Source organism: Lycorma delicatula, chromosome 10, assembly GCF_047948215.1.
Source record: "Lycorma delicatula isolate Av1 chromosome 10, ASM4794821v1, whole genome shotgun sequence".
Classification (NCBI taxonomy): Eukaryota; Metazoa; Arthropoda; class Insecta; order Hemiptera; family Fulgoridae; genus Lycorma; species Lycorma delicatula.
Window position 1 is genome coordinate 7,840,233 of NC_134464.1, and position 72,089 is coordinate 7,912,321.

The 72,089-nt window shown below is 31.5% G+C and overlaps 2 protein-coding genes and 1 long non-coding RNA gene across 3 annotated transcripts; 1 reads left to right on the top strand and 2 right to left on the bottom strand.

The window, feature by feature from the left end:
* The first annotated feature begins 5,453 nt into the window (after positions 1-5,453).
* On the top strand, positions 5,454-17,331 carry LOC142331570 (uncharacterized). Its single transcript, XR_012758047.1, has 3 exons — positions 5,454-5,540; positions 10,815-10,943; positions 14,592-17,331. It is a non-coding gene; the product is annotated as an uncharacterized LOC142331570 (long non-coding RNA).
* Positions 17,332-27,253: 9,922 nt separating this feature from the next.
* LOC142331089 (exostosin-3-like) lies at positions 27,254-52,316 on the bottom strand. Its single transcript, XM_075376759.1, has 6 exons — positions 52,190-52,316; positions 50,504-50,782; positions 44,326-44,477; positions 40,356-40,728; positions 36,554-36,871; positions 27,254-29,993 (listed from the first exon to the last, which is right to left on the bottom strand). Coding segments are annotated over exons 4-6 (687 nt in total). The 5' UTR covers positions 40,723-40,728; positions 44,326-44,477; positions 50,504-50,782; positions 52,190-52,316; the 3' UTR covers positions 27,254-29,991.
* LOC142331651 (uncharacterized) lies at positions 47,655-48,071 on the bottom strand. The gene has a single exon (XM_075377674.1). It carries the CDS (start codon positions 48,069-48,071, stop codon positions 47,655-47,657), a length of 417 nt encoding a protein of 138 aa, XP_075233789.1.
* Positions 52,317-72,089: the final 19,773 nt, after the last annotated feature.

Genomic DNA, 72,089 nt, shown 5'->3' on the forward strand with positions numbered 1-72,089 from the left:
AAATGAATTACGATGACGAGTTTACCACTTGACGAGTAAATTCAATTTTATTACTTACCTTTTTACTACTAATCATTATATAACTGGAAAACATATATTGAAGTTTGTAAAAGTTGAAGCATAAACTAGCGCCATAAAATGAGTGGTAGAACTAAATATAATGAAACGGTGCAGAGATAAACACAAAAAAAAGAAAGAAAGCCCCATAAGGCGCTAAATTTCAGCATGGAAGGGATGTTTTGAGTTCTCGGAAATTACAGAAGAGTTACTACTGCTGTCAGTCATGTCTGTGCAGAGCATTATGAAGGAGAATGGTGTTGATGTGCCAACATCCTTGCTTTTTCTACTCTGACTGAATAAAAGTTGGTTACCTCTCTGTCCATGTGCGATTATGTACGCCAAACCCCAGACATTGTTTCAGTGTCAGGAGTTTTTTCACAACAAAATTGGTTAGATGAAGGAACAAATTTTTGTGCATTGCAGGTGTACCGGACATGATGATAGCACATGGGCTGAAATAGAAAAATGTATTAAATGTGTAGGTCCACATTTGGTAAGGTCTCGATCCCTTTGTAAGGAAGAAAAGCCTATATTAAAGATCTGTACTTAGCACAAATTGTCCTTTTCTGTGGCTCATCAGGAATACAGAAAATCGCCCAGTATGAGAAATCTTGTACAACCTGGTGTTAGTCTTGTCCAGGCTCTCTCTAACAATGTACAAAAAGAGAATGAATACTCATTGTACAAAAAACTAACCAAAATGGTAAAGGGTCTTTTAGACTAAGTAAAGTCTCACACATCTGCTAATGTAACATTGAGCACAGGCAAGGAGAGAATGGTTACTTCTGCTACTAAGACCAATACTGGTTTACTGAAAACCACTTCAATCAATCGCTATTATATAAAATTCAATACACCAATTAACACAGCAAACAACAATGATCTCTGTGAAGGGATCTATTAAAACATTGCCTGTTTTCCCAGAGAAAACAAAATGCATCTGCTTTTCTCAGTTGAGGGAAGATGTTGACCTCATCTGTTTTTATGTGGTGAACTATTTGAACCATGCATCCAGATTAGAATTTTAAGATTTTGTTTTGACCAGTGATTGTCACATAAAGGAGCTGAAGGTAAAATATCTAAAAGTGCTAGACATGCTGAGATTTCTGTCTAATACTTGTTGGGTGGCTGATCAAGTATGAATGTTACGATACTACCAAGCTCTGGTCCATTCCTTCTTGGAGTATGTTTGTGTGGCTTATTTGTCTACACAAGCCCCCACTCGAACGAGGATGCTCACGGCAGTCCATCATTCATTTGCCCATCTTGCTACTGGTGCGTTTCGTTCAAGCACTGTTGTATGTCTCTTAGTGAACAGTAGTAAGTCAACTCTTTGGTATAGACAAACTAAATGATGTGCTCCTATATGGCTTGTCCAACCCCTTTGACATGGTGTTCTCCATCCCACATCGTAATCAATATGAGGAACACCCCAGACTAGTGCCCTGCTAGGCATCAGAGCTTACCGCCTAGGTTTCTGTAGATATATAATTATCTACAGATCTCAATATTATTATCTTTGGCAGCTCTCTCTCTCTCTCTCTTCTTTTTTTATAAATTACTGCTTTAGTTTTTGTCAATATCATAAAAAGTTATATGAATCAGGTTATTTTACAACAAGAATTTTATATTATTTTAAATAATATGAATCCGGATGCTATAGTTTATACAGATCGCTCTAAACACGGTAATGCTTTTGTAGTTGTCAAACTATGAAAGCATGTCTATTGACATAGAACATAAATGTTTGGCCTTACCAGCATCGTCAGTGTTTTGTTGTGGAGCTGTGCTATTAATAAGGCTTAAATATAATTACAAACATATCGTCACGTACTTTTCTGTTCAGATTCCATGAGTTCCTTTCAGGCAATTAGTAACTTGTACTTTCAACTACCTGTTCCCTGTGAGATTCAGTCTGTTATTTCTGGGATGATTTAATGTAATACAAGTGTGAGCTACTGCTGCTTCCCTAGCCATAACACAAGTTCAGCCAACGGGCACGTTGATAGCCCACAACAGCAGCTTGTTTGCAGGCTGCTTTCACTGATCGCGAAAGCGATCAGTGATTTTTTTTAAGTGATCAATTTTTAAGTTTTACATTTGATATTGTTAACTTATAATAATAATAATAATAATAATAATAATAATATTGTATCCGGTCTGTAATTACAACTCTTCATTGTGTGTCCACGAATAAAAAAAATTCCTTTTTAAATTTCAAATTTCCTCTTACAACCGGTTTTATCAGCTATATTCAACCCGTGGAGCTCTGGGAAACCATTGAGGTGAACTGTTTTCTAAATCGAGGCCAGTATGGCTTCACGAAAGGGGTTGGCACCGAGGATTGCATCTTAAATTATATTTCCGAGGTGGAAAGCGCTAACTGTAAACATATTTTAGCAATTTTTATAGACATACAGGCAGCATTTCCTTCCTTGTGTTGGAGTTCTGTCCTCTACAAGTTGGAACGCAATGTTCCCGTAGCCCTGCAGTCCGTGGTACGTGACTATTTGTCAACCTTACGGCTCTTGTTTAAGTATGCGTACCTTGTTGTGGAAAAATCCGTCACCAGCGAAAGCCCGCAGGTTTCCGTTCTCGGTACCCTGCTGTGGAAGCTGGTATTCGATGGATTTCTGGGATTGACATTTCCAGAAGGGGTTACTGCCCAGTCTTTCGCTGATGACTGTCTTCTTTTAGTTCGTGGTAATAAACGACCGCAGGTGAAAGACCGGGCGCAGGCGGCCTTGTCAATCGCAGAGGGCTGGATGAACATTTAAAATTTAAAGATTTCTGTGCCCAAGACTGTTTATGTTTCTCAAGGATGCAGACAAATTATCATACAGTCGTAACCCTCACATTAAAGACTGTGAAATCAGCCGTGTTAGAGTTCATAAGTACCTAGGTGTTTTGTTTGATGAAAAGTTACTGTTTAGCAATCACATTAGGCAAGTAGCGGCGGACGCCGTCTCAATAATGCACAAACTTAGGAGGATTGCTCGGAAACGCTATGGGTTGTTGGGCATGGTGTACCGAGGAGTCTTCGAAAGCATGACCTCATACGCGACGCCAGTTTGGGCGCTTAGGTTGCATATGAATAAAGCACTTGTCGAAATTTAAGGAGTGCCCAGCACAGAGCCTTAATTGTATGCACTGGTATTTTTAAAACAACCTCCTACAAGGCTACCACTATATTAGGAAAGGCTCTTCCACTCGATTTAGTGGTAAAGTTCGGGCAGCTATGTGGAGATTGCGAAGAGGTCGGGATTGCCAAGAAGTACTTGGATGCGGTTTCGATCCGGGCCTGTACCGGAGCGGAACGGTGATCACAATGCACCGGATCTAAATTTCGTTCATTTAAACCCGTCTCCCGCCCGCGGAAGAAGCTGCTAGCCTCGTGATGGAAGCATGGCAGCTGGAATGGCACACTACGACTAAGAGAAGATCGTTGTATAAGTTTATACAGGATCTGGGGGGATGATTTCCCTGGAGCTCGTTTTTAAGGACAACGGGTGCCCGGGTCCTCACCAACCATGTTAATTTAAACCAATATCTGTTTCGGTTGCTTCTTGCAGCTGATGATCTATGCGTCTGCGTGGAGGTCCAGTCAAATGAACACCTGATGTTTGATTGCCCTGCTCTTGTTGGAGGGGAGGAGGGCAGAGACCGGGCCACCCTGGAACTTAAGAGGTCAAGAGTAAAATTGGCCACTCACAAGCGGCGAGAGCCGCATTGTCGGACTGTGTGTAAGTTCCTTGGTGCGGTTTCTACGTTGAACCGACATCAGTAGTTTACCTAAGGGAAAAGGCTCCTACCGCACTGTTGTGTGAAGCTAACCTAGAGACGTCATATACGTCTCTGACCACAAGCCAATTAAGGCTCCAAGTGATTTAATATGGTGGACAGGTACTTGCTGGCATACAGCGATCTAGGCGTTGCAACGAATTGCTGTCTAGACGAAGTAAATTTTAATTTATGGATGTCATATTTATTTTTAGTTGTTGACAGGGTGCGCCTACCCATTTTAGTAAATATATGACAAGTGAGCAGTTGAGAAACGTAAGCCGGTGGTGTATGGCACCGCGCTTAGCCCGCTCACGCTGTTAGGTAAGCTCTAGGAGCTATTTAGGACACTGGTCGCTAAACTGTTTCGAGGCCCAGTAGCAGTTTGTGGCACAGACATTTAGTCTTATGCTTTTGGGCGACCGATTGGGGTGGTGATGGGAGAAATACAAAGCAAACCAAAAAATTCGTAAACGACTATAACGGGACAGAGTAACTAACTTACAATTACGAAAAAAAAATTATTTATTATGTGTCGGACCTAATAAACTACATAGAAAGAGAATTATAAAATAAGAATGAATCCAGTATTTTAAATAGTTACTTAAGATTATTACCGTCCAGCAAAGGCAAACAGCAGATATTACAATTAAACACGTCGTTTAGTATAAAATGCGTTGCACTAAATATTTATGCAGATAAATAGAGAATGTGATGGAATATTAATGTGAGTGAATGTCTTATTTGTAATTAATTGTACAATGATGAATAAAACCGGCCTCATCTTTGTTGCGTATGAGTGCGCCTTATTTAATACTTACTTTTCCCGACTAATATTAATCGGAGTAGTCGATTATAAAAATTAATCGCCGACGAATTAATAGATTAAAGAATTTAGTCGATAGTCTCATGCCTTTTCCTTTTCTATTTAGCCTCGGGAACCACCGTAAGGTATTACTTCAGAAGATGATATGTAAGTGAAGTATAGTCTTGTACAATCAGGTCGACCGAGACCATTGTTAGGTATTGCTACATAGGATGAGATATGAACGATTTGTAGCGTATAAAACTGCCATGCCTGACCGGGATCTCCGGATAAAAGGCCGAGACGCTAACACTCGCACATCAGGGCCGGCTCCGAGATGTCTGGTTAATTGAAACCCAACCACCAGAGAGCACCGGTATTCACGATGCCTACCGGACGCTATTATTTGCGTATGTAGATGTCCTCAACGACGTAAAAAAACCCAAAAAACTAAAAACTAATTTCTTATAAAATATTTGAAGTATAAAAAAATATATATATAAAATTTGGGTCAGTTTGTCGCTATACAGATCTCCGATCATGGACATGTATCTGTAAAGTAATTAAAAATTATTAACGGTTGTTTAATATATTAACGTTAATATTATTTGATTTTTATGTTTAAAAAAAATGTTTAAAAATTTCAGTAAATTCATTTTTTTTCATTGAACTTTTTTAAATGTTCGTGAAAAACATTTATTTATTAATTCTGATGTGCATTATCTTTTATATATATATTTTTTTCCCAAACTCATCGTTTATTGTAGTATAAAGTTTTATGTTTTGGCATCATTGATCACTGTTACTATTTCTGTTGAAGGATTGTGACAGAAACTTATATATTTAATTTATTTACTAATTTTTCGTTGGTGTTCTCAATTGTTTATCTAACTAAGTAAGTAATTTTATACTATAATTAGAATTTAAGTTTGATTTATTTTTTCTAATGAAAAATCGATAATGTGGGCGTAATCCTGTGATGTAAATCATTTTACGTAAATATTTATTCCATGACATTGCCTCTCGTTGTTCATAATTCAAGTTCACAGAATTTTATAATTCATACTGAATTTTAATACCGATGAGAATCTCCATTCCTTTAAGCAGATGATGATCCTTTTGTGAATGTATCTGCTGCCTGTTTTTCAGACAATGAAGCTATCCGCTTTCACAAGCTTCCTCACATAATGGTCGTATCTAGTTTCGATATGATTTGTATTTATTGTGGAACATCGGGGTTTTTTTTTAACTTTAATGGCACTCTGATTAATATGGCTTTGAATTAACATCAAGTGCACAAACTTCCTTTAACTAGATGTCAAGCCAAACCAACCATTTGGTTGTCTCTATTGCAGCAACATTCAGGTTTCATAGAAGAGAGTGATGCTCATTTCTGCAATTACTTTACCACACAACTGGTCTGCCACAGTTTTAACCCTTTGAGGTTCGAACATTTTTTGGAGATTGTTTAAAAAAAATGCTTATATTATTGCATTGCATGCTTATATTATTGTTGGTAAAAAAACTGTACAGTGCCTAAACCTGAAAATTTCATGATTTTTGACTAGAAATTGATAACTTTTATTCAAATCTGTAAAATTATGTTTTTTTAGAACTGTCAGTACACAAATCACTATCAGATTGAACATTCCTAAGATTCTGATCAATCTTAATCGTGTTTGAAATTTACCTCCCATTTTATGTATTATAGCAAACATCAGAAACAATGATAAACGTACAGTGTTCTCTGCTATCTATAAACTATACCACAGGCCAATAAATACAGTGGTTTTTTTTTCCTACATCCCAGGGCCGGACATCCAATTAAGTATACTCGGCTCAGAGACGTGTCTTTTGACTCTAAGGCGGTCTTCCCGCCCACCGGTTTTACACCCGGCGCGGCAGGTCAACCGCCCCGGTACTAGATCTTTTCTTGCCTGCCTCGAATTCCCGCCGACGAGGGCAAAGCCCGGCTATGCCGTTCCCCACCCCCGCCGACAGAAACCCGATCTCGGTCTTTATGCCATTTACCTCAAACCGGCGCGACCAGCACAAGGAGCGCGCGCACCCCCAAAACCAGCCACGCCGGTCGGGTCTAGGTCTTTTAATTTTATCTCCGCGAAATCTCCCCGGAGTCCCCGTCCCCTCACCGAAACCTGCAGGGCATACAGGCTCTCAGAGACGGGGCTGTCCACCTAACCCTATTTACGATTGAACCTAACGATTCCTTGGTCGCACTTCCTCTTCCTTAGTGCGAAGAACCGTACCGGCGAAATTGTTAAAAACGTTCCAGTTCTGCTCCCTCCTTAGCGACCACACTACTATGTTATTCGCGTTCAGGTTATTGACTGCTATGAATTGTCTGTATTGTACCCATCTTCGGCATTCGAACATCGTATGTTCTGCGTCGTCACCTCCTGGCAGTAGTCGCAGTTGGGTGTGTCTCTCTTGCCGAATCTTTTTAAATAGTAACCAAAACATCCATGACCCGACATCATCTGTGTTATGTAAAAGTTCACCTCGCCATGTTGGCGATCCAGCTATGCGTCCAAATCACTTATTAACCTTCCGGTCAAGGCCTCAGCGTTAGTCTCTGCCCGTACTTCTTTCCACCACTGTTGGGTCATCGCCTCGGTCTCAGCTCTACTACACCCTTCCGCTCTCGCTTTCCTGCTCTTGATCTGAAGTTCTATCGGCGGGACCGACGCAAGCACACATATAGCTTCATATGACAGAGTACGATACCCTGCCACCACTCTCAACAATGCCGTTCTGTGCATTCTTTGCAGTTTATCCTTGTTTCTTTGTATCCTGATTGCGTCAGCCCAAACCGGCTCCGCGTATAACGCCGCAGACACCGCCGCCGACGCAATCAGTTTTCGTTTAGAGGCCCCCGGTACTGTGTGTTCCACGAATAATCTCCTGATGGCTTTTATGGTGAGCCCTACTTTTTTGCACACATTTTCTATATGCCTACCAAACTTGAGACTTTTATCTATTGTCACCCCTAGATATTTTGTATCCTTGACCTCAGTTATAACCTCTCCACGGATCACGACCAGAACGCCGCGCAGTCTTCTCCTACCCGTGAAGAGGATACACTTGCTTTTTGCCGGGGATACCTCCATGTTGTTGTTTATTAGCCAGTTGTCTATGAGTCGGAGGGAGCGATTTGCTTTATTCTCTGCATCACCAATTTCCTTATCTTCCACCAATAGTGCAATGTCGTCAGCGTAAGTGACTACGCTGACTCCCTCCGGATAAGGCAACCGGAGCACCCGGTCGTAAAAGATGTTCCATAGCAAGGGGCCTAACACAGACCCCTGCGGAACTCCACCGAAGACCGGAAATCTCACCACCCCCTCCAAAGTGCGAACCTCCGTCCATCTATCAGGCAGTCAACCTGGTTTTGCAAGTGGTCACTAACATTCATTTCTCTGAGCGCCGCTACAATGACCGTCCACGGTACCGAGCCAAACGCATTTTTGATATCTAACTGGAACATCAATGGGATCCTTCTGGTCCTCCAAGTACCGCTCCATACCTCTGCCGCCCAGCTAACCACCCTGTTTATCGCATCCAGTGTCGAAAGGCCCTTACGGAATCCATATTGCTCCAAATGTAGTCTTCCGTTTAGGTCCAGCTCCTCTTGGATCCTGGTAGCAAGAAGTCTCTCAGCAGCCTTACCCATATTATTTATGAGGCTGATAGGATGGTACTCGCAAACGCCTGGGTTTGTATTCGGTTTGGGAAGAAAAACCGTTCTGGCCTCCTTCCAGCATTGAGGGAAGTGCGGTGTTGCAGCCCATAACTCAAAATTTCCGTCATCTCCCACGGTACTATTCTGGCCAGGCCGTTAATGACCGCTGCCGGAACTCCATCTGGGCCCGGACTCTTCTTGTTATTTAACTTGTTAATTGCGGCAATCACCTCATCCTGTGCGAACCTGCCATGTTCGCACAAGAATACTGTGTTGTAATAAAGCTTCCTTTTCATTCTGAACAAACTATGATTTCACAGCCAACTCAATACAATAACAATTATTTGTTTGTTATATTACACAACAAACATGATTAAATGTTCTATAAAAATAAAAGCATAAACAGTTGTTAAGTTCAAAGTAATTATTTTTGTTTACCATCTGAATATTAATTGCGATGTTATATTTGACTTTGAACAATAACAAATGTAACCTCTTATCAAGTGGACTGTCCTGACACCCAAACATGTGATCAGTAGAAACATCATTTTGATACTGATGAAATTTCATCAGTTCTTCTTTCTCGCTCAAAATGAGATTGACAAAAAATCAGCTGTTGGTCTTTTTAGCATAAACTGAACCTGATGAAGAACTGTCAGGTGGTCTTTAAAGAATTAAGGAGAGTTCCACTAGCTAAATAATTTGTTTCCAACCATTTCCCTGTAATGTCCACCGGGAGATTAGAGGAGAGTTTCCAGATTTACAACCAAATTTAAGTGGTAAAAGTAATGGTTTACAGTTGTCAAAACTATATTTTTGTAAAATTATCTTTGCATGGTCATATCTATTGCATAACTTATCTATCTGTATAAATTTTTCCATTAAAGTAATCTTTATCCGAAGATAATTGTCAACTTCATGTGATTATAATTCAAATTCAGAATTTAACTTTGTTATTATGCCCATGATCTTTGAAGAAGGACTTATAATAAGACTTATCAACATGAAAAACACTACAATTTCTTAATGTGATGCATACAAGGATCATTCTTGCTTTCTTCTAGAACATACTGTTATAAGAAGTACGTTAAGTATTTATACCAACACTTTGAAGCTTGTTTAAGGCCGTAACAACTTTTTCATAGTTTGCATACATATTTTTTCAATCTCATATCCTTAAGGTTATCACTTGAGTACATTCTTGTTTAGTTGTCCATTGAGGAACAATGTCTTTACATGAAACGGCGTTATGTTCCATCCTTTTTCCAAGGAGTAAACGAAAAGTTTGCTGGAAGTTGGATATAGCCCTTAGCAATGAGTCTTGCTTTATAGTTAATTATGTCATCCAAATCAGTTTTGACAGTAAACACCTATCCACCCTTGGCAATCTGGATATTTCTTCGGTAGCTGCTATGTTTGATTCTGATGAAAAGAATTTATTTCTTTACCTATCGCTTCATTTCATTCAGATGCTTTGACATTCTATATAGCCTCTTTATGATTTGAAAGTGTTTCTTGAAAAAGAGAACCAGTACCCTTTTTGATAACTGGAAGATTTTGGTAGCTATCCTCGTTATTATCTGTTGCTACTGCATGTGAAATCAAATTTTCAGCTGTTGTTTCTTCTTTAGAAATCAAATTATTTCCTAGTCATTTTGGGTTTTTCAGTAACGTCTTTACTCTGTATAAGAATCAGTGAGCCACAAGCTGTGTCACACGGCCTCACAGATAGATTTAAGGTGAGGTGCTCGTGGTAATCATTATGTTAATATTATTTTGCTGTTCTTATTCTTTTCACTAAGAATACTTGCATCAGTATCAAACATAACTTCATTTAAGCCACCATAAAACAAGAACAGCCATTCAGTAATTACAAGAGATTCTTTTCCTACAAAATTCCATTTCCACGTTCCAGTAAAAAAGCTTCATGTTTAAGTGGCTGTAAAAAAATTAATATTATTTAGAACCAAACTCATCAAGGAAATTTTGTATCTTCCAAAATTTATATTTTTATAATCTGGTATATATTTTTCAGATATGAGATAAGAATTCAAATTATGGTCAATGTGGTAAATGATATTTATCACGATAAAATATTTCACCATAAGCAATATTAACACTAATGTCAGTAAGATTAGAAAAAACTAAATCAGGAGAATTACTGCAACAGTTTAACACTTGTTTTATTGTAAATATTACAATTTGTAGCATAAGTTTTAAGGTGAGTAGCAGCACTTTAAGACTTACATTTGGATGTTAAAATTTTACAAAAGAAACATTTTAGTGGTTTTCCCACGCAAAACCTTGCACATTAAAGTCTAATAATAATAATAATAATATAACAGTCGCTGAACTGTTAATGTGTGTTGAAAGTGAATTAGAGTTGCAATTTATTATTATTTTATAAATTATACAAATAATCATAAATATATTTACTTTATAGCATTCAAATTTTGTTTTGTATTACAGGAATTAGGTTTACTACAACTGAAAGAGGAACCGCCAAATGTTATTAATGGTGATATTGAAAAAGATCCTTTAGCAATTGAAGAGATGAACTTGATTATATTAGAAAATTTAAAAGTTGAAAATGAAAGAGTAAGGATACATATTATTTTTGCTAAACGAATTACAAAGATTCAGTTAAAAAATCCAGTAAAATAAAGATTGATAAAAAAAATCCTTTTGAAAAAAATATTTATTTGAATAGTCTTTAAATTTTTAAAATAATGTATTAATTTTTTTTTAAATTACTAAGAAGTGTAGTTAGTTGGATATCTGGAAAATTGGTGCTCCATTGTGTTAACTTTTTATTATGTAAATTTTGGATTACATACAGTTTATGTAAGCTTGTTTGTGTGTGTGTATATTTAGTCTACCAAGCTGATCTAATAGTTAACTCTTTGGAAATCAGTTGTTTAACAATTGAAAATTGTTTAAAACAATTCTTTTTTGGCATATTTTTTCTTTTAATTCTTGGATTATTCATTCAATTTTGTTTTATGCCTTTTTCTAACTGAATTGTATATGCTGCTCTTAGCTGGGATTCTATTATTCAGAAATTTTTTAGCGAATATTTGATGTGTTCCTGGAAAGGATTTAAGAACACTGATTAGCAACCCATTCCTTGATCTATTAAGGCGTCAGAAAAGCACAACTCAAGGAATGAAACTTATTGCAGTGAAGCATGAATAGTTAACAACTGACAGCAGTAGGTTAGAGTAGTAACATACGCACCAAAAATGATGTTAATAGAAGCAGTGATAAAGGTACATTTAAATAACTGCAGTTCAAGCTCTCTCAGTTCAGTTTTATGTTTCTCACCCTGTATGTGTAAATATACATATTAGCGCTCTTGCAGTGTGCACCACTTCATCAGACGTATTAAATACATTGATGAAAAGTTGTGTACCACACAAATGCTAATTTGTAAGAATTAAAAAAAAGCAAACAGTAGGAGGTGTTTTTATTTTAATTATTATAAATTTATCATTGTATTATTTATATATATATATATATAGCAATAACTAATCTTAATATAATTTAATAACTTTCTTTCTTTTTTTTTAAAATAAACTTAGCAACTCGTCATGTTTTAATGTACGTTAGTCAACTTCAGTGTATGCACTTTTTTTTAGCTGGTCAGATGCCTAGACAATAATCTAACTCTTGCCAGATGTTTGGGAGCATCTGCGGCATTATAAGACCTTTTTTTTTTTGTCTTCAGTCATTTGACTGGTTTGATGCAGCTCTTCAAGATTCCCTATCTAGTGCTAGTTGTTTCATTTCAGTATACCCTCTACATACTACATCCCTAACAATTTGTTTTACATATTCCAAACGTGGCCTGCCTACACAATTTTTCCCTTCTACCTGTCCTTCCAATATTAAAGCGACTATTCCAGGGTGCCTTAGTATGTAGCCTATAAGTCTGTCTCTTCTTTTAACTATATTTTTCCAAATGCTTCTTTCTTCATCTATTTGCCGCAATACCTCTTCATTTGTCACTTTATCCACCCATCTGATTTTTAACATTCTACTATAGCACCGCATTTCAAAAGCTTCTAATCTTTTCTTCTCAGATACTCCGATCGTCCAAGTTTCACTTCCATATAAAGCGACACTCCAAACATACACTTTCAAAAATCTTTTCCTGACATTTAAATTAATTGATGTAAACAAATTATATTTCTTACTGACGGCTCGTTTAGCTTGTGCTATTCGGCATTTTATATCGCTCCTGCTTCGTCCATCTTTAGTAATTCTACTTCCCAAATAACAAAATTCTTCTACCTCCATAATCTTTTCTCCTCCTATTTTCACATTCATGGTCCATCTTTGTTATTTCTACTACATTTCATTACTTTTGTTTTGTTCTTGTTTATTTTCATGCGATAGTTCTTGCATGGGACTTCATCTATGCCGTTCATTGTTTCTTCTAAATCCTTTTTACTCTCGGCTAGAATTAATATATCATCAGCAAATTGTAGCATCTTTATCTTTTCACCTTGTACTGTTACTCCAAATCTAAATTGTTCTTTAACATCATTAACTGCTAGTTCCATGTAAAGATTAAAAAGTAACAGAGATAGGGAACATCCTTGTCGGACTCCCTTTCTTATTACGGCTTCTTTCTTATGTTCTTCAATTTTTACTGTTGCTGTTTGGTTCCTGTACATGTTAGCAATTGTTCTTCTATCTCTGTATTTGAACCCTAATTTTTTTTAAATGCTGAACATTTTATTCCAGTCTACGTTATCGAATGCCTTTTCTAGGTCTATAAACGCCAAGTTTATAGACATTGTGACTCACGCCCCTAACAACTACTGAAAGAGCTGCTGCCCTCTTTCAGGAATCATTCCTTAGTCTGGCTCTCAACAGATACCTCTCCGATATGGTTGCACCTTCGGTCCAGCTACTCTGTATCCCTGAGCACTGAATCCGCTCACCAACGGCAAGGTCTCATGATTCATAGAGGAGGTATTAGACCAACCACCTTTAAAATTTTTTGTATTAAATCATTCAAATCTCAAACTTATCTTTGCTATAACTTTCAATAAAACCCCAAGCAAAAACGTCCAGAGAAGTGATATCTGAGAGATGTAGGTGGCCATGCAGTTGGACTTCGTCTGATCCAATATCTGGAGAAGTGTTTTCCAGGAACATGCTAATGTCATGATAAGTGTTGTGGAGCACCATTTTGTTGAAAACTGAATCTTCCAGGAATCTTAGAAACAGCAAACATCTGAAACATGTAGACGCATGTGTGCCCTGTCACAGTGGACTCTATGAAAAAAACACTTCTCCGACACCATTTTTTCCCCATCATAGCCGACACTTACTTTCTTTTTAATATGGTAATTTATCTCTGCAGCAAACTGATATAATTGGTGGTAATCATTTGGTTTAATGTGAAGAAGCATTTGTAATGTACACTTCCAAATGGAGTGCTTATGACCGATGTCGTGAACAGTAGAAAAAGGAATCTTCAGTCCGTAACTAGATCGCGTAATAGACTTATCGGGCAGTGAACATATCACTTACTTTATGCACAGTCTCTTAACTAACTGAAACCTTCTGATGATTTCCAGTTTGTGAAACCCATCTTCTAGTCTCCAGTTCATATCCTTGGAATACAATAGATTTGGATGTAGGAGAATTGACATTCAATTCAGTTCATACAAATGCATAACTGATTGAAAGCAAAGCATGAACTGAATATTTTTTGTGGGGGTCTGCATCTTGATGGACTACTACAATTGCATTCAATTCGGTTTGTATATGCTGCTGACTATACTGAACAAATTTTTGAGATACATTCTGTCATTTGACCCTACATTTAAGAGATTACTATGACCGTTTTCTTAAATGTAGGCAATTAGTTTTGGATGCTTTCAGCCCAGACTTCCTGTATATAAAACACATGGGTAGGTCTGATACATGCATATTGATAAAACGTATATAATAAATATATTTACCTGTTATAAATTTGCAAAATAGTTTTGTTTTCCTAAAACATACTTGTGATAATAAAGTTTCAACCAAATGTGTAAATATAAGATAAGTAAAGTACCTTATTATAATAAAGTTAATTCATTTATAATTAATTAATATCCAAAACCACTTTGATTATGAATATATCTTTAAAATATTCAATTTTTTTATACGTGTTAATGTTATTGTAATTCAAATAGTTTTACGTTATTCATAATTACCTTTGAATTATTAGTAATTTTTTATTTACAGGAACCTCCAAGGGAAGTACCAAGAATCGCATTACTCAAAAGAGATGTGTAAATAAATAATTCAGTATATGATGGAATTATGAAAGAAAAATCCATTGAATATAATCAAAGTTATAATTCAAAATCACATTTAAATATTCATACAAAAACGAAAAATTATGATTGTAATTTCTGCCAAAAATGTTTTAGTGATGTTTCTTAATTAAAGATGCATATTAATTTACACACCAAGGAGAAAAATTATGTATGTAAATTTTGTCAAAAGTCATTTAATATTAAAAGCAATTTAACGACACATCTTAATATTCATAAAAATGAGAGAAATTATGTTTGCAACTTTTGTCAAATGTCATTTAATTGTAAAAGCTATTTAAAGAGACATCTTAATGATCATACAAAAGAGAAAAATTATGTTTGTACATTTTGTGAGAAGTCTTTTAATCAAAGTTCTATTTTAAATATATTTAAATACATAAAATATAATATTTAAATTACATTTAAATATTCATACAAAAGAGATAAATTATGTTTGTACATTCTGTCAGAAGTCTTTTAATCAAAGTTCTAATTTAAAATCGCATTTAAATATTCATACTAAGGAGAAAAGTTATATTTGTAACTTTTGTCAAAAGTCATTTTATAATAAAACTTGTTTCGACACGCATATTAATATTCATACAAAAGAGAAAAATTATATTTGTAATTTTTGTCAGAAGTGTTTTTATGAAATTTCTAATTTAAATATTCATACTAAGGAGAAAAATTATATTTGTAACGTAATTATATTTGAAAAATTATGTATGTAAATTTTGTCAAAAATCATTTAATGCCAGAAGCAATTTAGAGACATGTAAATATTCATACAAAAGAATAAAAATAATGTTTGCAACTTTTGTCAGAAGTCTTTCAGGGAAAGTTATGCTTTAAAAGTACATTTAAATATTCACAGAAAAGAGAAAAATTATGTTTGTAACTTTTGTCAGTAGTCTTTTAATCAAAATTCTACTTTAAAATCACATTTAAGAATTCATACTAGGGGAAAAAATATATTTATAATTTTTGTCAAAAGTCGTTTAATAATAAAAATCATTTAAAGAGACATCGTAATATTCATACAAAAGAGGACGATTTTACTTGTAACTTCTGCCAAAAGTTGTTTTATCGCATTTGTGATTTTAAAAAACACATTTATTTCCACTCTAAATAAAAAAATTAATGCTTGTAACATTTATCAAAAATCTTTTAAGTTTTTTAAGCATGGCACATTGGTATGTAATATTTTTATACATAAAAAATCTTTTAATAGAGTTATATTTTAGAAAGACATCTTAACGTTATTCTTATTAGAGAATCGTTATGACCTTTAAAATTCTTATAGTAAGAAAATTGATTAAGAAAAAATTAATAGCATTCTTTCAAGTGTGTGTAATTTAAGATTCGGATAACAAAATTTATTTAATGTTTATAATTTATTTAACATTACATTTTTCTCACTTTTATATGTTGCAACTAAAGGTGGAGAGGTTTCAATTTATATATTACTGTATTTTATAATGTGTGGGTATGTTTATGAACATTTTAAGTCCAGAACCATGGCAATCAGAAAATTTGGTGTAAAGAGGTGTGTGTAAAGTTCTTAAGTGAGACTTGTTATACAAATCACAAGTTACATGTGTTTTTCTTGAACATTTTTTCCTCAAGTGCATTTTCACAAATAACAGTGACATGAATGAATTTAAAGCCTCATTGTGATTTTATATTAAAGTTAACTTATCTGATATCTGTGCCGCAACTAGTTTCACTGTTTTCCTCCATGCTTTTATGAATACCATCGTTTAATTTTAATGGTTCTGAAAATTCAAAATAAATTAAACTTTAGAAAAGGCAATAGAAATTGTTTGTTCAGTTTAAAAGATTATAATTTATCCAGCTTATTAATTTTACACATACTATTTGTTCCGCACAAGATCTTCCCTTTCTAAACCACCCTGATGTATTCTCAAAGTTGTTTATTGATGTGCAATGTGTATTCTCTACAACTTTTGTAAGATTTTATAGATTACTGAAAGAAGAGAAATTCCTTTGAAATTATTAACTTCCATTTTGTCTCTTTTTTCTGTGTCCCAAATGTTCTAAAAATAATTTCTCTAATAGATCATATATTAATTATCTAATATTCATAATTTTAAACATTGCATTGTTATTCTCACCAGATGCTTTATTATTTTTTAGAAATATGATTATATATTCTTTATTTTTTGTTTATTTGGGGGATTTGAGTTTTTTAGTTAAGTTACTGGTTTCAAACAGTTGAGCTTTTCTTTGGGGTTCTTAGCTGTTTCAATAGTTTTTCATAATAATTTGCTAAAGTTTTTCTATCACAAGTTTATTCGACTTAATTAAAAATATTTTTACTTAAATTTTATCTGCAATTAATTTTTTAGAAATTAATTTTCTTTGTGAGTAGACTTATTTTATTGTAATGAAAATCTCAATTTATTTAAATTTCAGTTTTAGAAATACACGTATAAAATATAATTGTAATTCTTATGTGATGATAATAATATTTTGTTTATAATATAAAATATTTCAGAATTATGTATTTTGATTTTTTAATATATCTGTGAAATTGAAACTTATGGATTAAATGATAATTTATATATGTTTATTTAATTTTAAAAGTTGTATTATCGATTAATTTTCAAATGTACATCCCACGTGGTTCATTTTTTAATCTAATAAACAAAGTTTTACAGAAAACAGATTGTTTTTTAATTTAAAACATTCCTTTTTATAAAAATAAATAGATTGTATTAGTGTGACTGAATGCAAGTTTATTAAAAATATTTTGTGTTATGATCATTAAAACTAAATTAAGCTACCCTTTTTGCCCAACCTACATATGGTGAAAGTGTTACTAAAGTATGTGTACATCCAGGTCCTTGGATTTCTGTAACCTTAACCTTTCCATTTTAAATGTTTAGTGTTCCAACTGTGGAGTTCTGATTTTGGTGGCATCTTATCAAAAAATGGATTGTTTTGAGATGCAGCATTTATAAAAATATCATTTTTTTATCTTTAGTGATCGAATAGTAATTAAGTGTCTTTAGGGGCATAATTAGAGGTTTTTAGGGGCATCGAATACTTCGGTCATTAGCCCCATCCCACTTCAAAAAAAAAAATTAAAAAAAGGTTCAATAAACACATTCTCATGAAAAAATGATCAAAATTTCACATTCTTCTATAATTTCAAATCCAAAAGTTACCGCCTAGGCTTTCCTTTCAGCCATCCTTTCTTGCGTTTTTCCATTCTGCGAACGGCCTCAACTTCCGATGACAGTGTGTCTGAGGCTTCGGACATGGCATCGTCTTCTCTTTCTGATGCCAATGACGTTCTGCCGGCTTACATCAGGTGATGAAAGCTTCATTGGTGCTGTAAGCATCGTTGCAATTGAATCTAAACTCGCAAGCGATGCACTTTTGGCGGCTGATGAACTTGATTCAATGTCTAAGGCTGTGCTTGGGCCGGCTGATACAGATGCTCTCGCCACAGCTGTTCTCTGAGCTTTTGGAGCCTCTGTACGTACAGTTTTATTATCGTCTGAGTCTGGTGCTTTTTCAATAATTACTTGCACCTTCATTTTGGTTGACTCAGATTTTTCTTGTACTCTTGTCACAGTATCACTTTGACTCGTCGTCAGAGTGATCTTTTGATCTTTGTCAGATAAATCAAGACTTTTCTTCATTACGTCTATTGATGGCGTTATAATCGAAGGTTTTGCCAGTTTTTTAAACTGCGCTGGTACGGGTCTTATGTCAACGATGTCATTCCGGGAATGAGCCTTCTCATGTTTACTTAGTTGTGTCTGATGAGTCGACTCGATCTTGGAATCGATGATTCTTTCTATCATTGTTGTGAGACATGGCCAATAAAGTAATACATCCGAGGAATTTACTCGTTAGCCCCGTTAGCCAGCTATACGTATTGTACATAAGTACAGCTGTTGCCGCCCTGGACGTGGAATGTAGATGTTGTGTTCCAGACGTGGGGATTACCTACCTCAGGGCAAATCTTTTATTTATCATTATTGTAATGTTACTTTATTTTCTTGTTATGGATAATAATTTAAAGATAATTTGTTCCAGCATTTTTTTTATTTTTTATTTTTGACTCATTTTCATTCTCTTTTTTTCAGTTCGTTTCTTGTTTACATGTGTTGTTTTTACACAAGTTTTTACAAGTGTTTTAACCTAACAGAAAGTACATCAATGAAGTACTGAGAAAGTTCTTTTTGTCGGCTTCAAAAGCCTAAAATTTTTGTATTTTTTTAAAGTAAATTCCAACCTTGCAGTCTTGATCCTAACAGTTCAGCTTCATCTTTTCATAAATTTAAATCCCAAATCAAGTCATTTAATTCACGTTGTGATATAAGATGTGTCTTATTGGAAGATAATTCAAAATCAAAATCATTGTTGTTTTCTTCAGTACTGCCTGATTCTTCATCGCTGCTTTCCAAACATACATTCTCAGATGGCTCAGGAACCAGAATAATTTCACTATAGGTACAGGCCTGATTGTAGATTGCAATGAAGGGTATTTTACAGTCAGTATGTTTAGAATTTTTTACAAATTCCAGACACACTTGTTAAAAAAAAGTAACAATCGGTTACATGATCCTATCGTTCACACCAAACCATAGGTACACCAAATGGCAAAGCCTTTTGTGTACCTTTCAGCCATCCTATTAAACATACAGAACAATTAATACATACTATATGAGGAGCCTGCATCTTATCCTGATCAATTTTACACCGAAAGTTCAATTGACATGCTTTTTTAATTAAAGGTGTAAATGTTTTTTTCTATTTGATTTTACGGTAAACTCGCCACATACATAACAAAGGCCACCCCCATCATATACACAATTTCGAGGCATTATGACACTGCACTATTAATAAACTTAAGACATCAATAAGACTGAACAAAATTAATTCATTCCTAAATTCAGTGCTTAATACAAACACAGCTGTGTTTTCAGCTACATGTTTTGGCCTATTTAGACATGATTAATATTGTCCGTGAAGGCTCACTCTTCAGTATTAGACATATGTGACACTCTTCAGTCACATATTAGACATGATGTCATAATATGTGACTGCGAACGGATTTAATTCTTTTTCTAGTATTGTTTATTTATATCTTACAAATTATGTTAAAATTAAGCGATAAAAAATGAGCTAACAAAATACAATATATAGGAGCTTAAAATGCTAACTTTACGGAAAAATGAAAAACATACTTTAATTAAAATAAAAAAAAATTTTCAAAAATGGTGGCCGATAGAAAGATTCTGAGTTCATACTTAAAACAGATTAAAATCATGTTTTACATGTTAATACACAAATTTTTCTATTTGATTTTACGGTAAACTCGCCACATACATAACAAAGGCCACCCCCATCATATACACAATTTCGAGGCATTATGACACTGCACTATTAATAAACTTAAGACATCAATAAGACTGAACAAAATTAATTCATTCCTAAATTCTGGCTCATCAGGAATACAGAAAATCGCCCACCATGAGAAATCTTGTACAACCTGGTGTTAGTCTTGTCCAGGCTCTCTCTAACAATGTACAAAAAACTAACCAGAATGGTAAAGGGTTTTTTAGACTAAGTAAAGTCTCACACATCTGCTAATGTAACATTGAGCACAGGCAAGGAGAGAATGGTTACTTCTGCTACTAAGACCAATACTGGTTTACTGAAAACCACTTCAATCAATCGCTATTATATAAAATTCAATACACCAATTAACACAGCAAACAACAATGATCTCTGTGAAGGGATCTATTAAAACATTGCCTGTTTTCCCAGAGAAAACAAAATGCATCTGCTTTTCTCGGTTGAGTGAAGATGTTGACCTCATCTGTTTTTATGTGGTGAACTATTTGAACCATGCATCCAGATTAGAATTTTAAGATTTTGTTTTGACCAGTGATTGTCACATAAAGGAGCTGAAGGTAAAATATCTAAAAATGCTAGACATGCTGAGGTTTCTGTCTAATACTTGTTGGGTGGCTGATCAAGTATGAATGTTACGATACTACCAAGCTCTGGTCCGTTCCTTCTTGGAGTATGTTTGTGTGGCTTATTTGTCTACACAAGCCCCCACTCGAACGAGGATGCTCACGGCAGTCCATCATTCATTTGCCCATCTTGCTACTGGTGCGTTTCGTTCAAGCACTGTTGTATGTCTCTTAGTGAACAGTAGTAAGCCAACTCTTTGGTATAGACAAACTAAATGATGTGCTCCTATATGGCTTGTCCAACCCCTTTGACATGGTGTTCTCCATCCCACATCGTAATCAATATGAGGAACACCCCAGACTAGTGCCCTGCTAGGCATCAGAGCTTACCGCCTAGGTTTCTGTAGATATATAATTATCTACAGATCTCAATATTATTATCTTTGGCAGCTCTCTCTCTCTCTCTCTTCTTTTTTTATAAATTACTGCTTTAGTTTTTGTCAATATCATAAAAAGTTATATGAATCAGGTTATTTTACAACAAGAATTTTATATTATTTTAAATAATATGAATCCGGATGCTATAGTTTATACAGATCGCTCTAAACACGGTAATGCTTTTGTAGTTGTCAAACTATGAAAGCATGTCTATTGACATAGAACATAAATGTTTGGCCTTACCAGCATCGTCAGTGTTTTGTTGTGGAGCTGTGCTATTAATAAGGCTTAAATATAATTACAAACATATCGTCACGTACTTTTCTGTTCAGATTCCATGAGTTCCTTTCAGGCAATTAGTAACTTGTACTTTCAACTACCTGTTCCCTGTGAGATTCAGTCTGTTATTTCTGGGATGATTTAATGTAATACAAGTGTGAGCTACTGCTGCTTCCCTAGCCATAACACAAGTTCAGCCAACGGGCACGTTGATAGCCCACAACAGCAGCTTGTTTGCAGGCTGCTTTCACTGATCGCATTGTTTTGAATGATCTTGTCTGTTTTCTGAAGAGGATGGTTCATGATGAGTGGAGGGAAAGTGAGTGGAATGCTACCATCAGCAATAAACTTCACCCAGTTAAGAACAGTAAGGGATACCACATCCCTTATGGCTGTGTTTGTTATGCAGCATTGCATCGGAAATTTAAATTAGGGCTAACTAAATAAAATATTTAGAAATATTTCAGGTAATAATATGTCAGTTTTATAGATTGCGTTGTAATTTCTTAAGACCTTGCATCTGTATTCGAATACTTTGTTATTGTAGTGTTTTGTATATTTATGTTATTTGGCGTATACCAGATTGTAATTTTGTTTTAATCTAGATTTTTACTATTGCTATTTTATTGTGATATTGCAAGTTTTAATTATTAATTTTATTTGTTTTGTATTATGGTTGTTCAATTTTTAAGTTTTACATTTGATATTGTTAACTTATAATAATAATAATAATAATAATAATAATAATATTGTATCCGGTCTGTAATTACAACTCTTCATTGTGTGTCCACGAATAAAAAAAATTCCTTTTTAAATTTCAAATTTCCTCTTACAACCGGTTTTATCAGCTATATTCAACCCGTGGAGCTCTGGGAAACCATTGAGGTGAACTGTTTTCTAAATCGAGGCCAGTATGGCTTCACGAAAGGGGTTGGCACCGAGGATTGCATCTTAAATTATATTTCCGAGGTGGAAAGCGCTAACTGTAAACATATTTTAGCAATTTTTATAGACATACAGGCAGCATTTCCTTCCTTGTGTTGGAGTTCTGTCCTCTACAAGTTGGAACGCAATGTTCCCGTAGCCCTGCAGTCCGTGGTACGTGACTATTTGTCAACCTTACGGCTCTTGTTTAAGTATGCGTACCTTGTTGTGGAAAAATCCGTCACCAGCGAAAGCCCGCAGGTTTCCGTTCTCGGTACCCTGCTGTGGAAGCTGGTATTCGATGGATTTCTGGGATTGACATTTCCAGAAGGGGTTACGGCCCAGTCTTTCGCTGATGACTGTCTTCTTTTAGTTCGTGGTAATAAACGACCGCAGGTGAAAGACCGGGCGCAGGCGGCCTTGTCAATCGCAGAGGGCTGGATGAACATTTAAAATTTAAAGATTTCTGTGCCCAAGACTGTTTATGTTTCTCAAGGATGCAGACAAATTATCATACAGTCGTAACCCTCACATTAAAGACTGTGAAATCAGCCGTGTTAGAGTTCATAAGTACCTAGGTGTTTTGTTTGATGAAAAGTTACTGTTTAGCAATCACATTAGGCAAGTAGCGGCGGACGCCGTCTCAATAATGCACAAACTTAGGAGGATTGCTCGGAAACGCTATGGGTTGTTGGGCATGGTGTACCGAGGAGTCTTCGAAAGCATGACCTCATACGCGACGCCAGTTTGGGCGCTTAGGTTGCATATGAATAAAGCACTTGTCGAAATTTAAGGAGTGCCCAGCACAGAGCCTTAATTGTATGCACTGGTATTTTTAAAACAACCTCCTACAAGGCTACCACTATATTAGGAAAGGCTCTTCCACTCGATTTAGTGGTAAAGTTCGGGCAGCTATGTGGAGATTGCGAAGAGGTCGGGATTGCCAAGAAGTACTTGGATGCGGTTTCGATCCGGGCCTGTACCGGAGCGGAACGGTGATCACAATGCACCGGATCTAAATTTCGTTCATTTAAACCCGTCTCCCGCCCGCGGAAGAAGCTGCTAGCCTCGTGATGGAAGCATGGCAGCTGGAATGGCACACTACGACTAAGAGTAGATCGTTGTATAAGTTTATACAGGATCTGGGGGGATGATTTCCCTGGAGCTCGTTTTTAAGGACAACGGGTGCCCGGGTCCTCACCAACCATGTTAATTTAAACCAATATCTGTTTCGGTTGCTTCTTGAAGCTGATGATCTATGCGTCTGCGTGGAGGTCCAGTCAAATGAACACCTGATGTTTGATTGCCCTGCTCTTGTTGGAGGGGAGGAGGGCAGAGACCGGGCCACCCTGGAACTTCAGAGGTCAAGAGTAAAATTGGCCACTCACAAGCGGCGAGAGCCGCATTGTCGGACTGTGTGTAAGTTCCTTGGTGCGGTTTCTACGTTGAACCGACATCAGTAGTTTACCTAAGGGAAAAGGCTCCTACCGCACTGTTGTGTGAAGCTAACCTAGAGACGTATATGGCTGACCATATACGTATATGGCTGACCATATTAAATCGCTTGGAGCCAATTAAGGCTCCAAGCGATTTAATATGGTGGACAGGTACTTGCTGGCATACAGCGATCTAGGTGTTGCAACGAATTGCTGTCTAGACGAAGTAAATTTTAATTTATGGATATCATATTTATTTTTAGTAGTTGACAGGGTGCCCATTTTAGTAAATATATGACACAAATTCGTAAAATAATGAAATTTATGTAGTTTATAATCTGTGCAGTTGAAGAAATCAAAATTTTATATAAAAAATGGGGTACAGTCTTTATTTTTTGAAACTGTTGATTTCATATGACTGTTGAATTCATAATTTTACTAATTTCTAGATTGTCCTTTTTGTAAACTAAACTATTCCTACCGCATTTAGTTTTCCTCCATTCTTTTTACTATCTAGAACACAATTAAAAGGGACCATAATCTCATTACCTTAAGCATTTTTTTAATTTAATGGTACTGATAATTCAAAATAAATTTAACTTTAGAAAAGGCGTGGAAATTGTTCAGTTAAAAAGTTTAACATTTATGTCCATTTCTACCAGCAGAATCGCATACCTTTTTAAAATATAATTATATAGTTCTTATATTTCACCATACTTTCTCAGATTATTAATCTTATACAAACTATTTGTTGTGTTCATTAACTTCCCTTTCTAAACCGTCCTGATGTATTCAAATTGTTTATTGATGTGCCCTTCTATTATTCTCTAAGTATAAGTGACTGAAACAATAGAAGTTCCTCTTTGATTACACTGATAAACATAATTTTTGTGTATTAACATGTAAAACATGATTTTAATCTGTTTTAAGTATGAACTCAGAATCTTTCTATCGGCCACCATTTTTGAAAATTTTTTTTTATTTTAATTAAAGTATGTTTTTCATTTTTCCGTAAAGTTAGCATTTTAAGCTCCTATATATTGTATTTTGTTAGCTCATTTTTTATCGCTTAATTTTAACATAATTTGTAAGATATAAATAAACAATACTAGAAAAAGAATTAAATCCGTTCGCAGTCACATATTATGACATCATGTCTAATATGTGACTGAAGAGTGTCACATATGTCTAATACTGAAGAGTGAGCCTTCACGGACAATATTAATCATGTCTAAATAGGCCAAAACATGTAGCTGAAAACACAGCTGTGTTTGTATTAAGCACTGAATTTAGGAATGAATTAATTTTGTTCAGTCTTATTGATGTCTTAAGTTTATTAATAGTGCAGTGTCATAATGCCTCGAAATTGTGTATATGATGGGGGTGGCCTTTGTTATGTATGTGGCGAGTTTACCGTAAAATCAAATAGAAAAAAACATTTACACCTTTAATTAAAAAAGCATGTCAATTGAACTTTCGGTGTAAAATTGATCAGGATAAGATGCAGGCTCCTCATATAGTATGTATTAATTGTTCTGTATGTTTAATAGGATGGCTGAAAGGTACACAAAAGGCTTTGCCATTTGGTGTACCTATGGTTTGGTGTGAACGATAGGATCATGTAACCGATTGTTACTTTTTTTTAACAAGTGTGTCTGGAATTTGTAAAAAATTCTAAACATACTGACTGTAAAATACCCTTCATTGCAATCTACAATCAGGCCTGTACCTATAGTGAAATTATTCTGGTTCCTGAGCCATCTGAGAATGTATGTTTGGAAAGCAGCGATGAAGAATCAGGCAGTACTGAAGAAAACAACAATGATTTTGATTTTGAATTATCTTCCAATAAGACACATCTTATATCACAACGTGAATTAAATGACTTGATTTGGGATTTAAATTTATGAAAAGATGAAGCTGAACTGTTAGGATCAAGACTGCAAGGTTGGAATTTACTTTAAAAAAATACAAAAATTTTAGGCTTTTGAAGCCGACAAAAAGAACTTTCTCAGTACTTCATTGATGTACTTTCTGTTAGGTTAAAACACTTGTAAAAACTTGTGTAAAAACAACACATGTAAACAAGAAACGAACTGAAAAAAAGAGAATGAAAATGAGTCAAAAATAAAAAATAAAAAAAATGCTGGAACAAATTATCTTTAAATTATTATCCATAACAAGAAAATAAAGTAACATTACAATAATGATAAATAAAAGATTTGCCCTGAGGTAGGTAATCCCCACGTCTGGAACACAACATCTACATTCCACGTCCAGGGCGGCAACAGCTGTACTTATGTACAATACGTATAGCTGGCTAACGGGGCTAACGAGTAAATTCCTCGGATGTATTACTTTATTGGCCATGTCTCACAACAATGATAGAAAGAATCATCGATTCCAAGATCGAGTCGACTCATCAGACACAACTAAGTAAACATGAGAAGGCTCATTCCCGGAATGACATCGTTGACATAAGACCCGTACCAGCGCAGTTTAAAAAACTGGCAAAACCTTCGATTATAACGCCATCAATAGACGTAATGAAGAAAAGTCTTGATTTATCTGACAAAGATCAAAAGATCACTCTGACGACGAGTCAAAGTGATACTGTGACAAGAGTACAAGAAAAATCTGAGTCAACCAAAATGAAGGTGCAAGTAATTATTGAAAAAGCACCAGACTCAGACGATAATAAAACTGTACGTACAGAGGCTCCAAAAGCTCAGAGAACAGCTGTGGCGAGAGCATCTGTATCAGCCGGCCCAAGCACAGCCTTAGACATTGAATCAAGTTCATCAGCCGCCAAAAGTGCATCGCTTGCGAGTTTAGATTCAATTGCAACGATGCTTACAGCACCAATGAAGCTTTCATCACCTGATGTAAGCCGGCAGAACGTCATTGGCATCAGAAAGAGAAGACGATGCCATGTCCGAAGCCTCAGACACACTGTCATCGGAAGTTGAGGCCGTTCGCAGAATGGAAAAACGCAAGAAAGGATGGCTGAAAGGAAAGCCTAGGCGGTAACTTTTGGATTTGAAATTATAGAAGAATGTGAAATTTTGATCATTTTTTCATGAGAATGTGTTTATTGAACCTTTTTTTAATTTTTTTTTTTGAAGTGGGATGGGGCTAATGACCGAAGTATTCGATGCCCCTAAAAACCTCTAATTATGCCCCTAAAGACACTTAATTACTATTCGATCACTAAAGATAAAAAAATGATATTTTTATAAATGCTGCATCTCAAAACAATCCATTTTTTGATAAGATGCCACCAAAATCAGAACTCCACAGTTGGAACACTAAACATTTAAAATGGAAAGGTTAAGGTTACAGAAATCCAAGGACCTGGATGTACACATACTTTAGTAACACTTTCACCATATGTAGGTTGGGCAAAAAGGGTAGCTTAATTTAGTTTTAATGATCATAACACAAAATATTTTTAATAAACTTGCATTCAGTCACACTAATACAATCTATTTATTTTTATAAAAAGGAATGTTTTAAATAAAAAAACAATCTGTTTTCTGTAAAACTTTGTTTATTAGATTAAAAAATGAACCACGTGGGATGTACATTTGAAAATTAATCGATAATACAACTTTTAAAATTAAATAAACATATATAAATTATCATTTAATCCATAAGTTTCAATTTCACAGATATATTAAAAAATCAAAATACATAATTCTGAAATATTTTATATTATAAACAAAATATTATTATCATCACATAAGAATTACAATTATATTTTATACGTGTATTTCTAAAACTGAAATTTAAATAAATTGAGATTTTCATTACAATAAAATAAGTCTACTCACAAAGAAAATTAATTTCTAAAAAATTAATTGCAGATAAAATTTAAGTAAAAATATTTTTAATTAAGTCGAATAAACTTGTGATAGAAAAACTTTAGCAAATTATTATGAAAAACTATTGAAACAGCTAAGAACCCCAAAGAAAAGCTCAACTGTTTGAAACCAGTAACTTAACTAAAAAACTCAAATCCCCCAAATAAACAAAAAATAAAGAATATATAATCATATTTCTAAAAAATAATAAAGCATCTGGTGAGAATAACAATGCAATGTTTAAAATTATGAATATTAGATAATTAATATATGATCTATTAGAGAAATTATTTTTAGAACATTTGGGACACAGAAAAAAGAGACAAAATGGAAGTTAATAATTTCAAAGGAATTTCTCTTCTTTCAGTAATCTATAAAATCTTACAAAAGTTGTAGAGAATACACATTGCACATCAATAAACAACTTTGAGAATACATCAGGGTGGTTTAGAAAGGGAAGATCTTGTGCGGAACAAATAGTATGTGTAAAATTAATAAGCTGGATAAATTATAATCTTTTAAACTGAACAAACAATTTCTATTGCCTTTTCTAAAGTTTAATTTATTTTGAATTTTCAGAACCATTAAAATTAAACGATGGTATTCATAAAAGCATGGAGGAAAACAGTGAAACTAGTTGCGGCACAGATATCAGATAAGTTAACTTTAATATAAAATCACAATGAGGCTTTAAATTCATTCATGTCACTGTTATTTGTGAAAATGCACTTGAGGAAAAAATGTTCAAGAAAAACACATGTAACTTGTGATTTGTATAACAAGTCTCACTTAAGAACTTTACACACACCTCTTTACACCAAATTTTCTGATTGCCATGGTTCTGGACTTAAAATGTTCATAAACATACCCACACATTATAAAATACAGTAATATATAAATTGAAACCTCTCCACCTTTAGTTGCAACATATAAAAGTGAGAAAAATGTAATGTTAAATAAATTATAAACATTAAATAAATTTTGTTATCCGAATCTTAAATTACACACACTTGAAAGAATGCTATTAATTTTTTCTTAATCAATTTTCTTACTATAAGAATTTTAAAGGTCATAACGATTCTCTAATAAGAATAACGTTAAGATGTCTTTCTAAAATATAACTCTATTAAAAGATTTTTTATGTATAAAAATATTACATACCAATGTGCCATGCTTAAAAAACTTAAAAGATTTTTGATAAATGTTACAAGCATTAATTTTTTTATTTAGAGTGGAAATAAATGTGTTTTTTAAAATCACAAATGCGATAAAACAACTTTTGGCAGAAGTTACAAGTAAAATCGTCCTCTTTTGTATGAATATTACGATGTCTCTTTAAATGATTTTTATTATTAAACGACTTTTGACAAAAATTATAAATATATTTTTTCCCCTAGTATGAATTCTTAAATGTGATTTTAAAGTAGAATTTTGATTAAAAGACTACTGACAAAAGTTACAAACATAATTTTTCTCTTTTCTGTGAATATTTAAATGTACTTTTAAAGCATAACTTTCCCTGAAAGACTTCTGACAAAAGTTGCAAACATTATTTTTATTCTTTTGTATGAATATTTACATGTCTCTAAATTGCTTCTGGCATTAAATGATTTTTGACAAAATTTACATACATAATTTTTCAAATATAATTACGTTACAAATATAATTTTTCTCCTTAGTATGAATATTTAAATTAGAAATTTCATAAAAACACTTCTGACAAAAATTACAAATATAATTTTTCTCTTTTGTATGAATATTAATATGCGTGTCGAAACAAGTTTTATTATAAAATGACTTTTGACAAAAGTTACAAATATAACTTTTCTCCTTAGTATGAATATTTAAATGCGATTTTAAATTAGAACTTTGATTAAAAGACTTCTGACAGAATGTACAAACATAATTTATCTCTTTTGTATGAATATTTAAATGTAATTTAAATATTATATTTTATGTATTTAAATATATTTAAAATAGAACTTTGATTAAAAGACTTCTCACAAAATGTACAAACATAATTTTTCTCTTTTGTATGATCATTAAGATGTCTCTTTAAATAGCTTTTACAATTAAATGACATTTGACAAAAGTTGCAAACATAATTTCTCTCATTTTTATGAATATTAAGATGTGTCGTTAAATTGCTTTTAATATTAAATGACTTTTGACAAAATTTACATACATAATTTTTCTCCTTGGTGTGTAAATTAATATGCATCTTTAATTAAGAAACATCACTAAAACATTTTTGGCAGAAATTACAATCATAATTTTTCGTTTTTGTATGAATATTTAAATGTGATTTTGAATTATAACTTTGATTATATTCAATGGATTTTTCTTTCATAATTCCATCATATACTGAATTATTTATTTACACATCTCTTTTGAGTAATGCGATTCTTGGTACTTCCCTTGGAGGTTCCTGTAAATAAAAAATTACTAATAATTCAAAGGTAATTATGAATAACGTAAAACTATTTGAATTACAATAACATTAACACGTATAAAAAAATTGAATATTTTAAAGATATATTCATAATCAAAGTGGTTTTGGATATTAATTAATCATCAATGAGTTAACTTAATTATAATAAGGTACTTTACTTATCTTATATTTACACATTTGGTTGAAACTTTATTATCACAAGTATGTTTTAGGAAAACAAAACTATTTTGCAATTTTATAACAGGTAAATATATTTATTATATACGTTTTATCAATATGCATGTATCAGACCTACCCATGTGTTTTATATACAGGAAGTCTGGGCTGAAAGCATCCAAAACTAATTGCCTACATTTAAGAAAACGGTCATAGTAATCTCTTAAATGTAGGGTCAAATGACAGAATGTATCTCAAAAATTTGTTCAGTATACTCTTAGAGTCAGCAGCATATACAAACCGAATTGAATGCAATTGTAGTAGTCCATCAAGATGCAGACCCCCACAAAAAATATTCAGTTCATGCTTTGCTTTCAATCAGTTATGCATTTGTATGAACTGAATTGAATGTCAATTCTCCTACATCCAAATCTATTGTATTCCAAGGATATGAACTGGAGACTAGAAGATGGGTTTCACAAACTGGAAATCATCAGAAGGTTTCAGTTAGTTAAGAGACTGTGCATAAAGTAAGCGATATGTTCACTGCCCGATAAGTCTATTACGCGATCTAGTTACGGACTGAAGATTCCTTTTTCTACTGTTCACGACATCGGTCATAAGCACTCCATTTGGAAGTGTACATTACAACTGATTCTTCACATTAAACCAAATGATTACCACCAATTATATCAGTTTGCTGCAGAGATAATTATAGAGGTATTAAAAAGAATCTTAATAATATTTTATTTAGTGATGAGGATACTTTTCATACATTTGGGATAATTAAAGACAACTGTCAAATTTGTTGTACCGAAAACAAACCCCATACAGTAATCAAGAATGAAAGGAACATACTGAAAGTAAGTGTCGGCTATGATGGGGAAAAAATGGTGTCGGAGAAGTGTTTTTTTCATAGAGTCCACTGTGACAGGGCACACATGCGTCTACATGTTTCAGATGTTTGCTGTTTCTAAGATTCCTGGAAGATTCAGTTTTCAACAAAATGGTGCTCCACAACACTTATCATGACAAAACACTTCTCCAGATATTGGATCAGACGAAGTCCAACTGCATGGCCACCTACATCTCTCAGATATCACTTCTCTGGACGTTTTTGCTTGGGGTTTTATTGAAAGTTACAGCAAAGATAAGTTTGAGATTTGAATGATTTAATACAAAAAATTTTAAAGGTGGTTGGTCTAATACCTCCTCTATGAATCATGAGACCTTGCCGTTGGTGAGCGGATTCAGTGCTCAGGGATACAGAGTAGCTGGACCGAAGGTGCAACTATATCGGAGAGGTATCTGTTGAGAGCCAGACTAAGGAATGATTCCTGAAAGAGGGCAGCAGCTCTTTCAGTAGTTGTTAGGGGCGTGAGTCACAATGACTTAAACGGCCAAATCAACATCACTCAGTCCTCTGAGTACTGCGCAGCTGAAAGCAATGGAAAACTACAGCTGTTTTTTTTCCAAGAAAATGTGGCTCTCTGCATTTTCAAAAGCAATAATGGAGGCGCCTTCCTTGGTAAAATAGTCCCCCGTTCGGATCTCTGGGTGAGGACTACTAAGGAAGGGATCACCAGAAAAGTAAAAAATAACATTCTACGAGTCGGAGTGTGGAATGTTAGAAGCTTAAAAAAGGTTGGTAGGGTAGAAAATTTAAAAAGGGAAATGGATAGGGTAAATGTGGATATAGTAGGAATTAGTGAGGTTCGGTGGGAAGAGGAAGGAGACTTTTGGTCAGGCGATTTTAGAGTAATTAACTCAGCGTCAAATAATGGGCAGGCAGGAGTAGGTATCGTGATGAACAAGAAGATAGGGAGGAGAGTGGAGTATTTCAAGACGCATAGCGATAGAATCATTGTAATAAGGATAAAATCAAAACCTAAACCGACAACGATTGTTAACGTCTATATGCCTACAAGCGCCCATGATGATGATGAGGTAGAATGTGTATACAAAGAGATTGATGAAGCAATTAAACACGTAAAAGGAGATGAAAATTTAATAATAGTTGGAGATTGGAATGCAACCATTGGAAAAGGCAAGGAAGGAAATATAGTGCGTGAATACGGGCTGGGCAAAAGGAATGAAAGAGGGGGCCGACTTATAGAATTTTGTACAAAGTATAATTTAGTAATTGCCAACACTCAATTTAAAAATCATAATAGAAGAATATACACTTGGAAAAAGCCAGGCGATACTGCAAGGTATCAGATAGATTATATCATGGTTAAGCAAAGATTTAGAAATCAACTCGTCGACTGCAAAACTTACCCGGGAGCAGACATTGATAGCAACCATAATTTGGTGATAATGAAATGTAGATTGGGGTTTAAAAACCTGAAGAAAAGGTGTCAGATGAATCGGTGTAATTTGAGGAAGAGGAGGTAAAGAAGATTTTTGAGGAGGACATCGCAAGAGGTCTGAGTAAAAAAGATAAGGTAGAAAATGTAGAAGAAGAATGGGAGAATGTTAAAAAGGAAATTCTTAAATCAGCAGAAGCAAACTTAGGCGGAATAAAGATAACCGGTAGAAAACCTTGGGTTTCAGACGATATATTGCAACTGATGGATGAACGTAGAAAATATAAGAATGCTAGTGATGAAGAAAGTAAAAGGAACTATCGGCAATTAAGAAATGCTATAAACAGGAAGTGAAAACTGGCGAAATAAGAGTGGATTAAAGAAAAGTGTTCAGAAATGGAAAGAGAAATGAACATTGGTAAAATAGACGGAGCATACAGGAAAGTTAAGGAAAATTTTGGGGTACATAAATTAAAATCTAATAATGTGTTAAACAAAGATGGTACACCAATATATAATACGAAAGGTAAAGTCGATAGATGGGTGGAATATATTGAAGAGTTATACGGAGGAAATGAATTAGAAAATGGTGTTATAGAGGAAGAAGAGGAAGTTGAGGAGGATGAAATGGGAGAAACAATACTGAGATCTGAATTTAAGAGAGCATTAAAAGATTTAAATGGCAGAAAGGCTCCTGGAATAGACGGAATACCTGTAGAATTACTGCGCAGTGCAGGTGAGGAAGCGATTGATAGATTATACAAACTGGTGTGTAATATTTATGAAAAAGCGGAATTTCCGTCAGACTACAAAAAAAATGTTATAGTAATGATACCAAAGAAAGCAGGGGCAGATAAACGTGAAGAATACAGAACAATTAGTTTAACTAGTCATGCATCAAAAATCTTAACTAGAATTCTATACAGAAGAATTGAGAGGAGAGTGGAGGAAGTGTTAGGAGAAGACAGATTTGGTTTCAGGAAAAGTATAGGGACAAGGGAAGCAATTTTAGCATTCAGATTAACAGTAGAAGGAAGATTAAAGAAAAACAAACCTGCATACGTGGCATTTATAGACTTGGAAAAGGCATTTGATAACATAAACTGGAATAAAATGTTCTGCATTTTAAAAAATTTAGGTTTCAATTACAGAGATAGAAGAAAAATTGCTAACATTTATAGGAACCAAACAACAACAGTAATAATTGAAGAACAAAAGAAAGAAGCTGTAATAAAAAAGGGAGTTCGACAAGTATGTTCCCTATTCCTGTTACTTTTTAATCTTTACATAGAACTAGCAGTAAATGATATTAAAGAACAATTTAGATCCGAAGTAACAGTACAAGGTGAAAAGATAAAAATGCTACGATTTGTTGATGATATGGTAATTATGGCCGAGAGTAAAAAAGATTTAGAAGAAACATTGAAAGATTTGGAAGAAGTTTTACACAAGAACTAGCACATGAACATAACAAGAGCAAAACAAAAGTAATGAAATGTAGTAGAAATATTGTAGATTGGCCGCTGAATATAAAAATTGGAAGAGAAAAGATTATGGACGTAGAAGAATTTTGTTATCTGGGAAGTAGAATTACTAAAGATGGGCAAAGTAGGAGCGATATAAAATGCCGAATAGCACAGGTGAAATGAGCCTTTATTCAGAAATATAATTTTTTTACATCAAAAATTAATTAAACGTCAGGAAAACATTTTTGAAAGTTATACTTTCAAGTGAAACTTGGACAATTGGAGTACCTGAAAAGAAAAGATTAGAAGATTTTGAAATGTTGTGCTATAGGAGAATGTTAAAAATCATATGGGTGGATAAGTGACAAATGAAAAGGTTTTGCGACAAATTGATGAAGAAAGAAGCATTTGGAAAAATTTAATTAAAAGAAGAGACATATATATATATATATATATATAATTTTTTATGACCACATAATATCATTTTGGTCAGCCATTATCAAAGTCTCTTTGATAGGACTGTTTGAGCCTTGCGTTTTTGCCAGAACTTTTTAAGTATGGAACAGTACAGAAGAGTAATAAGATCGGTTTATAATTTTTATTAGATTTTCATCCTATGGAAGAATTGAATGAAATGAAAAATAAGATTGGATCAGTAAAGAAATATGAGTGAAGTGGTAGGCCATCAGTACTTATGAAGACATATCGACTACTATGTGATGTAGTCTTAACAAATTCGTACAAAAGTTAGTTTAACAGAAAAACAACTGCAACAAGGGAATTTGTAATACGCTCAGTCTTGTCCCATATAAAGCGATTCAAAAGTTATTGGCCAGAGACTGTGCAAAGAGAATTCAATACTGGGAATGGTTTCAACAGTTTCTAGACGATGTTTGTGAGCTGCCAACAATTTAAGCACAAATTTAATTTATTCTACCGTTTAAATATGAATTCGATTCTCTGTGAAAAGAAACTCTAAGAAATTAAATCATTGGCCTTCTTGGTTAAATGTCATCTTCAATTGATGATCACTTTTAAATTGTGAAAACCATTCATAACAGTCCAATCGATCCAGACCATCATCTGCGTAAACTTGTTACAAAAGTTGAAACGTCTCTGTGAAAGTTTTCCCAGTTTCACACAAAATTTTATGTTGCATCGTCGCTCCTGAAAATCACTCATCACAAAAATGCGGAACACAATTCTGCCAACTGCACTCAATTAAATTTCTCCATTGGCATGTAATTTAAAATGTTCAATTTTTCTGAACAGACCTAATATTTATAATATAAAAATATACATTGTTCAAGGAATACAAACACCAGCTATAGCATGTTATTACTGATGACAGCATATTAGTAATAATGATATTACTACTAAGAGATGGATGAAAGCAATAGCCTCCAGATCTTAAGTCTTCAACTGTCAGTCCTGATGTCCTCTACAAACTATAGCAAGAAGTGGACTACACCACACTGGTGTATGAAATATGACTCACGCAGCTCACACTGAATTTTACTGAACACAACATGAAATCTTAAAATGTTTATCCTTAATTTGCCCTTGTTTCATGTCTCCCTCTTTTTTTTTCTAAATTGCAATAATTTAAAACTGCACCAGACTTTACGAATGTAAGCTAAAGACAATGAACAAACTTTGCCAGTGAATTCTTGGCAAAACTCAAACCCATCTAGTAATGTTCAGTCATGTGATGCAAAATTTCAGGGAAAAGCTTGAATTACATAGCATGTTATTATATATAATAATCCAAGAATGTAAACCATTCGAATGACATAATTTATTTACAGTAAATGATCAAAAATTATTTATGGACAAAAAGAATAAATAATTTTTTTTGGCTATGAAATAAAAATTTAAATAATATCTATAAATGTTTTTGTTGTGGGAGATAATTCTCTTGGACCCTATTTATGAAATAGCGAGGTTTTATAAAAAGGTGTTTGTATCAGTGTAAATGAAATATATGTATATATAAAATTATATTTTAATATTATTGTCTATTATTGTGAGGATATTTATATAGGTAAAACCAACAATCATTTAAAGCCAGATTTTATGAACATTTTAGGCTGCATTTTAGACTGCAGCACTTTCATAGATATTATATAGAAATTTCATTTACTTAAATAGAATCAGTATTGTATTTGGCTGACCACATGCATGTTACCTAATTGACTCCATATACCTTGCATATATGTTTGTATTTTAATCTATTATTTTTTAACTTTTTAATCTTTAATTTTAATATTTTTTTACGTTTAATATGTAATTATACAAAAGGTACTTTTTTTAAGTACAACTGATGATATGGGATTCTATAAAAGTACAACAAAATAAGGTAAGATATCTCTTAATTCTGTTCTTGGGTGGATCGAGTTGATTTACATTATATAATTATTAGTACACAGGTGACACGGGTTTTGAAAGGATTGATTTTTAAAAAATAAATATATATATATATATATGCCAAAGACAAAAGTATAAAACAATTTACCAGGAAGAGTACAGAATTTATAGACAAATACAATAACAAATATATATATATATATATATATATATATATATATATAAAATAAATACATACAATTGAATTCAGTCACAAAATCTTCATCATCATCATCATCAGTTTCAATGCCAGGTTTAATAGTGACAGCATTACGTTTCCCTTGAAATGATATAAATACTTTTCTACGAGCGGGTAACATAGAAGCTGCTTCTTCCCAAACATCACCACCAGGTGCCCCAAGCACAGGTGGTACTATAATATCAAATCCTCTTCTAAAATTATTAAATAAAAATGTAGATTGGACAACAATAGCTCTTGAAGTTAATTCTGGTGATACAGGTACATATTTTAATGAAAGATCCTGCCTTGAGAAATAAAGTAGTAAATGATTTCTTCCTGCAATACAAAAAAAAAAAAAAACATTTTAAATGAAGTGATAAATATATTCTTATCTAAAATATAACATATATTTGCAAGATATATTATCCTCAGAATGAGTTTTCATAACATAAAAGCAGTGACCAGATCAAAGCCTGGTGTAGACAAATTTAGACCACATAGACGAAATTAGAAATTCTAACTTTTTCATTATTACAATGTACTACCATTTCAAAAAAAAATTTCAAAAAATTACACTAAAACCTAAAAAAATATCCTTTTACAGTACTCTTTATATTTTGACTTTAAGAAGTTAAAGTCAAATTTAAAAAGCTGACAACACAGTTGTAGAACTTTCCCGGAACATGGCGCCATGTTCCGACAAAGTCCTACATCTGTGTGATTTTGCAAAAAAACGTTTTTTGCAAATATTGTTATTTTTTAATTGTTAATGAACAACGTTCCTAAGAAAAAATATGACCTTCATTAAGCAAAATCTCGAGATATTGAGAATGACCTTGTTCTACAGCCTCACTCTCTTGACCTTTTAAGTTGAAAATTTAATAGCATCAATGCATTATACGCAGAAGTAATCTGACCAAGTTTGGTCAAATTATTTATGAAAATCATAGCAATATTAACCTAAACCTTATTATTTATAATTCAATACTGCTTAATCATAAAAAAAATATATTCTTCAATCAGAAGATTAAAAATTAAGCCAATTTTTGACAAAAACTTTTTCCCTTTAAACTATCAAAATTTTATTTTTTCATTAAATAATTAAAGATAAACCATATAAATCATTCTATCTGGTGAACAGTAATATTTAATATTCATTAAAAAAAAAGTATAATATGGACCTTCTCCTTTTATTGAAGTCAGTTGAAAAAAATTATCCTAAAAAATGGCTTCACTCAAATAAAGCTACTAAACAGAACTACTTATATAATAGATAGTACAAAGTTTGATAAAAAAATAACAAGAACTTTTGAAGTGCATGCGATATCTTGTGAATCTTTATTCTATATACTGATAATACTGTCAGTGATGTACATGTCAATTTTTAGCCAGCTGTAACATTCAGTTTGTGTTTGGTAAGCAAAAAAACAAGATGTACGTTATTGTGTTTGGTGATTTTTTGTGTGGCGAAATGATGGATCAGAGAATTTATCTGAAATTTTGCATTAAACATTTAATTAAGTGCAGCAAAGCATTTAAAAGGTTTAAGGTCTTTGGTGACAATGCTACATCACAACCATAAGTTTATGAGCAGTACAAACACATTCATGAAGCGCAAAAAGACATGTTGGATGACACGAGGTCTGGGCACCTTAGCACATCAATCACTGATGAAAATGTCAAAAACATTAATGATACTGTGCTTGCTAATGACAGAATCACCATTAGAGAAGTTGCTGAAGAAATAGGAATTTATATTGCTCAAGCAAAGCGATTTCTACTAAAGTTTTTAACATGAAACAGATGGAAGCCAAATCTGTACCAAAACTGTTAAATTTTCAACAAAAAAACACTGTGTAATCACCACTGAACAAATACATACTGACATAGCTGATGCCCCAGACTCGGTCAAATGCATCGTAACTGGAGATGAAATGTGGGTATAAGTGTAGGACATCGAGACGAAGGCTCAACTGTCTAAATGGAAGTTTTCTGAGGAGCCAAAACCAAAATAGGACTCAAGTTTAGTTAAATATGAAGATCCTTTTAACATTTCCTACAATAAAATAAAATTCTCCACATGAATTCCTTACTACAAGGACGTAGAGTCAACAAGGAGTTCTACCTATTAGTTTTACACAATCTGCATGAACCAACTTTGGAGGTGAGGTGACCCAAACTTTGGAGGGACAACTAGTGGATTTTGCACGACACCGTGTAACACTTTACTTATCCAACAGTTCTTGGTAAGATATAACACTGTTGTTGTGATGCCACAACCACCCAATTTTCCAGCCCTCCCTGTGTTGTTTTCTTATTTCCCAAAATTAAAAGGTCAACACTTTCAACACTAGATGAGATAACGGTAAAATTGCAAGCTGAGTTCAAGATGATAAAGAAAGAGCATTTTCACCAGTGTTTTTTAAACTGGAAGTTAAGTTGACATAAATGTATAAAACAGGGGACTACTTTGAAGGGAAAAGCATAAATTGAAGAAAGAACAAATACTTTTGGAGAAAATAAAAAATTCTTGTTACTTTTTGATTAAACCTCATAAACATTTAAAAAAAAACAATGCCATTACGCTTCCACTGTTACTGAAAAAAAATTAACAAATTAATTAAAAATTTAATGATCAAAAACATCTAAAAATATTTCAAGGATGAATTTTTAAATAACAGTAATTAAACAGAAATACAATTTAACAGAACATTTTAAAAATTCAACAGAATTTTTTTGTTTCTTTACAATTACTTAAACTTAAATCTTTCAATTAACATTTTCTAAATTTCTATGTTATAAATAATATTATACTTTATTAATTAAACTAATTTTATTCAACTTCACATAACTGCATCACTATTATTTCACACAATTGATATTTAAAAAAAATTAAATACAGGCTATACTAGTAACTTCTTTCTTTTACAGAAAGTACGATATTACTTTCAGTAACATGGTGTGAACAGGAGGTGAAAATGAATCTTCTTTATGTTTTTAGGTATAAATAATATGAACAAAACCATTCAGTTGAATTATGGTTTAAACACGTTAAATATGTATGTTTAAAAACATTCATATATATATATATATATATATATATATATGCACACACTTATAGGCTTATTTATAAAATTTTGTGGCTTGAAAATCTCCAAAAGTAGTAGTTCAATTTCTAGGTATGCTGTACTAGTTAGTGTATGTAAAGTTGGGCATGGACATCTAAAAATTTGATGAAGATTAGTTAAGTAATTTTTGAGTTAAGTTCAATTTAAGGTCAAAAAACATTTGAGGTTATGTTGATTGTGTTTTTCATACGAGCTAACGCAATGAGTAGTGGTGAGCGAGTTGAAACTTAATGCTTGTATGTTGGGTCTAGTGGTTAATTGAACTTATGTAATGTATTGTACTCTGAAAAATCAGTGCGTTTCTTACTGTTAAATAGAACAGCATCAGAAACAAAAATTGTTCTTCTGGCACAGTATTGCGCAGTTTTTTTTTCATTAATCTTATATTTTGTGAAGCTGCTCTGACCAAGGTTTCGCCACAATTTTCTTTGATTACTCAGTGTGTAAAAATATTGGAGTAATTCCTTTTTCAATCATTAGATTAGCACACTTATCAAATGTTGATTAGAGCTACACAATGTAAAATTATAGACTACCTGAATAAGTATTTATTTATAAATTTGCCAATTGACAAACCTCAATTTTCGAAAACATTTATTGGTAATAATTTAATCAGAGCCAACTTTTATCAATTCAACTATACTAATTTAATTTACTAATTTTTAGCAAGAAATTATTATTTAAAAACTTACCATCACCACCCCAATACGGTAATTTCTTAAGATGACTTAAATTAACTGAGCCTTCACCTTCACCAATAAGTACAATATAAATACATGCTTCTTTAGGATTAGATGTATAATGAGGATTATAACCGACAGTCTGCAATATACCAGTACGTAGAAATGAAGAAATTGGTAACACATCATCATATTCATACAAATAAACTGGTAATCCAGATGTTAATGCACATCTTGAGTGATCAAAGCACGATGATAGATGACATGGCGATGATTTAGTTAGCGGTGGAACATTGTATGATGGTGGTGAAGAGGCAAATATTGCTAAAGGCGGTGAAAGATCAGGTGTATTCCATTGTATTGCTTCTCTATATGCCATTTGAGCCTGTAAATAAATAAAAAATTAAAAAAAAAATACTTTTTCATAAAAAGAAAGAAATGTCATTTTTATTAGTTTCCTCCTTCCTTTTTTATATTATATAATTTCAGCATAAGTATTAGGTTTTAATTGTGAAACAAGACTGAAGATGGTCTAAGGACAAAAAGGGATTTCTCCATTGGTGAATTCTGTTTTTTATTAATCCAACAAAAAATTAATTTATTAATATTGATACCCAATAAAATAAAAAGAGTATTATGTTGAGATAATTTTGAAAATTTTGAAATATGTTAACATACATGATTATTCCATTAGTTTATAATCAACCAAGTCTTTTTCACAAATCTAAATGAGGGATTGCAATAAATAGAAAATGTTAAAAAAACACATATTTTACAATATTTATGCCCCCTAAAAAAAATTTAAAACATGCTTTTAGAAAATGGATTACCCAGTAAAGACAAATAAAAGATAATTTTCTTTACAACAAAGTAATATATAAAAAAAGTAGTCTATTTTCACAACCACAATGTAAAGCATGGGTCACGTACTCACTTCTATTTTGCACCTTAACTTTTTTAGTTCATCCAAAGAGATTTACTAGACATTGTATACTGAAGCTATCATTTCCATTTTGCATCAAATCCTTTATCAAATTTGAAGAATTTATCAAATACAAATCACAGCAGAAAATTGAAAAATAAGCAATATTTATAAACAAATATTACATGCATTTCTAAAAATATGATGAAATCTTTAAATATAATAGAATTCTGTAGAAAAATAACTTTTTTTTTGTTCACTCATTTGACTGGTTTGATGCAGCTCTCCAAGATTCCCTATTTAGCGCTAGTTGTTTCATTTTAGTATACTCCTACATCCTACATCCCTAACATTTTGTTTTACATATTCCAAACATTGCCTCCCTGCACAATTTTTCCCATCTACCTGTCCCTCCAATATTAAAGCGACTAGTCTAGGATGCCTTAATATGTGGTCTATAAGTTTGTCTCTTCTTTTAACTATACTTTTCCAACTGCTTCTTTCTTCATCAATTTGCCGCAACACCTTTTCATTTGTTACTTTATCCACCCATCCGATTTTTAACATTTTCCTATAGCACCACATTTCAGAAACTTCTAATATTTTCTTCTCAGGTACTCTGATCATTCATGTTTCGCTTCCATGTACAACTACGCTCCAAACATATACTTTCAAAAATGTTTTCCCGACATTTAAGTTAATTTTTAACATAAGCAAATTACATTTCTGACTGAAAGCTCATTTCGCCTGTGCTATTCGGCATTTTATATCGCTCCTGCTTTGTCCATCTTTAGTAATTCTACTTCCCAAATAACAAAACTCTTCTACCTCCATAATTTTTTTCTTCCTATTTTTATACTAAGTGGTCCATCTACATTAATTCCACTACAATTCATTATGTTCTTGTTTATTTTCATGTGATAGTTCTTGTGTAGGACTTCATGCCATTCATTGTTGCTTCTAAATCGTTTTTACTCTCAGCTAAAATTACTATATCATTAGCAAATAGTAGCATCTTTATCTTTTCACCTCGCACTGATACTCCAGATCTAAATTGTTCTTTAACATCATTAACTGCTAGTTTTACGTAAAGATTGAATGGCAGGATCTAGCAATTATTGGAGAAACATCTGCAAATCTTCTTTTGATATACTTTGAGTCACTCCACGATAGATGTCTATAACATCATGAAGAAGATACTCTTTCAATGATAACTTTAATTTTAAAAATAAGAAATAATCGCAGTGAGACAAATCTGGAGTAGATTGTTGAGACTAATACTATTTTTTTCATTTCAAAAATTCCTGGACAAATATATCCAGGAATTATGTGAATTTACGAACTGTCATTAAAATGAAATCAATCACTTGATGCCCTTAATTTGAACCCAACAAATTTTTTTTCAATAAGTGTTCCAGAGTTCTTATAGAAATGTCCATTGACGGTGTAGTATGGACAACAAGGATAATTAAAATTGAAAATACTGAAGGAGTCAAACTGTAGGTAATACAAATTATGCTTTTTTTCTATTTCTGCTGTGTACTAGTAATTAATAGTACAATTGCTTCCAAAGGTTTATCCCTTAGTGAAGTATTTTTTCCTTTACTGTATTTACCAGAATTGCTAAATGGTGACATCCATTTAGCACTGATGTTTAGTATAAAATTATACTGAAAATACAAAGTTTCATCTTCCATCACGATCAAATTCAAATAGTTTTATTTCTAAGAATTTTTATTTCATAGATAATATCTGTAAAATGTATAGTCATCTTTGATCATCTTATAATGAATATTGCACAAACTGGAAAAAAACAGTCTTTTTGCATAAATTTTATTTTCTAAACTAAGATTTGTCAATTAACAACAAAATCAGTTGTAATCATTTTAATAGTCGCACAAGAATCCTCTTAAACTCATATTTTTAGTTTTGTACCTTGTTCCTTGTTACAAACAGAAGTTGGATGTCATCATCTTCTAAAAAAAGATAAAGACATCCACGTGAGAAGATGAAGAGGATTTAAGTTTTCCTTAATCTTCTAAAAACTTAAAATTCACGAACAATATTTTATATACCGGGATATTCAACATCATTCATTTCTTAAATTTTTTTTCTATCGATCCATCATATTTTTGTAATTTATCATTGAAAGAACAAGTGGTATGAACCCTAAAATTACATCCAGTATACAAATACCTGGACTCAGTCTTTCCCTTTTTTGTCACACATTATTTAGAAATACCTCTTCCTATTGAGAAAATTGTTGACCCTAGAAGGGTGTTTGCAGTATCAGCTATTACTTTTTGTACGCATTCATTCATATTTTGGACAATACATGAATTCATCATAAAAAAAGTAACTCAAAATATTTTATAGAAGAATTTAGCCAAACCTAATGACTGTTTCTGAGGAGATACTCATTTTGATAGGTATGCAATGTTTTGATGGACAAATAATATTCTGCTGATGTGATGCAATTACCCTCATGCTCAAAAGAAATAAAAAAACTGATACGTGGGCATATATATAAAAATTGAGTTCATCCACTCTAGTGTACAATAGATTATCATTTTCATCAGTGAAGTCAGCTTCAAAAGTGAATTGTTCTTCATTATTTTCCAAAAAAATGTTTCATGTATTCATGTAATTGTTTAAGATAATTTAATATAAGATAATGAGAAAAAAACTATAATAAAAATAAGACAAACTACTCACAACAAACCAAGCATGAAAACATAAATAAGACGACTTAAACATAACTAAATAAACAAATACGTTGGAATTTACTAGGATAAAAAAATAAAAATTAAAATAAAAGCTATTGTAAAACAATAAAAAATTTCCCTGTTAGTTTCTAAACTACTTTACTATCAAGCAATGTGATCAAGATGGTAAAAAAAAGTGGAGTATTACAAAAAGCCACTTAGCAAAGCTGATTAGTTGCACTGCTAGTGATCAACAGGTTCCAATGTGACTAAATTAATGATTGCCAGTTCTAGGGTTAAGAGAAATAGTTGAAACCAAATAAAAAAAATAAAAAAAAGGTATAAATTAAGATACCTGTTCAACTGATAGTTTTAATCTATCCAATTCAGTCTGTTGATGTAGAAGATCTAATTTCAGTTGATCTATTTTATGATCATAAGCAGCTACTTCTGCTTGTTATCGTTGCCTTTTATTCTCTAAATCTCTCAACTCACTGCTTACTGAACCTGTAAAAAAAGATTCAATTTATATATTTGTAGATTTAATTTGGTAAGCATATAGTTTAATTAATAAAAAAGAAAAATTATAATTTTTTTACAGACCATTATAATAATAGATAGTCTAAAAAGTATTGAGCCTTTTGTACATGTATTTCCATGCCTTTTCCAGCATTAGCATATGCTGGAAAAAATTGAGGAAGACCAGCATGTAAGCTGTCATGACAATGATAAGGACCTAAATATCTATCACCAAACAGCATTAAACCATTCTGAGAAAGCTGGATAAAAAAAGAAGCTCGACATTTGGGCGCCGCATGATTTGACTCCGAAAAATTTATTCTATTGAATTTCTTCCTGCAAATCTCTACTGAAACTTAACAAAATCAAGGTGTTTCTGAAGCAGTTGATCACAAGTGATGAAAAGTGGATAACCTTCAACAAAAATGTGCAAAAAAGATCATGGTCTAAGTGAGGAGAAGGTTCACAGTATGTGGAAAAGCCACAATGATGCCCAGGTAGGTTATGCTGTGCATTTGGTGGAATAGGAAGGGTATCATGCATCACCAGCTGCTGCCTCCAGGCAAAACAATAGACTCAAACCTGTACTGTCAACAATTAGGGCAACTGCAACTGGTCAATAGAAAGGGTTTCGTATAGCATGCTGACAATACCAGACCACATACATCTCTAACAACCCGTCAGAGATCGAGAGAACTTGAGTGGGAGGTTTTAATGTAACCATCGTGTAGCCTGGACCTGGACCTAGCACCATCAGACTATCATTTTTTCAGTCTCTGCAGAACTCCCAGAATGGTATTACATTAGTTTCAAAAGAGGTCTGTAAAAACTGTGTCACAATTTTTTAACCGGAAACCACAGTAGTTCTACAGTGACGGGATTATGGTGTTGCCAGAAAATTGGCAAAAGTCATTGAAAAAAAATAATGCAAATGTGGTCTCATGATGTTTATTTCCCAATAACTATGGAACACACTTATTAAAACTAGAAACCACTGAAGAAACTTCACAATTTGTTAGAGTTATATCACTAAGACAGTCATTATAATTAAAATCTACTTTTGTATAATTCAAATTGTTAGAAGTGTAGACAAATCTAAATTTCTTAGCAAAAACGTTAAAAATATCTTGTCCGTTATCAGCAGATTCATTATTACAGTATAAGGTCAAGGTATAAATCTATAATTATTTTTCTAGAATTAATCCATTCAAGATCCATATCAGCTCTGCACTAATAATATAAATTCAAATATATATGATTCAACTTAACCCACCCAAGTACATATATAAGACAACTCTTACCTTATTTGTATATTTATAATTTTTCATGAAAGTACTTCCATGGAATCCGATATCATCAGTTGAGTGATATTTATAAATTTTATAAAATTACATATTAAACAATTAAAATTGCAATTACATACAAGAGTATATATAGTCATGTAATAAAATATATTAAAAACAAAGTAAAAACATGTATGTGGCCACCTATTGCAGCATTTATGAGTGTGTCTCCTTCAAAATCTGTCTGTAAGTTGATCTGTTTATATTTATATTTTTTTCAAAATATCCAGATTTTTTTTTCAATTTCTAATATTTCTAAATTATTATTAACATCTGTAATGGAATATTTACTGTTTATTGATAAACTTACAGACAGATTTTGAAGGAGACACACTCATAAAAGCTACAATAGATAGCAGCACTTTCACAGATATTACATAAGATATTTATTTAAATAATTCAGTACTGTAGTATTTGGCTGGCCACATTCATGTTTAAACATTTGTTTTTAATATATTTTATTATATAACTTCATATACTTTTGTATATAATCGCAATTTTAATCTTTTAATCGTTTAATATGTAATTCTATAAAATTTATAAATATCACATGACTGATGATGCAAGATTCTCCAAAAGTACTATTGTGAAAAATTATAAATATAGAAATAAGGTAGAAGTTGTCTTTTAACTGCACTTGGGTGGATTAAGTTGAATTATATATAAATGGATTTAGATCTATAATTATCAATATTTTTTACATACCAAAAGAAATTTTTAAATTTTTTGGTAACAGATTCTTCAACCTAATCTCAATACGTTGATTTACAAACTTACATAAATTACGTTCTTTTGTGAACAAACTAAAATAAAAACTTGAGCTTTAAATCTTATACAATCTTTGACACTGACATATCCTTTTGTTAATAATGGTGTTTATAAGTTTTCTTTGCTGAACCAGTTTGGAAACTTAGCATGTTTAATGACCATTTTCAGTACATAATTGATAATTATGTGTTTAGAGTAGTAGTTTGGATAAGACTCCTATGCTAATTAAGATCATTATTATTGAAAAATCAATATTAAATAATTAACAAATATTTTATATAAATATATTATTTTACCATATAAAAAGAATAAAAAATAAATATTACATAATTATATATTATAATTTTATATATTAAAAATAATAATAAATTATTTTTCCATATATATATATATATATATAGTATCTTTCATAAATTTAAGGACAAGTTAAAAATAAAAAATAAAAATAAGAGATAATGCTACATCATTTTTTAAATGTTTAGTATTTTGTACGACCTCCATACGATTTTAGGTATGCTGCTACTCTATCAGGCATTGGTTCAATCAATTCCAGGCATTTTTCTTTCGTCACCTGTTGCCACAGACTTGCGATTTGAAGTCATAACTCGCCTTATTTTTAGGTTTTCTTTTAGGAAGTTACAGTGCCATCCAATTTAATAAATTCTCAATTGGATTTTGTTCAGAACTACGAGCAGGCCAGTCCAAAAGTGCCACATCATTTGCATCAAACCGTGCCTTGGTAACTCGTGATTTATGACAAGGTGCATTGTCTTGCTGGAAGATGAAATTCTCAACCAACAGGTTATGGACACTAGGAAGCATGAATTCTTCCATTGTTTTTTATGTATTGTATGCTGTTCATTGTCCCATCCATTATTCTAAGGTGTCCAGCGCCCTCTGAAGGTATGCAACCACACACCAAGACGGCATCTCCACCTTGCACAGCAGGAATGATGCAGGTTGGTAGAAACTTTTCAGTTTTTGTTCGCCTGACCCTAATTTTTCTGTTTGAATACAACTGGAATCTGCTTGCATCAGAAAAGGCAACCCTTCGTCAAGCTTCTTTCAACCAGTTCTTCGTTTGCTTGCAAAACTGACATTTTAACTTGTGGACAGCGCTGGAAGGAGGCTTTGCTAATGCGAAATGTGATTCCATTCCAGATTCTTTTAAACGTCTAGAAAGAGTGGCAGTACTAACCTGAATTCCATGATTTTGTGCTACTTCTGTCGCTATATCAGGCAAACTAGCAGACTGATTAAGTTTTGATACCTTTATAATTGCTCTGTCTTGCCTCATTGACGTTTTTCGTGGTCGACCAGATCGTAAAAGATCAACAACAGTTTCTTGAACTTGCTGTACATATGTTTTTGATATTTTTAATTGTTCAGCAATGTCTCTATATGTTTTATTTGTTTTCCAGAGACCGATTACTTGCCATTTTACTTCTACACTAACACTTTTCGTACCCATTGTAAAACTTTTCACCAACAAAAACCACCAATAAAAAAAACTTTTCACCAACCTAACCTCAAAGAAACAAATGCTAATTCATCATCGTTTTGGTGGGAAACAGCTGATAATAGTACCAACTTGACATTTTTAATTACTGTTGGTATGCCTGACACTCTAGGTTGGTGTACCTGACACTTTTAAGTGATTTGTACATTTTTGAACATTACTCTCTTAAAAACAAAAATTTCATGAAAATTTTAAAATCATTTAAGCTTTTTTAATTCAATAAATAATTTTTTTAGAATTTTTCTTATTACTCTATTGAAAAACTCTAAAACATAGCTTTAAAATGATATCACACTCATTAGACTAGGTTACATATTTTACGAGAAATAGTAATTTATTTATACAAAAATGGGCTAATTTTAGCTCATTTAAAATATTTAAATGACTCCATAAAATTTGAAGCATCAAACTTAGAAGATTGCGGTTTTCGCCAAAAGATGTATTTTTTAAAGCTGTTACTCACAGACATATAAGATTTGTATGTAGTTCATAAGTTTAGACAAACTGACATAAACAGTTTTTCTAAGGTGTCCTTAAACTTATGAAAGATACTGTATATATAATATTTCAGTCGCCATCCATTGAAATACATTTTTCATACCGCTGTGCTAGCTTTATAATTCCATCTTTGAAAAAAGTTTCCCACTGCTGATTTAAACCAACAAATTACTTCAACAACTAATTTAGTTCATCATTTTCAACCTCTGTGATGCTATTTTAAATGGAAAAAGCAATAACAGCTAGGTTGGGACTGTGTATTAAATGTTCGCGGATTTTCCAGTAAAGTCATTTTAATTCTTCAACTATTTTTATTGCAGTATGGTCAAGCAGTGATGATGAGTTTCACTACTGCATCAACTGGTGCTTATATTAATGTACGATATCCATGTCTCTTTTCTACTTACAATGTAGTTAAGCAGTTCATCTCCTTCATTTTGGTAGTGCAGTATAAATATTTTTCCTCATGTTTTTTTGCACCTGGCTGATATACAACTTTTTCCATTGAAATTTGTAAATTACTTAACACAAAAAGTTGGAATTCATTTTATAGATGTGTATTAAAAAGTTTTTTTTTAAATATTTTACAAAGGTAATTTAGTTATTATTTAATGTTTTATCAAGAATACATTTTAACAAGGTAATTGTAAATAAAACAATTCCTGATCAATAAATGAAGATAGATGATCTAGAACAGGACATGTCCCCAATATAGTGTTGAAATTTTGTACACCCTAAATTTGATTAAAGACCAAGATCAAATCAACCAGCAAATATAACTAAAACAGGTTCACCGTAGAGGAATATTTTACACATATGAAGAAGTTTTGTAATATACTAAATGATAAATTAAAAATATAGAATAAACAATATTAACAATATTAAAACAATAGAATAACAATAGAATTAACAATATTAAAACTGACCATAAACTATATACCACCATAATAGGTGCCACCAAAATTATGCAGAAACTGCTTCTACAGTATGCTAAAAGTTACAGCTATTAAATGCCAAATGAAAAAAAAACCATAACATTTGACTGAAGTCTTGAAAACAAATGTAAAGCTAAAACTGAAATTACTTTCTTGCCAACTCCAATATATAGCCTAAAAATACCAGCTTTTGTATTAGATTGCCTAAATTTTGGAAACCATGAGGCTCAGTGCACTGCTAACACCTCCTTACATACATATTCCCATACAAATACTTCATTTTACCTTAACAAAATAAAGATACATGGACAGACAGACTTATCTGTTCTACCAACGCAATGCATATGTCAATAATTCTTTCTCTTCATTTGTTTATATATTCTGTATTTCTCTAATAATAATTATTATTATAAATAACTTGTATTTCACAATCTAAAAACTATAATTATTATAAAATATATGTCACAAAGAGTACACCATTATAAAAAGTAATCTCTTAATTAATAATCTGTTTAGATAATAAACAAGGAAAACTTAGATTCTGCTACTTTAAAAAAAACCTTAAATCTTATACAACCGCCTTTGAAAGAGTAAAGTAATATGTACAACAGTACTTCAAAATTTGAAATATTATGTTTTGTAAAGATAAACAGATATTAAAGTAAATATTACTTGAATTATGCAGTAATGTTCTTTTAATGAAAAAGTTCCCAAAGTAAGGTTGAAACAATGAAAACAAGTGTAAATGTTGTAGAGTGAGATTGTTTACCGTCAAAATGAAAGATAATCATACTAAAAAAAATTTAAGATAAAGGCTGTACCTTAAATTTGGATAGTCTCATGGTATAACAAATTTTCTAACATAAAAAAATTCATACAAACTAAAGTGGAATGGGGAAATACACTAAACCAGTAAAATTAATAATTATTAAAAAAAATATCAATACTTACATTTGAAAGATAATAATGAGTAAATATTGGCACTACAACTAGCGTCAATGTAACTAGAATGATGATACGAGATAATTTAATATTTGCCAACCAATGGCAACTCAGTTCTTTTATGTATGTCATATTTATAAAATTTTCCTGTAATTAATTTTAATCGAACATTCAACCCATTACTATAATTTAATCATATTAACATTATATGCGAAGATTTAAGTGGTGATATACTTAATACACAAACCATCAATGATCATTACATCCAAATGATATGCACAAATAGATCTGAAAGAAAGGAAAATGTAATTGTAATTTATAGTTTAAAATTTATAATTAACATAAAAAAATTAGGTAGAAACAACATATAGTCCCACCTCTTTAATGTGAATCACCCAATAATAGAAAATAATTTTTTTTTTAGGAAAAACTAAAATAAAAAAATTACTATGCTTAGTTATTATAAAAGATAAAACACTGCAATCAATAAAATCATGGAAAAATGTACGGGCAGAAATGGATTTCATAAATATGAAAGTTAAACTATTATAATGAAAAATGAAAACAGAATTGATAATACAGGTTATAGATGAAATTAAATAAAATGAAAAAGGAATAGATTCAAAAGAAATGAAACTAGAATATGAAGGGTAAAAAAATCGAATAATACTTTTCTACTAAGTTGTTATCAGTAGTAAAGCAGATGTAATTGTATTCTGATACTGTCTCCTTACAAGAAAGACAAATAATAGAAATTTGTATAATGACTACAGAGGATTCAGCAACTTGATTTGTCTACTTCATAAAACCATTTTCCATTAATCATGAAATTCTCCTGCATAAAAATGTCATCATTACTTAACAACTATGGTTGATCCTTTCTTTTTCTATAAAACAAAGGAAATAAATTAATGTATAACAAAATCACAGGTAATATTTAAAGAACTTTACATGCAATTCAAATCAATCAGAAATTATACCATTCATTATACACTTCCACCATTACAATATAATTTTTCAGGTTTTTATTTCTCTTCTTGATGGAATACATTAGCAAAAAGAATACAATGATTGTAGTAAGTGTAGAATGAAGTATAACCTAACTTAAGTAAAAACCTGATTCAAAAACAGTAAGGTAAATTAATATTAACGAATGCAGGTACTCAATCACAAAATATATATATTTGGCGATATTATGCATATATTTATATATATTTATTATTATGCCGAATTTATACATATATTTGGCGATCTCCGTGGAGTGGTAGCGTCCTCTACCTTTCATCCGGTAGTTCTGGGATTGAATCCTGGTCAAGCATGGAATTTTTAATACGCTACAAAATCCCGTTTCCTGCTTACAAGCTTCTTTGTAAGTTTCTGTTGTAAATCAATTCATAAAAAGGTAAATAAGATAACTTTAAGGCAATTCCAAATACTCTCGCTCATTACAATACATAACCGAAAAAAACATGATTAAAACAAAACTGCAAACCCATGAAAATAATCACTAATACAATAAAATAAAACACTAAATATGGCAATTCATAAAAATGAAAAGAAACAGCTAAATAATAAATTTTATAATCATAAACTCTTTTATAACCTCAATTTCATACATAACCTAAACAATTTTTAACAATAAAGAATATTAACGTGTTTGATATATTGATAAATTATTCACAATGAAATACATACTACGAACACATTGTAATAATATTTTTCACATTTTACAATAAAATTAAATACACTATAACGTGTAAAAAAACAGTATTTAATAAAACTACACTACTCGGAGTTGAAATTAACTTGATGTCAATATGAAAACTTCCAACGCATTTTGACCAACCTAAAATCTTCAAGATAAAAGTATAAAAATTAATATATTTTAAATTACCAAAATTAATTTTTTTAAAAAGGTAAAAATCATAATTTTAAAAAAGATTAAGGACTTAGAATAGTGCTGACGATAAGTATGGCACTTTTTTGTGACGAATACTTCTTTGATATAGATTTTCCTTAAAAGTATTAAACTTGGTGGAAATTATGCGTTTAATTTACTGAAGTGCATATACCTTGTAACAAACTAACTAGAATTTGAAAATAAAACATTTTATTGTAATAATTAATTGTAATAAGAACTTTCTAGTTTCTTCGCATTACCTTTCTAGTTTCTTATCATTACTGTGCACATGGCGCCAACTATTGAACAGTGTTATAAACTGTTAACACAAGATAATATTTTTCTCTTTTAATTTTGGTGGATATAGTGTGAATTTTAGCACTGAAAATCATTCATTTATATATGTACTAGCTCCCCGTCACAGCTTCGTCCGCGCTATATGGTTAAATACGTTTCCCATAGCGGTCAATATTTTTATTATGTTCATTAGTCAAATAACCAGAGGCAGGTGCAGCCAGTCACACAGACATACAGTAACAGTGGCAATGGCTGTGGTCGTTGAGCCACAGCGCCGTATACCTTACCACTCATTAAAAAATCAGAATAAAAAAAAACCGAATATGGTTTTTAAATATTCATCTGAAGAGTATTTACAAGCCAAAATCTACTGAATACCTCGTTTACGATGATCGGAATTGGGAAAATTTACTATTAGTGTTCAAAAATTTTTTTTCTTCATCCCCTTTCAAGGTCGAATTTAAAAATCTAGAAGTTGGTGTACTGACATAAAGATTACACACCAAAAATCAGGTTGATTTCTTCAGTAGTTACAAATAATTAAAAAAATAACAGGGTTTCAAAAAACTTCAAAACTCAATAACCCATGAAACTAAAAAAATGTATAAATTGGTTTTTAGATGTTCATAATCAATCAGTTCAAACCCAGCTCACATAGTGATTAACTCTCACAGCTCACAAATCATTAAAGTTTATGGTTCAAAGGCAAATCTCCACTACTACATTATATATAGATATTTTAGAGATTTTTCGAGATGAAATATATCAAAAAAACTTCTCAGTTATGCTAGAAACAGGGGTAAAAATTTAGTTGTGAAGGATGGGGTAGTTTTTTGTTTACCCCAAACAAGCATAAACCCTCTTAATATTTATATAATAGTAAAAATATAGATTTAGTTCTATTATTATGTAAATTTAGTAAAATTAGGAAATGGTGTTAGGGAGGAAGAAGAGGAAGTTGAAGGGGATGAAAGGGGAGAAACAATACTGAAATCTGAATTTAGGAGAGCATTAAAAGATTTGAATGGCAAAAAGGCTCCTGGAATAGATGGAATACCTGTATAATTATTGAGTAGAGTAGGTGAGGAAGCAATTGACAGATTATACAAACTGGCGTGTAATATTTATGAAAAAGGGAAAGAACAATTAGCTTAACTAGCCATGCATCCAAAATTTTAACTAGAATTCTGTACAGAAGAATTGAGAGAGTGGAAGAAGTGCTAGGAGAAGACCGATTTGGTTTCAGGAAATGTATAGGGACAAGGGAAGCAATTTAAGGGCTCAAATTAATAGTAGAAGGATGATTAAAGAAAAACAAACCAACATACTTGGCATTTATAGACCTAGAAAAGGCATTCCATAACATAGACTGGAATAAAATGTTCAGCATTTTAAGAAAATTATGGTTCAAATACAGAGATAGAAGAACAATTGCTAACATTTACAGGAACCACACAGCAACAGTAATAATTGAAAAACATAAGAAAGAAGCTGTAATAAGACAGGGAGTCTGACAAGGATGTTCCCTATCCCCGTTACTTTTTAATCTTTACATAGAAATAGCAGTTAATGATGTTAAAGAACAATTTACATCCGGAGTAACAGTACAAGGTGAAAAGATAAAGATGCGACGATTTGCTGATGATATAGTAATTCTAGCCAAGTGTAAAAAAGATTTAGAAGGAACAATGAACAACATGGATGAAGTCCTACACAAAAACTACCGCATGAAAATAAACAATAACAAAACGAAAGCAATGAAATGTAGTAGAAATAACAAAGATGGACAACTGAATGTGAAAATAGGAGGGAAAAGATTATGGGGGTAGAAGAATTTTGTTATTTGGGAACTAGAATTACTAAAGATAGATGAAGCAGGAGTGATATAAAATGCCAAACAGCACAGGCGAAATGAGCCTTCAGTTAGAAATATAATTTGTTTACATCGAAAATTAATGTAAACATCAGAAAATGATTTTTGAAAGTATATGTTTGCAGTGTAGCTTTAGATGGAAGTGAAACTTGGACGATCGGAGTATCTGAGAAGAAAAGGTTAGAAGCTTTTGAAATGTGGTGCTATAGGAGAATGTTAAAAATTACATGGATAGATAAAGTGACAAATGAAGAGGTGTTGCAGCAAATAGATGAAGAAAGAAGCATTTGGAAAAATATACTTAAAAGAAGAGACAGACTTACAGGCCACATATTAAGCCATCCAGGAATAGTCGTTTTAATATTGGAGGGACAGGTAGAACGGAAAAATTGTGCAGGCAGGCAACATTTGGAATGTGTAGAACAAATTGTTAGGGATGTAGGATGTAGGGGGTATACCGAAATGAAACAACTAGGGAATCTTGGAGAACTGCTTCAAACCAGTCAAATGACTGAAGGCAAAAAAAATTGTGTAAAATATTCATTTAAATTTATATTTATTATTCATTCGATTGTTTTGAATAATTCAGTTTTTTAATTATTAACAGTTAATTAACTGTTCACAGTTCATCAATTCAATTTATTAAAGATTTTGCTTCAACTGCCAAACCTCCACTACTACATATAAACATATACAACACATATTTTTTTTTTTTTGAGATGAAACAAATCCAAAAACCTTCTCAGTTATGCCAAGAAATATGGATAAAAATTTAGTAGCAATAGATTGAGAATTTTTTTCATTTATCCCAAACAAAAAACTCTCTTCCTCTTTATATAATAGTACAGTTTAATTAATAAATACAAAAAATTACTCAGAAAAAAGTAATGTTAGAAAAAATTAAAAAAAAAAATTCATTATTTTACGATATTACCGATCTCCATGGTGGAATGGTAGTGTCTCTGTTTTTCATCTGGAGGATCTGAGTTCAAGTTCCGGTCGTACAGCATTTTTTCATACCCTATAAAAAAAATTATTCATTTTATTATATTCATCAGCAGTTGTTTGAAGGGTGTAAACCAGAATAAAGAAGAGTAATTGTTAACAGACTTTCTCTTTTTCAAATCCATTATAGACATTCTGCACATTTATTCACTGTTATGAAGAAACAGATTTTAGATATGTAATTGAATTAAAAAAAAATATGTTAAAATATTTGCCTAACTGATGTTATAATGCTGTTTTTACTGGTTCGTTTTTTCAATGATGGAGAATCTTAAAACCCATACTTTTAACAAGAACAAACGATTTCAGACCTAATTCTTTGGGTCAGTAACACTACACCCCCACCATAACCTAAAAAAACCACATTTTTAATCATAACTTCAATACCAGTGAACCAATTTGTATTTTATTTGTACTAAATTACTTGTCATTCAAAGACCCTTCCAGTGAGTTGTTACAAGCTACATCGTCTCATTTAAAATAAAATAAGTTTTCAACCCTTGAAAATTTACAAAACATTTAAGGGCGAAATGTTGTGCTGGTAATTTAAAAAGTAATTTTCACAGTTTTAATACACGAATTAAGATTATTTCAAACGGTTTAAGAAGTAATATCATGAAATTTTACAGTTATTTTTGTTGAATTTAAAAAAAAGTAATACCTCAAATGTTATTTTGCACGTACCCCGAGTGAATAAGTGGATTTTAAATTTCTTTTCACTAAAATTCATTATTTTTTCGGGTTGTCAATTAATGTAATTAATTGTTACCATTGCCATTTATGATTTCGGAGTAGGTGTATCCGAGAGGGTGGGTTCCTCCTCTTTGAAAATAATTTTAAAAAGATTCCCCCAAGAATGGAATACGTACCTGCAAACAAAAAAAACGATGGGACTGATAGCTGGTGGTAACTATTGAAATGATCATATTATATATATATATTCCTATACCTTTTTTCTTTTCCTGTTTAGCCTCCAGGAATTACCGTTCAGATATTACTTCAGAGGATGATATGTATGAGTGTAAATGAAGTGTAGTCTTGTACAGTCTCAGTTTGACCATTTCTGAGATGTGTGGTTAATTGAAACCCAACCACCAAAGAACATGGGTATCCACGATCTAGTATTCAAATACCTATAAAAGCCTTCCTATACCTATAAGAAGGCAGCTCTTTTACTCCGCGTATTTATGGAACGTTCCTTGTTCGTTCCCTTTTCTAGTTTAGACGGTAAAAAATATATGAAACTGGTTTAGTTGTTTTTTCAGTGGTGGTCAGAAGATGGCGGGAAGCAAGGGCTCTCAGATAACCTCATCTGTCCAAAAACACACTGGAAAGGCTAAAGAGAAGCTAATTAGTACAAACTAATTATATATTTGTTTCCACCGAAATTTAAATCAATGGTGTTTTAAAGCGGACATTTTATTATTTTTTTTTTTTGTCTTCAGTCATTTGACTCGTTTGATACAGCTCTCCAAGTTTCCCTATCTAGTGCTAGTCGTTTCATTTCAGTATACCCTCTACATCCTACATCCCTAACAATTTGTTTTACATATTGCAAACGTGGCCTGCCTACACAATTTTTCCCTTCTACCTGTCCTTCCAATATTAAAGCGACTATTCCAGGATGCCTTAGTATGTGGCCTATAAGTCTGTCTCTTCTTTTAACTATATTTTTCCAAATGCTTCTTTCTTCATCTATTTGCTGCAATACCTCCTCATTTGTCACTTTATCCACCCATCTGAGTTTTAACATTCTCGAACAGCACCACATTTCAAAAGCTTCTAATCTTATCTTCTCAGATACTCCGATTGTCCAAGTTTCACTTCCATATAAAGCGACACTCCAAACATACACTTTCAAAAATCTTTTCCTGACATTTAAATTAATTTTTGATGTAAACAAATTATATTTCTTACTTAAGGCTTGTTTAGCTTGTGCTATTCGGCATTTTATATCGCTCCTGCTTCGTCCATGTTTAGTAATTCTATTTCCTAAATAACAAAATTCTTCTACCTCCATAATCTTTTCTCCTCCTATTTTCACATTCACTGGTCCATCTTTGTTATTTCTACTACATTTCATTACTTTTGTTTTCTTCTTGTTTATTTTCATGCGATAGTTCTTGCGTAGGACTTCATCTATGCCGTTCATTGTTTCTTCTAAATCCTTTTTACTCTCGGCTAGAATTACTATATCATCAGCAAATCGTAGCATCTTTATTTTTTCACCTTGTACTGTTACTCCGAATCTAAATTGTTCTTTAACATCATTAACTGCTAGTTCCATGTAAAGATTAAAAAGTAACGGAGATAGGGAACATCCTTGTCGGACTCCCTTTCTTATTAGGGCTTCTTTCTTATGTTCTTCAATTGTTATTGTTGCTGTTTGGTTCCTGTACATGTTAGCAATTGTTCTTCTATCTCTGTATTTGAACCCTAATTTTTTTAAAATGCTGCACATTTTATTCCAGCCTACGTTATCGAATGCCTTTTCTAGGTCTATAAACGCCAAGTATGTTGGTTTGTTTTTCTTTAATCTTCCTTCTACTATTAATCTGAGGCCTAAAATTGCTTCCCTTGTCGCTATACTTTTCCTGAAACCAAATTGGTCTTCTCCTAACACTTCCTCCACTCTCCTCTCAATTCTTCCGTATAGAATTCTAGTTAAGATTTTTGATGCATGACTAGTTAAACTAATTGTTCTGTATTCTTCACATTTATCTGCCCCTGCTTTCTTTGGTATCATTACTATAGCACTTTTTTTGAAATCTGACGGAAATTCCCCTTTTTCCTAAATATTACACACCAGTTTGTATAATCTATCAATCGCTTCCTCACCTGCACTGAGCAGTAATTCTACAGGTATTCCGTCTATTCCAGGAGCCTTTCTGCCATTTAAATCTTTTAATGTTCTCTTAAATTCAGATCTCAGTATTGTTTCTCCCATTTCATCCTGCTTAACTTTCTCTTCTTCCTCTATAACACCATTTTCTAATTCATTTCCTCCGTATAACTCTTCAATATATTCCACCCATCTATCGACTTTACCTTTCGTATTATATATTGATATACCATCTTTGTTTAACACATAAGATTTTAATTTATGTACCCCAAAATTTTCCTTAAGTTTCCTGTATGCTCCGTCTATTTTACCAATGTTCATTTCTCTTTCCACTTCTGAACACTTTTCTTTAATCCACTCTTCTTTCGCCAGTTTGCACTTCCTGTTTATAGCATTTCTTAATTGCCGATAGTTCCTTTTACTTTCTTCATCACTAGCATTCTTATATTTTCTACGTTCATCCATCAGCTGCAATATATCGTCTGAAACCCAAGGTTTTCTACCGGTTCTCTTTATTCCGCCTAAGTTTGCTTCTGCTGATTTAAGAATTTCCTTTTTATCATTCTCCCATTCTTCTTCTACATTTTCTACCTTATCTTTTTTACTCAGACCTCTTGCGATGTCCTCCTCAAAAATCTTCTTTACCTCCTCTTCCTCAAGCTTCTCTAAATTCCACCAATTCATCTGACACCTTTTCTTCAGGTTTTTAAACCCCAATCTACATTTCATTATCACCAAATTACGGTCGCTATCAATGTCTGCTCCAGGGTAAGTTTTGCAGTCAACGAGTTGATTTCTAAATCTTTGCTTAACCATGATATAATCCATCTGATACCTTGCAGTATCGCCTGGCTTTTTCCAAGTGTATATTCTTCTATTATGATTTTTAAATTGGGTGTTGGCAATTTCTAAATTATACTTCGTGCAAAACTCTGTAAGTCGGTCCCCTCTTTCATTCCTTTTGCCCAGCCCGTATTCACCCACTATATTTCCTTCCTTGCCTTTTCCAATGCTTGCATTCCAATCTCCAACTATTATTAAATTTTCATCTCCTTTTACGTGTTTAATTGCTTCATCAATCTCTTCGTATACACATTCTACCTCATCATCATGGGCGCTTGTAGGCATGTAGACGTTAACAATCGTTGTCGGTTTAGGTTTTGATTTTATCCTTATTACAATGACTCTATCGCTATGTGTCTTGAAATACTCCACTCCCCTCCCTATCTTCTTGTTCATCACGAAACCTACTCCTGCCTGCCCATTATTTGACGCTGAGTTAATTACTCTAAAATCACCCGACCAAAAGTCGCCTTCCTCTTCCCACCGAACCTCACTAATTCCTACTATATCCACGTTTACTCTTTATTAAGTTATTATCTTATAATTCTAAAAATATTATCCGTATTGACATTTTATTATTTATTCGGTTAAACCGTGTACCATATTGTTGAATGTGATAAAGTGTAGAAATAATTGGGTGAAAAATATTAGTATTATTGATACTAATATTTTTCACCCATTATAATAAAGAATCCTAGGTTCAATTATCAAATATATTTTGAAAAATTTATTATGACCTAATTTTTTGATATGATTTAAAATAGATAAAAATAAAATTAATATTTAATAGAAATGTTAATATAGAATAGTATTAAAATAATTAAATGAATTGTATATGATCCAAACAAATCTGGATTAATATTTCAATATTAGATTAAGCAGTTTAAAAAAAATATTCTTAATTCCAGTTCTAAGAAGTCCGAATTAACAGGGTTCTAACGTTTAAGTATTAGTGAATATTTATATTATAAATTTATTTTCCTTTTTAAATACAAATATTCTAAAATGAAAAAAAAATTGTAAATAGTTATAAAAAATACGAATAATTTACTTAAATAAAATAATAAAACTGAAAAAAAAATTCAAATCGCAAATTCATAAATATTTTGAATTTATTATTATTTATTAATACTAATTTTTTTAATATTGTATAGTATTTATTAATATAAAAATGTTTTACTCAATTCAGTTCAGTCTAGAAATTAAATTTATAAATTTATTGTTTTTCATAATATGAAAAAAAATAAACAGTGAAATTCACCAAACATTAACATTACTCTGCCGAATTATATAAAGGTAGTTACTATACTTTGTATATGGAAGATTCTAGGTTCTAATCCTGGTCAAGCTTGACTTTTTTTTTAATAAATCAAAAAAATTACAGCTTACTATAAAAAAGTTGATAATTGGGCCTACGCCTATAGTTCAGTGAATTAATATATAAATAAATTACAAAAAAAAAAAAAAAAAAAAAATTAATAAATAAAATAAACAGGCAAAATTCAGTAGAGAAATAAATGCATGTTAAACAGATTCACAAAGATATTTTGTAAATATTTCTAATTATTTAGGTTTTATGACTTAAATTTAGACTCTTTTGTCTCCTTAGTTCAGAAAAATCTACTGATTATAATTTTTTACTAATTATTAAAACTTAATTACAATTATATTATCTAACAAAAGCCATAAGATGTTTTATAACATCAGTCTGAAGTCATACAGCTTGAGGATATGAAAATAAATTTTATGGGCAGATTTTATATGCTGTGTCATTATCTCGTTAAGTACCTTTCCTATTTATTACTACTTATCCTATACATAAAGTTAACCAGCAGTTTAAAATATCTGTTTAGCAAGGAAAATATCACGATCGTTAAAAAGGGAAAATGACAAGAGGAGAAAATCGGTTCAAAAGAAGAATTTTTAAATCAAGGAGTAATGTGTATTATTATATCAATACTTTAAATATACTATCATAAGATCTCTGTGGTAGAATGGTAGCATCTCAGCATTTCATCCAGAGGTCTTGGGTTTGAATCCCAATCAGACATGGCATTTTTCATATGCCACAAAATTCCATTTTTTATTCCATCTATATCTTTGTAAATTTCTGTTTAATTTCATCAATCAAAAAGTAGATAAGAGAAAAAAGTGAATTCCTATTCTATAAAATAAAAAAATTATATATATACCCGTATATTATATATATGTGATTTGCTGTGCAAACAAAACATACATTTATTGATGTAAGGTCATAGTCATTTATGATGTAAGGCAATGTAAGGTCATAGTCATTTTGACTCCTGTCAACATATCAGGGTTGCCAACTTATTTTGGTTTAAAAATTGTCAGATTCTTGTGACTCATCCTAGAGTGCCTCTCAGCTACAAATCTGGTGGATTTTAATTTATAAAAAATTATGGTATGGTGATCCAAAAATGAAAAAAGCTATATGTGTATTTACTTCATGAACCAAGGATGATAAAAACCGCTGACCAGTTCAAATTCAACAATGATTTCTGAAGACTTGACAGAATATCATAAAAGCTGGTAAAGTATTACATGACTTTCCCTGATGTACCTGCCATTTTTAACTAGATACTTTATAAAATAAAGTATAACTTCTAAATAGTCTGGTTTGTTTATCGATGAAAAAAAATATCAGTTAGTTACAAATTATTGTACAAGAAAAACCCAAAATGGTGGCCTAGAGATCTTGAAATGTAAATGACTTGAAATCTTGATTTGATAGTTTTAAATGCATATCAATTAACTGGTAATAATTTAAAATTACACACAAACTTAATCATATTACTGTCAAAATTTATCTTTTCACAATCTTGTAATAAGATTTCTCTTTGAAAGAACACATACATGCAGTTACGATCACAGGTAATTTTAAATAAATATAAAACAAGTGTAAACACTCAATATAAATGATAAATTGTAAAAAACAGAAAAAATGTAATTTCTTTTTTATTTGACAACAACATACATATCACAACAAACACATTAAATATAATGCCAACTGATTTCATAAATCTGTTATATCAACATTCTTAAATATTACAATAATAATAATCTAAACAAATAGGTGTCCTGTATTAAAAAAAAAAAAATTTCAACACATAAAATTACCTTTTGTTTTTATTCACCAACTATTTCTACAATTCTACTATTTATTAGTATATAAAATAGATTTCATTATGTATATTTTTAATCATAGTTAAATGAGTTATATAAAAATATTAATCATTATATTCATTAAGAAAAATAAAGTTTTGGAAGAGTGACTTTGTATTTATTTTTTTCAACAACCATCACAGAAATATTTCTTACAAATTTATTTGAAATACATAAAAATATGTCTCGTACATATAATGTATAAAATATTACCTATAATATAAACATTTTTAATTATCAAATTTCAATTTTGGGATAAAATTTAAACCTACCGGTAAAAAATTTAGAAATATACTTTTATATAATTTTTCAATAGTTCAAAAATTACTCAGGTGAACCGTTATTAAAACCTGAACAACAGTCAATGATTATCATTGTCCATTGCATAATACTGTAGGATGTGGCTCAAAGTTTGTTTATAAATCATTATAACTGGATAATAAAACCTAAAAATCAATAAAAATACAAAATAAAAAGGAAGAGTGTAATCAGGAAGCCCAAATTGGTTTGTATATTCTATTTTCAGGAATCGATTAACTCATGTACATCTACGTACCTGTAGTAAAACCGTTTTTAATAAAGTTATAAAATTTTGTCTAAATTAGTCTGAAATTACTATATTCTCTGACCAATTTAGATAAAAACATTATCTTTATTTTATGATTAAATCAAAAACGAAGTCAAAAAATTATCTTTGACTTATTTTTTTAAACTGTAAAATAATACTATCTTTGATAATGTCTTAAATTAATTTAAATTTAGTCTATTCCGCTACTATAAGACAAAATTTACAGCCAAAAACTTTTTATTTGTTCGATAATTTTCACATATTTCATCCTACACTAAGCATTGGGAAAATAAATTTGACTACACCTATTAGCACACATTTCCCAGAATATTACGATTTGCTTACCATAGGTATGTTTCATATTTTAATAAAAAAAAATAAAAAACCAATTTATAGAAAAAAATTTATATTAATAAAGTATCTTTTATTTATATAAATATAGTAAAACCCTGTTCATCCAGACTAAATGGAACGAGACACGGTCTGGATGAAAGTAATTCTGGATATTTATGAAATATAACTTAACGTGTAATGATTACAAGTAAAACAGAATAATTTATTTGAAATGTTTTTTAATATATGTATTAATAATAATTTATAACTTATGTTAAAATTTAAACTTGTTTTTTCCCTCTAAAATTAGTACAGTAAATTCAATCTGATACTTGAAATAAGACAGACCAAAATAAAAAAAAAGAAGAGATTCGGAAGTTTCATAAAAAAAATAAATAATGAATTTATTTAAAATAATGCGATTGATTCATATAAAATGGATTTTACAGTAATTATTTTAATGCCAATAAAAAATTTGTATAATTTTCTATGCACGATTATGGAAAATTTTTATATTTATTTGACTTTATTTGTTACTTCTATGAGATAGTAATGTTTAAATTCTTACTAAGTAAAGAAAACAAGGACCAGTAATTTGTAAAATTAGTAAAAAATATTAAAAAAATAGTGTTCGGTTATTTTCTGAACAGACCTGTTATGTTTTTTTTATCCCCCCTGAAGCCAGACCCAAAACCAAGCATGAACACAACTCCAGGGGTGCCATCGCCTCAAACTCCCTAGCCGAGAACTGACGTTCCCCCCAGGCAGCCGGGACTCTGTCTTTAATTAATCGCTATGCCTCTAATGAGGGGACCTCATAGAGATCCCCCCACCGGGAATCCGGTCTTGACACCACACCTAAAATGAGAAACCCCAAAGGGATCCCTCACCGGGATAACAATCTTAATTTGACCCCTCATCAAATTTCCATCGGAACTAAGGTAGTTCCTACCCAATCACCGGCAGCGGGATACCTAAGCGGCCCACCCCTCCTGGAAGACCTCGTAATGTTAAAAGTTCTATACTTAACCATAACGATTGTATGCAATCTGAAATGAGTCACAACCAAAAGCATAACTATTCTCATAAAACAACAAGAATATCATGCCAGGTTCACAAGGAAAATGAGGGATTAAGAGATATCATATTATCTTCTTTACTAAGTCAAATGTATCTGGTTATATAATAAAACAACATTATTGTTAGAAAAAGCAACTCTATACCTTAGGTTTTTTATTTGTTACCGCCATATGAGTGAAGTCATACAGAAGTATTAAAACATACTTGATTGTAAAAAACTTATATAGTAAGGGGTTTTACTGTATATGAAAATAAATACTTTTTTTAATTACAGAAAAAATATATATAATATATACATCTAACATTTGTATATTATGTACATACAAATAAACAAATAAATAAGAAAAAAAAATTAGCCGTATTTTTATAAATACAAAAGTTGACGTAAAACAATATACATTTATTGCATGCATCACACAATACATAAATCTGAATTTATTCAGGTTTTAAACTACATAATTAAGTTGTCACTTTTCCAAAACTTAAAAACTCTTTTTTTCAAATTATTGTAACTAAACACAAAATAAAAGTAAAGATAAATTACACTTTATTGTTATTACTTTTTTAATTTTTTCATGAGTAATTAGATACAAAATGTGAAAATACATATCAAATGAAATTTTGCCATAAAACATTCAATATATTTTTTTCTAGTACGATCGATATAAAACTTTATATTTAAAAACAAACCAAAGTAAATTTAATTAACTATTTTTTTTTATTTTCACATTAATTTTGTCATTAAAAATTAATAATTTTGTTAAAATTTTCAATGAACTTTTAAAATGTTTTCTCTCTCAATAAAAATAACTTATAACTGCTTCACTATAACAGTATTGTTATTCTTATTTTTATAAGCACATTTATAATATAAGAAAGCAATGTTTTTTTTATTTTTCTTTAATTTAAGATAATTAAAAAATTAAATATAAATTTAATATAATCCGTTGTAATTTTAATGGTAATTGAACTATCAAAGTGTTTTATAATGGTTACATGAAAAAATCTGCAAAAAGATACCAGAGTTGTGGTGAGACAACCATGGTTCTTTCACCACGACAATGCACCCGCACATTCAGCTTTGCCAATTCATCAGTTTTGTGCCAAAAATCAGATAACTGTTCTCCCACAGTTGCTCTACTCACCAGATCTAGATCCTTGTGTTTTTTTCTTATTTCCAAAATTAGAATCAGTGATGAAAGCTGATTTGAGACTGTTGATGACACTAAAGCAAATTCGTCACAGACCTTAAAGGCCATTTCAAATGAAACTATCCTGGACTGCTTCACAAAGTGGAAATACTGCTGGGAAAAATGTGTGAATAGTGGAGGGGAATACTTTGAAGGAGGACCAATAATCTGTAAAATTAATAAAGGGTAAAAAAAAATCAATTATTCTCTGAACAGACCTCATACAAACAGTTTAATTGGCAGGGTTATTGGGATTTGAAGACTATATTAGTGAGCCTTAAAGTTGGGTAAACAGATATTGCTGTTCTTTTTATGTTTATGGTACAGCAGAGCAACACACAGCATTCTGTTTAAATAAAAAACAAAATAAATAAAAGCTAAGAGGGGATATAAACGCTTCAAACATTTAAAAGACCTTTTTCACAATTAAGTAAAGCCAAACTTAAAGAGGGTGTATTTACTGGATCTGACATAAATAACCGATTCAAGACCTAGCTTTTGAAGGAACACTAAACTACAAGGAGTTAACAACATGGAAATTGTTTGTGAAAATGGTAAAAGAATTTTTAGGTAATAAAAAAGAAAAAAAAACACAGAAACAATTGTTATGTTGTAATAAGTCACAGGATATCAGTTTTACTAAAAAATGCATTTTCTACATTTGTATACAGATTTCTTTTGAAGAAATTTTGGTACAGTTAGCAGTGAACATGGAGAGACATTTCATAAGAACATTATGGACTAAATACTGGGCAGAAGGGATTCAGTATTATAGCTGACTACTGCTGGTTTGTAAAACAAAGATTTGATTCCACATTAAAGGAAAACATAAGAAAATGTTAACACATTTAATTATGCTTGTTTAAAACTGTTATTTTCTTTTTATAAAGCCCAATACAGGCTTACGTTGTTGTTTAAAATGATATTTCATGAAAAAAAAATTCTTAATAACACCAAAGTTCATTTATTGGTTTTATTCATTCTTCATGACATATAATATTGTTCAAAATGAAAATGAACTACACAGTTTTTTACAATTATTTTTTTAAATTTTCAGCTGTAAAATCAATTACAACTTCATTGTTGCAAAAAAAATTTTTTTTTAATACATCAGTAGTTATTTGCGCAAATTCCTATTATACAAACTAGTGTTATTTGTTGTAATTCCTAAATTATTTCTTTAAATAAATTTCAACTCTCAAGGTTAATACATAAAAGACAAAGTTTAATATAATATATCAGGAAAAAGGTGGGCCTAAGACCTGCCATGGAAATGATTTATTACAATTTTTTGTTAAATATTTTTTCCAATTGCAACTAAATAACGTTCATTAATTTAGCGTACTAACAACAACAAAAACTTTTGTAACAAAAAGCTTTAAAATCCTGAACATTTTTAGCCGTTTCTTGACTTGTGATTTTTTAACACAGCTCTAACACAAGTGTTTTTGTTTTTTATCCCCAAAACACAAATATAATTTTAGATAAATCGTTTGAATGAATGAATCGTTCGAGCCACCTGGTGCACTACCATCGGTCCACTCTGCACAAATAGAAGCTAAAATAAAAATGTAAGCAAATACAACAAACAAACCCACGCAAAATCCTTTTTTACAGGGACTGAAAATTGAATTTTTAAACTCTTCAAAGAAAAGATTTTTCTTTTGTGATGAGTTAATGAATTATTTACAAAACCATTATCGTATTACTTAAATTATGGTAGCAAATCGTGTATTTTGTTGTTTAGAGATGGGGACAGAATTTGAAATCTAAGAATTACATCCATATAACTTAAATTCAAAAATTACAGATTAAAAATGAATTATAAACAACATATGGCTAAAAAAAATAATAATTTGTTTAGTTGGGAAACAGAATAATATCAACCAAAATGACAGAGGAGTGCGAGAAAACTTAAGATGCTGAAACGAGCTAAAATCACAAATTTTATAGTATTCTGATATTTTTCATCCATAAAGCAAATTAAACAATATCTAATTACTCTTTTTAATTACATACATTAATTAGTAATTATTACTATACAATACATGTACAAAAATAACACACATACCTATCATTGTAAACAAACACAAAAAATGCGTATTATATAAAAAATTAAAAAAAAAAAAATGTAACATAGATTTTACAAACTAGTTTACAGAAAGCAACACATACATACATAATACACACAACACATAATACATAACACATAATACATAATAACACATACATAATATTACATATAAGAACACAAATATGAATACAACAACACAAGGACAAACAAACACATCAACAGAGAAATTCAGTCAATTTCCCTTGGCAGCATTCAAAACATTATCTATCGATCTACAGATCATTACAAACATATTAATTACAATAAACTTTGATAAAAAAAAAGTCTGTACTTTTATAAAGAAGTTAATGAACTGAGATATTCTTTTACAATTAAAAAATAAAAACTTTAAAATTAAAACATCAAATTATATCTGTCGATCTACGTGGCAGATTGGTAGCACCTCGATCTTCCATCAAGAGGTCCTGAGTTAAAATCCTGCCATCAGGAATGGCATTTTTTATACACTACAAAAAACTCCAGTTCCCACGCACAATCTTCAAACTTATATGGTGAAATCATACAAAAAAAAACTATATATATAAAAAATAGTATAAACATAATTAAATACATCCTCCTCCCTGAATAAAATGTAATGTAAAATCAAAAGTTTGTTTAAACAAACATAATGCATTTATGGTTACATGGTTATTTTTAGAGGTGCTTTTATAAAAAATATTAAAATTATGAAAAAAAAACACTTGACAACAGTAAAAGATCACATATTTCGGGTGATTTTTATTAAATTATATCAACAAATCCATGAAAATAATAAATTCACTATGAAATAAGAGAAGAAAATAATATAATTTCGAACAATATCTATACAGATTATGAAAAAAATATTTAATTTCTTAAAACTGGTTCATATAAGGTCCCCCTTTTATTTCTTATTTATATTAACGACGTAAAAAAAAGAAACACAGGAGTGTTGTTACCATATATATATATATATATATATATATATATACGACATTAAGATGAAAGTAAACATTCCCTTACTAAATACTGTAAAAGATTTATAATCGCTTCATGAATATCTAAATCAAAGAAAATTAATACTTTAATGAATTTCAGGTAATTATATTCAAGAATTAGATAAACATAACCTTCAAATAGTGAGATTAAATAATTGTATAAAGTTAAAATGCATTTATGGTTACATGGTTATTTTTAGAGGTGTTTTTATAAAAAATATTAAAATTATGAAAAAAAAACACTTGACAACAGTAAAAGATCACATATTTCGGGTGATTTTTATTAAATTATATCAACAAATCCATGAAAATAATAAATTCACTATGAAATAAGAGAAGAAAATAATATAATTTCGAACAATATCTATACAGATTATGAAAAAAATATTTAATTTCTTAAAACTGGTTCATATAAGGTCCCCCTTTTATTTCTTATTTATATTAACGACGTAAAAAAAAGAAACACAGGAGTGTTGTTACCATATATATATATATATATATATATATATACGACATTAAGATGAAAGTAAACATTCCCTTACTAAATACTGTAAAAGATTTATAATCGCTTCATGAATATCTAAATCAAAGAAAATTAATACTTTAATGAATTTCAGGTAATTATATTCAAGAATTAGATAAACATAACCTTCAAATAGTGAGATTAAATAATTGTATAAAGTTAAACAAATTATCAGTTACACTGTGTGTTTCAAAATGAATTTTGAAAGGTTTTAAAGTTATGTATTATTAATTAAGTTTTACTTACTTTGATAAATTATACATGAAATGAAAGAGCACTCAAAGGTTTTTCCTATAAATTTTCAATGTAAGCACAATTCATCACATAGCACACATCCAGACAACAGAATTCATCCCATACTTTAATCAGCAAGTCTGAAGTAATTGATGTGAGACAGCTGCTTCAATTCTGTGTCTCAAGTCAGGTAGGTCAGCTAGTAACACGGTGACATGGCACATAAAGTTGATCCTTTATAAAAACCCAAGAATAAAATTGCACAGAGTCGGATTGGGCAAACGTGAAGGCCACGGCAAACAATGCCATCTGGTCCCTTGTGACCACTCCAGCAGTCAGGGAAAATTTCATTCAACCAATCACGTAAGTTATGCTAGCGAGATTTGTACCATCTTGACAAATAAAATTCTGCAGTTCTGCAGTTCATACTGCAGTTGTGGAAAGAGAAAAGTTTGTGAAAAATTAAGATAGATTCCAGACAACTTGCTTCCTCAAAAAACAATGGCCCATAAACTTCCTGTCGGGATACAGCATTAAAAACATTCAATTTTGTTTACAAATACAGGATTGTTGCCACACTCAGGAGAATCACAACGGAACTTCACATGGAAACACGTTGAACAGTAATTATAGATTCACACTTTACAAACTGTAAAACACAGAACACTATCTGTTGGGGTTGCAATCTTTGCTACTAGCACTTTCAAGCAGAAGGTACAAGAAAACGTTTATGGGTTGCTTTTTCATTTCAAGTATAATTAATCAACATATGTGAAACTTAACAGATTATTACATTGCTTTAAAATACCGATATTCATTTGAAACACACAGTACTTTAAATTTAATTTAAATAGTTACTTAAGAAACTAATTAACATAAAATGTTTAGTATTGAAATTGATAACTTAAACATTATGATATTAAAACCAACAAATGTCCGTCTAGTTTGTTAACAGACATTTGTTGAAAATTCTTTTCAAATCACTTTTGCACTTGCAAACAATCTCCTGTTTTAAAGTTACTTTTTTCTGCTTGACTATAATGCAAACAGTTTAATTTATGCCGATCAGATAGTTTAGATAAAAAATGGAAATAAACATTTTTCTAGCAATATTGTTACGTTTTCACCCCCTCTTACCGTTGGGTGCTGAAAACTAGTGGTGGCTAGGGTGCCCATGGCAAACTACTGACCGTAGTTTGCCAGACTATCACGTCACAAGCTGCTCTCTCGAGCACTGTACATAGCGTCTTCTATCAGTCTGCACTCATACCTGACCCAAGGCGGTTACATCTGGATGGACTCTCAATTCTTGTTCATTACTTTAAGTTTTATTTAATTTATGTTTGCTATCTTTAGCGTTAAGTTATAAGTTACAAGTGTTATGTTACAAAATTATTTTAAACCGCCAAGACGGTGTACAGTTAAACAATCCTTCAGTAATCAACAAGGTGTTGTCTTCATTCATCACCTACAAACACATACAGTCCACTCTCACTCAAATCTACCATAACAAGGTTGTCCCAAAGGTGTCCCGTCAACGTCACAACACATTTTTTGGTCCTTCTATTATGTTAAATAATCATAATATATATATATATATATATATGTTACATTATTGGAACATTCTTTAACTGTAGCCGTGGACACCCATAATATATATGTTACATTATTGGAAAATTCTTTAACTGTTGCCGTGGACACCCTAGCCACCCCTAAATTTCAGCAAACCTTGACTGACGTCAAGAGGGGGTGAAAACGTAACAACTATATTACATAAATAACATGAATCAAAACGCAATATACTTACATTCCACATATATATTCTATGATTTAATAAAAGATCTTATGTTCAAATAAATAATAAAATTGTAATTTTTTTAATATACTGCAAAAAGTACAAACAATTTTTTTTTCTTAGTAAAAGAAGTCGATTTAATGTAACAATAACATAATGCAATACCAAATAATTACAGTTTTATTTTTAATACACATGTAGGTAACTATGTACACATAAATTATATACAAATGGCAACTCTATATCGTGTCATATTTATGCATATACATATATATATATAACTTAACTATATTATAAATGGTGTTTAAATTCCCATCAATGGTAAATGGTAATAACATGTATAGTAGTTAGTATATACTATACATCTAGGATGACAAAAATATTGTATTCAAAATATAACTTAAAATACTATTACCAAAATTACTAAATCAAAGTTCCTTAATTAAAATAACAATAAAAAATACATTTTGAATACTAATCACGATTAAACAAAAAATAAAACAATACAAAATAACATTAACTACTAAATATTTTGTTTGGAAAAAAAATATACTTAGCTAATGTTAAATAATCATAACAAAATTGGTGGCTAATAAAATAAAATGAAATATATATATATATATATATATATATATATATATATATATATATGGAACATTCTTTAACTGTAGAAATTAACTGTCACTTCCAAGTAGTCAGATGAACTATCATGGGTCATTGCAGAAAGATTTTGAGATAAATAAGCTAATCAAGCACTGTACACAAAATTTTTATTATATAATTTTGTAACAAATGTTAGATTATTTATCTATAATCTGGACGTAACATTGGAGCAAAGT

Coding starts and splice junctions, on each gene's coding strand:
- LOC142331089 (XM_075376759.1), bottom strand. CDS start 40,722: ATGGCATATAGAGAAGCAATACAATGGAATACACCTGATCTTTCACCG. Junction 36,872..40,355: donor ACCGTATTGGGGTGGTGATG/GTAAGTTTTTAA, acceptor TTTGTATTGCAG/GAAGAAATCATTTACTACTT.
- LOC142331651 (XM_075377674.1), bottom strand. CDS start 48,071: ATGGGTACGAAAAGTGTTAGTGTAGAAGTAAAATGGCAAGTAATCGGT.